This window comes from Protopterus annectens, chromosome 2.part1, assembly GCF_019279795.1.
Source record: "Protopterus annectens isolate FY-2018-M chromosome 2.part1, PAN1.0, whole genome shotgun sequence".
Lineage (NCBI taxonomy): Eukaryota > Metazoa > Chordata > Ceratodontiformes > Protopteridae > Protopterus > Protopterus annectens.
This window is the reverse complement of record NC_056729.1, coordinates 1,535,627,008-1,535,699,096: the sequence shown is the minus strand read 5'-3', so window position 1 is coordinate 1,535,699,096 and position 72,089 is coordinate 1,535,627,008.

Below are 72,089 nucleotides of genomic sequence, written 5' to 3'. Positions count from 1 at the left end.
GCTCTCAACTGATCCATTCATTTGCCCACCTTTTTCCCTAACCCACAAAACAAGGGGGAAAGGATTCTGCACTCTCTAGATGTGCACAGACAGCTCAGATTTTACCTAGACAGGACTAAATCATTTAGGAAGACTAATCAAGCAGGAGCAGAGGGCAAGGCCAAATCCAAATAAACCATTTCCAAATGGATAGCACACTGCATCCATTTCTGCTATAAGCAGCACGGGAAACCTCCCCCCAGGGGGTCAGGACACATTCTACCAGACCAACCTCCACCTCTGCAGCTTTGCTCAGAAGGGTCTCCACCAGGGGCATCTTGGAGGCTGCAACATGGACATCTGGTCATACCTTCACCAAGCATTACCACCTGCCTATCTTCTCCAAATCCAGGGAAGGCTTTGCCACAGCAGTCTTGCAGGGCATCCTAGCCAGCCCCTAGTCTTCTTCACTGCCTCCACCCTTTTCTTCAGCTTTGGCAATCAACCCACATGTGATGACTGCAACAATGAAACACAAAGAGCATAGTGCAGTTTTGTACACTCACCATAAATGTAGATGTTCGAGTGTATTCACTGTTGCAGTCCTGGTTTTCCTCCCTCCATCCCCCTTGTCTCTCAGTTTCTCTCTCTCTCTCTCTCTTTCTTCTCTCTATCATTACAAGGATGTTTTGGTATTTACTTTCTACTGGTGGTGTTCTTCCACCATAACCTAGCTCCCTCTTGGTGGATCCTGACAGGGCAAGAAAAACTGATGTCATGGCATCGGCTGCCTCAGATTATAACACTGATGACCTGACATCAGTCCTGGAGTGACGGCAACCGACACAGAAATACTAAGCCTCAGGTATTCGGGCTGACTGAGGGCTACCTTGGCAGGGATAACCCAAATGTGATGACTGCAACAGTGAATACACTCAAACATCACATTTATGGTAAATGTATACAACTGTACTTTTTCAACCTCTAAGAGCAAGAAATCTGGACAAAGCCACAAATAATGGGGGACAAAGGGCCAAAAATAGGGAAATTTTTTAAAATATTGGTATTAGAGACTTAGAAAGTTATAGAACGTCCACCAGCAGCCAAGAAAGTAGTCAAATAAGTCCAAATAGTCCAAACAAAGTTTTATTGTAGACAATAATCCAAGTAATACCAAGAAATACGGTCTGGGTAAGCGCTTTCGTCCAAAGCAACAGGACTTTATCAAACCATCATGGTCCATATTTCTTGGTATTACTTGGATTATTGTCCACAATAAAACTTTGTTTGGACTATTTGGACTTACTTGACTACTTTTTTTGCTGCTGGTGAAAGATCTGTTTCCTTTTGTGAAGTTTTGTGTGTTATTGGTTTTTGTTGCTTCACTATACACCCGTTGTTTGCTTTTTCTGACTTAGAAAGTTGATAGAATAACAGGTTTTGCCTTAGCATGCATTTTCTGAAGGATATTAATTCGGGAAATCAAATGTCTGCTATATTTTCTGACTTCAGTCCTCAGTGATTTGCCAAAAAACTACAATTTTTTTGAGAAACAGGCCAAACATATAAGTAAAAGATATGGACATTCTGTGAACATCTGGACAGTTGAGAGCTATGATGGAAACCACTCTGTCCTTCTTTCATTCTGATAAATAAGGTAGTTGTTGTTGCACAGCCAGTTATGGTATTAATAATTAAACCTGGAATGTTTGGAGTAAAAAATGTAATCCTCTGTAAGACTAGTTATACCTCTCTTTATGTATCTTGGTGGTGTCATACAAACAATAAATATTTGCAGGTTATGGTAAATGAGGCCTGCAGGTTTCTGATTACCTTTGGTAACTATATGATATTCTGAGGCTTGGCCATATGAACCACAGAACACTGAGACTGAATGAGCAAAGATGCAGACTTAGTTTTTGTTACCTATTTTTTGACCAGTTAAGACCACTGGACAAACTGTCCCTTTTCAGGGGTGACCCAGGAGCACTGTCTGATTAAGTAACGCACTCAGAATCACACAGTAGGCAAACAAAAGTAGGAGGAGTCAAACCATGTAGCCTGTGTACAGGAAGCAGCCCATTAACATCTGAGAACATTAGTACTCTGCGGTAACTGCCAGACTTACATATACCCAGTCCACGAGTGCCATTTCTTAGAATACTTGCACAGCTCATTAATACCTGAAAACTTTAGTACTCTGCGGTAACTGCCAGACTTACATATACCCAGTCCACGAGTGCCATTTCTTAGAATAGTGGCACGGCTCATTAATACCTGAGAACTTTAGTACTCTGCGGTAACTGCTAGACTTACATATACCCAGTCCACGAGTGCCATTTCTTAGAATACTGGCACAGCTCATTAATACCTGAGAACTTTAGTACTCTGCGGTAACTGCCAGACTTACATATACCCAGTCCACGAGTGCCATTTCTTAGAATACTGGCACAGCTCATTAATACCTGAGAACTTTAGTACTCTGTGGTAACTGACAGACTTACATATACCCAGTCCACTAGTGCCACTTCTTGGAATACTGGCACAGCTCATTAATACCTGAGAACTTTAGTACTCTGTGGTAACTGCCAGACTTACATATACCCAGTCCACGAGTGCCATTTCTTAGAATAGTGGCACGGCTCATTAATACCTGAGAACTTTTGTACTCTGCGGTAACTGCCAGACTTACATATACCCAGTCCACGAGTGCCATTTCTTAGAATAGTGGCACAGCTCATTAATACCTGTGAACTTTAGTACTCGGTGGTAACTGCCAGACTTATATATACCCAGTCCACGAGTGCCATTTCATAGAATACCGGCACAGCTCATTAATATCTGAGAACTTTAGTACGCTGCGGTAACTGCCAGACTTACATATACCCAGTCCATGCGTGCCATTTCTTAGAATACTGGCACAGCTCAATAATACCTGAGAACTTCAGTACTCTCCTGTAACTGCCAGACTTACATATACCCAGTCCACGAGTGCCATTTCTTAGAATAGTGGCACGGCTCATTAACATCTGAGAACTTTAGTACGCTGCGGTAACTGCCAGACTTACATATACCCAGTCCATGCGTGCCATTTCTTAGAATACTGGCACAGCTCATTAATACCTGTGAACTTTAGTACTCTGCGGTAACTGCCAGACTTACATGTACCCAGTCCTGGAGTGCCATTTCTTAGAATACTGGCACAGCTCATTAATACTTGAGAACTTTAGTACTCTGCGGTAACTGCCAGACTTACATATATCCAGTCCACGAGTGCCATTTCTTAGAATAGTGGCACAGCTCATTAATACCTGTGAACTTTAGTACTCTGTGGTAACTGCCAGACTTACATATACCCAGTCCACGAGTGCCATTTCTTAGAATACCGGCACAGCTCATTAATATCTGAGAACTTTAGTACGCTGCGGTAACTGCCAGACTTACATATACCCAGTCCACGAGTGCCATTTCTTAGAATACTGGCACAGCTCAATAATACCTGAGAACTTCAGTACTCTCCTGTAACTGCCAGACTTACATATACCCAGTCCACTAGTGCCATTTCTTAGAATACTGGCACAGCTCATTAATATCTGTGAACTTTAGTACTCTGCGGTAACTGCCAGACTTACATATACCCAGTCCACGAGTGCCATTTCTTAGAATACTAGCACAGCTCATTAATACCTGTGAATGTTAGTACTCTGCGGTAACTGCCAGACTTACATGTACCCAGTCTAGGAGTGCCATTTCTTAGAATACTGGCACAGCTCATTAATACCTGAGAACTTTAGTACTCTGCGGTAACTGCCAGACTTACATATACCCAGTCCACGAGTGCCATTTCTTAGAATAGTGGCACAGCTCATTAATACCTGTGAACTTTAGTACTCTGTGGTAACTGCCAGACTTACGTATTCCCAGTCCACGAGTGCCATTTCTTAGAATACCGGCACAGCTCATTAATATCTGAGAACTTTAGTATGCTGCGGTAACTGACAGACTTACATATACCCAGTCCACGAGTGCCATTTCTTAGAATACTGGCACAGCTCAATAATACCTGAGAACTTCAGTACTCTCCTGTAACTGCCAGACTTACATATACCCAGTCCACGAGTGCCATTTCTTAGAATAGTGGCACGGCTCATTAACATCTGAGAACTTTAGTACGCTGCGGTAACTGCCAGACTTACATATACCCAGTCCACGAGTGCCATTTCTTAGAATACTGGCACAGCTCATTAACATCTGAGAACTTTAGTACTCTGCGGTAACTGCCAGACTTACATATACCCAGTCCACGAGTGCCATTTCTTAGAATACTGGCACAGCTCATTAATACCTGTGAACGTTAGTACTCTGCAGTAACTGCCAGACTTACATGTACCCAGACCAGGAGTGCCATTTCTTAGAATACTGGCACAGCTCATTAATACCCGAGAACTTTAGTACTCTGCGGTAACTGCCAGACTTACATATACCCAGTCCATGAGTGCCATTTCTTAGAATAGTGGCAAGGCTCATTAATACCTGTGAACTTTAGTAATCTGCGGTAACTGCCAGACTTACATATACCCAGTCCACGAGTGCCATTTCTTAGAATACTGGCACAGCTCATTAACATCTGAGAACTTTAGTACTCTGTGGTAACTGCCAGACTTACATATACCCAGTCCACGAGTGCCATTTCTTAGAATACTGGCATAGCTCATTAATACCTGAGAACTTTAGTACTCTGCGGTAACTGCCAGACTTACATATACCCAGTCCACGAGTGCCATTTCTTAGAATACTGGCACAGCTCATTATTACCTGAGAACTTTAGTACTCTGTGGTAACTGCCAGACTTACATATACCCAGTCCACGAGTGCCGTTTCTTAGAATACTGCCTTTTTTTTTCTTGCCCCAATTCCATAATCAGTTGTGTGGTAAATACTGACATTTCCTTCCTGGTTAGCTCATGATTAGCTCTGTCTCTTACATCCTAGGATCAGACAAAATGGCACAATTACTCTAATAGATATCAAACCAGTAAGTAAGCTTTCTTCCAGCATGGGCCCGTGTTCTTCTTGCCATTAGGGATGCTAAAAGTAATGTTTCTTTAAAGAGTATTGATTGCAGTATTTGTTTTTGCCTGCTGAATATAAATACTTTCTGACTAATGGTGAGAAACATAAAATGTGATGGAATATATCAATCCTGTGTCATTAAGTTAATTATACCATGACAGTATATTGATTATTTTTGTCCTATTCTAAATATTATAAAATAATCTACACACTTTGCAAACATCTACAGTACTAAATATTAAATGTTACACACTGACACTTAACAAAAAATCTGTTGTGAGTTTAGTCTTCTCTGTGTTTCATATATAAAGGGGTTCTCATACCTTTCCTTCTATGCAGTTAACACATAAATAACTAATTCGTAAAATAGCACCCCATGTTCCTAAGCATGATTTGGAAATAATGTTGGCCAAGTGTTTCAGATACATATTTTAGAATGTTAGCTTGTAAAACAAAGCCCTCTGAAAAGAAAAATTCCAAACCATATTTTTACAGTGGGCTAAAAATGTAGCCTAAAGGCTACTTTTGTAACGTTTAGCCTCTAGGATACAATTAACCACCAGGGTAAAAATTGTTTTAGAAATATAGGTTTCAACAATCATGACTTATAACCCCGAAACACTTCTGTGTGATTCGTGCTGGTATGGAGTTCTGATAATATCTTGCTTACGTGAGTATAAATAACTAAAGATCCAGTTGAAACAGAATAAAAAGAATAATGTATACTTATTTCCTGTTATATTATGATACTTGTATTCATTATCCAAACTTTCAGCTAAAAGGGCTCACACAGAGGAGTAATCTATTGTATTCCACTATAACGGCAGCTACATCCCAGTACAGAAATATTTAGTCTCGTAATTAATTTACAGATAACCCGCTGTTCACAAGATGTGATGTCCAAAAGGTGAAAGGTAACCATGCAGTTAGTTTCATTTCAAGTTGGAAGTGAATTTGTTTGTTCTTTCAACATGCAGTGATGGTTTCTTACTCAGAAATCTGCAGGGATGCCTCTGCTCTGAGAGAGGAGTTTGAAGGTATGCAAGCTACGTCAGAGAAAACCTGAAGGACATCCTCAGTCCTACTGACAGACCACAAGGTCTGCCAGGATTGCCTTAGAGATTCCCTCAAAAACAGGCAGAGATAGAAACAGATGGCTTTTAACAGATGAGAGTGATGAAAGAGATGTGTTTCCCATTAGCCTTACTTTGCATTGATCCATGCGTTATTTTTGCACAGACTGGTACTTTTGTGCAGGAATCAGTGTTGGACAAAGAAATGTTGGGATTTTAGCAGTATGGAGACTCTCTGGATGGTAGTACAAAACCCCACGTGGTAAAGAAGTAACTTATTTTGAAGGACTCCATCCACATGGTAGTGGATTTAAAAGAGGGGTCATGGAGGTAAGGTGTCTAGTTGCAACCTTGTCTGATAGAGAAGGAAAGTAACATCCTCAGGATAGTAGAAGCTGTGACACTGCATAGCTAGCTGTGTTTCTTATGTCAAGATTCAGGGCATGGTTGCAAAAGAGAACACATCAATGCAAGAAGGGTCTGAGAAGATGGAGAGCTAACCTCAACAAGTATTATATGTGGTTACATTGTAACAGGTCAGACCTTGTTTGGGACATGAGTAAGAGGAAGATACGGCACACCATAATGTTACTAAAGGCCTGACTGGAGCAGATCTCACCGTGGCAGTTTCATTTTCAAATGGAAGCCATGATGATGTCAGACAGTGTAAGTATTACTGAGACACAGAAGACGCAAAATAGAGTCTGGGTGTTGGAGAAAGGTGGGAATGAACAGCCATCAACAGCTCACCAACTCGCCCATTACACAGGAAGGAGGGGGGGGCCTGGTTTTCTATATGAATGCCACCTTGTGGTAACAGGTGCTCTAACATGTGGCAGCAGGAGCCAGGACAGCAATTGCCTCGAAGCTGCAACTGCATCAACGTATGCCTGGAAGTGTGCACAAGTCATTGTGGAAGTATTGCGTCAGACTCTGGGGACTTGGATTAGGCTATCAAAAATACTTTACATACCACAGACAGTTGATGCTTCTCATGGATGGGGAGTTACCACTGTTCAGTTCTCTGCCTTGGGAGAAATTAGAATTTAAGGATGCAGGGATTTCCCATTGGTGGTGGGGTGGGGGTTGAGATTAATTCAGATACATGTGAGAAGAGAGAAAATTCCTGACTTCCCAAAAAATGGCCTGAGCCTTAGAAAAAAGTATGCAGAAATGAAATACAATGCATGGGACCAAAAAAATCTTCTTGACTGTCTAGGTGATGTCCCTCCTCAAGTCAGCTCTCGCCCTGGGTATGAGCCTTTAACAGGGGAATGAATAGGCTTATGGTCATTAGAAGGGAATGAAAGATTGCAGGCAGGAAGGAGAAAGTGCTTAAAGCAATAAATCTTGGTTTCTAATATCATTGAGAATTATACCAGAAAACACAGGTCAAACATTGGACCAGTGGATAAGTTATATAATAAACCATGTGCAATTCATCAAGCTCACTTCCTTCTTAGAAGTTCCTGGTTTATTCCTCAGAGAGTGAATGTCTTTCCTCATTGGGTTCACATACCTAGTAACTTGTTTTGTGATCACTGGAAAGAAAGTGACATCTACTCTTCTTCTTGGCATAAACAACTGTCGAATGGTACTTCTTCTTCATATGGAAGCTCAGAAAGTCTCCAGTCACACACTTCAGCTGTCCATTTGCATTCCTTCCTTTTTACAGTTTACTGTGACACCAGATTTTAGGGATGCTTCATAATTAAACTGTGATGCCTAGAATATTCAGGAGTATAGCCCTGTTTCCTAATTACCCCAAAGTACGTTTTGACTTGCACAAGGTCGCTCAGTAAGCAAATGAAGGGAATCAATCTGAGTACCACCAGAAGCAGGTTGTTAACAACTCATAGCCATACTGCTCTGTACACATTTCCAGACACAGTTTTATTTCAATTTGTTAACCAGTCTGAAGCACTAATCAGTATGGACATATCTGATGTGCTGCTTCCTTGGTGTATGAACACAAGCTACTAAGTGAATGCTAAGGCTATAGTACAAGTTCTACAAAGTTCAGTAAAAGATCTCATAGAGATGAAACAGTAGTGTCCTAACAGCCACAGAGATAAAAAATGGTATACAATTTAAATTACTGTACAAGGTTTCATAGGTTGCAATAAAAAGCACAAAGAACTGTGGACTCTATACAATGTAGTATGTAGATCAAAGTTTGTTCCACTGCTTTGCTGATATGACCTGCACATTTAAACATTTGTGCATTTGTATGCCATATGTCTATAGGTTCTGTATTCAACCTACTGAAGTTAGAGGTTAGGTAAATGCATTTATTTTTGGTCTGGTATAATCATTTCACTTCCCAGGTAAGCAAGCAAAATATGTAAATAAATACATAGACACAAACAGATACAGTCACAGACACACATACTTACATATATATGTATATGTACACACACATATATATATATATATATATATATATATATATATATACACATACAAAAAATATTCCAGCACTTGAAAATAAATCCCAAACAGCCAAAGTTGAAAGAAGTTTATTAGGCAACCCTGTTTGACGGTATATATATATATATATATATATCTATATATATATATATATATATATATATATATATAGATAGATAGATATAGGTTTACAGTCAAAAGGTCGATGTTGAAATGTATGACAGCCACCTCCTCGTCCATGGTAGGAACGACAGTTGGAATGTTGATGTTCATGTGTACGTCCATTTAGAAGGACGTTCACAGGGCAGGGATTCACAGCATTGATGTGAATGGGGGATTTACAAACTATGGTCGACAGAATTTGTCGACTTTGTTGCATCGACCATACAACCTACTAAATATGCATGAGTCGACGTTATTTGTCATGGAAATCACCATTCTCGTGATTTTCATGCTTCTGATAATAAACCATATATATATATATATATATATATATATATATATATATATGTATACATGGGCATACTTTACATCAAAAACACACAACAGTAAACATAAAACTATTGTAAACATACTTTGACCAAACATGTGGTCAGAAACAATATATATTTACAAACAAAAAGTTCATCATTCCCTGACAAAGTATAACTCCTTGGTTCAAAGTTATTGTTCTTTTCCGTAACACCAGTATTGGGCCATGTTTGTTAAAGTGATGGAGCCCCTTCTATTACACACTGAGATCATCTGCCCAAATAAGGTTTATGCTATAGTCTTCTGGGTAGTAGAACATGTTTGTGTTTCTGCTCATTAAGAGTGCACTCTGTCCTTTATAAACAGAATGTTCCATGTCCCTTTTCTTCACCTCAGTATATTGCTTTATGTGTATCTTTTTTATCTTCCTACATGAAATCTTGATATCTTCATCTACTGACCTTTGAATTCAGTCATGCAAGGAATTAATCCCAAGGGCGAGGTTAAATAGGTTCATAGGTTGGTAGTAGGCTATCGGCCCTAGGGCCTGTCCAAGCCTAGCCATAACAATTCCCTGGCTATTTCTTCTCACAATATTTACTTCCCTGGACCCCTGTCTAGCAGGGTGACTGACGTGATCCTCGGGGTGAATTTCCTATCTCCCATCCAATCATCAAAGTTCCTTTTGAAGAGGGCCAAAGAGGTGCTCTGCTTGACATGTATGGGAAGTCTTTTCCAGAGTCTGGGGAGTCTCTTGGTCAGGATCCTATCCCTTCAGCATGTTTTCTTCATTGTGATAACAAGGTTTAGATCCCTGGAGCATGCGTCTCTGAGGGATTGGGATTTCTTTAAGTGTAGCATGTCCAGCAGCTCTGGGTTTGACATGGCCTTGTATGTTAAGCAGAGATTGCCTCTGAGTAGACGATATGCGACAGAGTATAGGTGGAGTTTTTTTAGATGGTCACCATAGGGCATCTGCTTTAGGCCTGTAATTCTTTTAGAGAGGTATTTCTGTGACCTTTCCAGTTGTTGCAGATTTCTGGTTCGATTCTTGGCTGGGGTGCCTTCTTTGTGGAGTTTGCATGTTCTCCCTGTGTTCGCGTGGGTTTCCTCCAGATACTCCAGTTTCCTCCCACATTCCAAAGACATGCAGCTGGAGCATTTCTCCCCGGGCCTCCACTGAAAACAGGCTCTGTGGAACCTAGTCGGACTTTCCCGGTCAACAAATGTTAAATAAAAAAAATAAAAAAAATAAAAATGTCTTGAGAGGTACATACCAAACGGGGCGTTGTATTCTATAATGGGTCTAGTGAGGGATGAGTACAGTGGGACAATGACCTCCTTTTTTTGGGATGAAAAGCCCTTAGTGATGAGGGGTGCCACATAGAAGGATTTCCTGACTGTTGTGGCAATGTCGTTATCGAAGGTGAGACCACTGTCCACCTGTGTCCCTAAGTCTCTTATCATACTTTCGGTGTTTAGTGTTCTGCCACCTATGTGGTAATTCATGGGTACATGTTTTTTCCCAAAGGGGATAACTATACATTTCTTGGCATTGAGCTTGAGCCCATGGCTCTGGCACCAATCATCTGTTTCTGTAAGGTCCTTTTGTAGAATATCCACATCATTTGAGGATTCAATAATGGCTCCCAGTTTGCAGTCAGCTGCAAACTTTGTTAGCCAGAGTCCCTAAGTGTTGGCTTGTACTTCAGAGAAGTAGATACCAAACAAGTGCGGTCCCAGGACTGAACACTGAGGTACTCCACTTGTCACTTGTCTGGAGATGCATTTGGAGTTGGCTACATTTACAGTGTGGGTTCTGTCAGTAAGCCAGTTGGCAACCCATGCCCAGCTTAGTAAGTTTATCTATGACTCCAGAGTGGGAGATGGTGTCGAAGGCCTTGGTGAGGTCCATATAGGCTGTGTGGACCACCTTACCCTTGTCCACAGCTCTGGAGACTGATTCTAAGAAGTCAATCAGGTTCAGGAGACAAGATCGGCCCTTCACGAACCCAGACTGCATGGGGTCCAGTATTTGTAGGTTGCCAATGTCTTTGTTTATAAGTTCCATGATAGTACGTTCCATGGCCTTGCAGATCAGGCTCATCAGACTGATGGGGCGGTAGTTCCCGGGATCCAAGGTGGATCCCCTCTTGTGGAGTGGGATAACTGTAGTTGTGCGCCACTCAGTGGGCATGAAGCCTGCGGTGAGGCTATGATTAAACATGACACTTAGGTGAGGTGCCAGTTCATTTTGTAGTTCATGTAGTACACAGCCTGGGATGTAGTCTGGTCCCATGGATGCTGTATTCTTAGCTTTGGATAGTGCATTTTTTACCTGTGTGGCCATTATTACCAGAATTTGGAAATCTTTCTGTATTGAAATGGGCCTTTTAAGACGTGAGAGGGGGTGACGTTTGCACTGAATTGATCTGCCAGGATATTGGCAATATCCTTGGGATCAGTATATTTAATGCCATTCTGCTGTAGCTCAGAGCAGATCTGAGCATTGCCATTTAGATTCTTGACATAGCTATAGAATACCTTGTGGTTGTCTTTGGAATCTTTGGCAATTTTATTTTCGTAACTAGCTTTGGAGTATTTTATGAGAAATCTCAGCTTCTTACTGAGGCTGGTAAGAGAGTTTTTTGCATCCTGGGATTTTCCTCTTTTCTGCAAAAGTTTCTTCCTTTTGTTGTAAAGATTGTTTATGGCAGGGGACCACCAGATTGGCTTCCTTTTTTTGGAGGAGAGCATCTTGGTTCTTTTGGGGATGTCACGATTCATGCAAGAGTGGATGTGCTCGTACAGTGCCTTAGTGTAGGATTCAGCAGTCGAACTTAAAGTTCCCGTCTGCATGGGTGTCATGAAGTTTGTCACTTCTGACTTGAGTAGCATGAAGTTGGCTTTGGAGAAGTATTCTACAGAGGTTTCCTTACTGGGGGGTGGGGGTGGGATGTGGATGTGGATGTCAAGGGTGATTAGCTTATGGTCAGACCTGACCAATGAGGAGGTGACAGGTGTGGAGCATCGATTTCCCATGTTGGTAATGACCAGGTCTAGGGTATTGGAGCCCCTGGTGGGACTAACGATTAGCTGATCCAGGGTGTTGGAGTTTATGAATTCCAAGAACCGTTGGGCAAAGGTGTTGGTACACGAGTAGTTTTCTCAATTAATGGCACGGTAGTTAAAAATCACCCAGTGTTAGGGTGTTTGGTTGTATCTTAATATTTTCCAGTATGTTTAGAAAGGTGTAGTTAAAATCTTGGGGCATGGTGGGGATCTGTAGCAAGCTACAGTTTGGATTGCAGTCTTACCTAGTGTTAGTTGCACCTGCAGAATTTCAGATGCATTGTGTTGGGCAACTAGCCTGGTGTTGTGAATACCCTTGGTGAATATGGACACTCCTCCACCTTTAGTTTTCGGTCCTGGTTTGGTGGCCGAAAGTGTGGTAAGAGTTGTAGCCTGGTATTGCAGGGGTGCTCTCTGGATCCTTGAACCAGGTCTCAGTTACTGCACAGATATCGATGTTCTCCATTTTTAGGAGTGCCTCGACAGAGTGTATTTTGAGGTTTAGACTTCTAGCATTGAGTAGCATTACCTTCAGATTTTGCATGCTTGTACTTGTTACGGTGATGGTTTTGTCTTTTGAACTTTGCCTAAAAAAGGCACTATAGGGGTGGCAAGAGCCTTAGCCAGTAATCTGAATCCCAAGGGTGACAGGTGCAGACCATCTCTGGCAAAGCATCGTGGTCTGTCAATCCTGTTGTCCCAGGCAGACAGATACTGGATCCCATTTGAATGACACCAGAAGCTTAGCCAGTTGTTGAAGTCAGTCATTTTGTCCTTATACTGTTGTATCATTCATTAGGTGGTGGTGCTGCGGTAGCGTTGTTGTCTCACAGGTTCAATTCTCAGCTAGAGCATCTTCTGCATGGAGACATGCGTGAATGGGCATACCTTTGTTGAAGGTTGTACATCAGGGCTGGCAACTCGGCACGTAAAAATCAACTGCCAATCATTAGTGGACCGGAGTTCCGCTGTGGCGACCCCTAACCGGGTAAAGCTGAAAGACACTCTCTTACTGTTGTATCATTCTGTGCAAAGGCAGGATGCTGCTGAGGGCTAGGGTCATACCTGCCTGGGCCACATGATCCGAGAGCTCTTCCATGTCTCCTTTTATGTAGTCCAGGGAGGTACATCTCAAGTCATTCACTCCAACATGGACAATGACAGAGTCATATTTGTACTTGTTGTGGAGTGACTTGAGTGCAAGTGTTATGTGGTGGATCCTGGCACCCGATAGGCAGCTGACTGCAATTTTCTCCTTGTTCAGACTGATGAGTGGGACATCAGTGTGCCTGACTATAGAGTCACCTATGACTAAAGTGTTTGGTACGTTGTCTTGCCTTAGTGGCTGTTGTTGGGTGGCACACTGGTGTTGTGAACTATGTGACACTGGTTGTGATTGGTGTTTGTTTGCATTTCAGCTTCAGAGGGCCTTGTTGCTTGGGCAGGTTACTGTTAAGGGCCTCCACATATGTGGGTTTATTATTGCTATGTGTGGGTGTTGGTGGTGTGGGTTTAGAAGGGCTATGTGTTGCTTGAGGTGTAGTACGGGTGTTAACCTTCTCCTCTTGACTGTCTAGCACAATCTTGGGTGGAGAGAGCTTTGCTTCCAATTTGGCTATTTAAGTGCAACTCTTGCAGGTTGTAGTGTTGGGTGGTAGGAGGAGAGGGATGTCTGTGTACATGAGGCAATTGCTGCATTGCCCCAGTATGCCCAGATTCACCAAGTGGACAGGAGAAATCACCGGAAGCTGACCCTTGAACATGCCTGGTTTGGTGTTTTTTTTGTAAAGTACAAGAGCTGTTTTCCCTTACCTTAACAAGGTACTTTGCAATTATAGGCTGTTTATTGCCTATGATTAATTTCTCCTTATTAACAAGGAGAGTTGATCCCTTGTATCAATTTAAGACTTCCTAGTGCTTTCCAGCAGGTTTTAAAGCAAGTGCTATTTACAGGGATGCGTAAAGGTAAGATGAAAAAAATGGTTTATCCTAAACACTGCAGTGTGCACTAGAGGAGTTAGCTGTGAAAGTAGGTAACTTTAGTTTTACCTGTCTAAAAAGTTAAGTTTTAGTGGATAGACACTATTTTTAAAACAGCAAGATAGATTAAAAGGGGGTGGTCACTTTTGTATTCTGATACTATGGAATAGAGTAGAATGGCCAATAAATTTAAATAGTTGAAGGGGAGTGATTTCACAAAATGATAATTTTGTGCTTACTCACACAAGCCAGTAAAAACAGTGAGGAAATGAGATATGTGATCAAATTAACATAAGAAGCAGGCAACTAGAAAGACAGTGGTGTTTAAGAACACTACAGTAACCGAGTGGGAAAAAAAATTCTGCCTGACTCACAAGTGACAGAGCTGTGGTCTCTTTTCAAGTTTTAGTATGCAGTTAAAAGAAGAATACAAGTAAAACACAAGATAAATTAAACAAATCACAGTATTCAGAATAGAAAAAGGTAATAAAGTAATACAACAAATAAAAAGCAAACTAACCTTTCCCTCACAGCAAAGTGTAGCAGAGTCTGGGTGAGCCTTTGTAGTAAAGCCCAGTAACAGTGTTGTAGGAATAATAACAGTAATTAAATGTACTGAGCAGTGTAGCCCTTAGCATATAGTTCAGCTGGTAGTTTCAATGGATGCCTTATATTTTGGCAGCTCTTATTGTGTTGACAGTAGTCTGTAGTGATGTTTCACTAGTCCATCACCTTGTGGTCATAAAAAGCTCATTTTGTATGGGCAATTCCTTGACATTGACAACATTTCTTGAACTGGTGACTGTTGAAAGGAGGTCCATTGTCAAAAAGGTGCAATAATCTTGGCCTGTACCTATGTCAGTCAATGTGGATTACATTGGTTTTCTTCCAGGGAATCTTGAATAATCATATCTGATTATTACAGACATGCTCTGGATTGTGCACAGGTCATTAAAAGTCATAGATAAAGTAAATTCAATCATCTCTACGAGAATAGTTTTATTGTGATACATATCTGAGTCCTGTTTATTTTAGCTGGGACTGAAAATGATCTGTTGTGATCAGTGGACTGTCCTTGTGAACAAACTAATAAATAAATAAAGAAATAAAGAAGTATGCAATCTTTAAGCCCGTTTTATATGACTTCATCCATATCATGAATCTAGATTATCTTTCTAACCACTTATTTGGTCTTTATAACCCCTAAACAGCTTTCATGTGTTATTTCAATGTCTTTCTGGAGTTCTTTTGGTATAATTATTCTGACCCTTTTAACAAACACTTTCTACTTTCACTCGTTTGCACTTTTCATACCTATTAAGATTTCTAAACCTGAATCCTCACTGCTAACTTACACCAAGTGTCATTGCTTTTGGTATTCTTCCAACTGCAGTTTCTTTACACAGCATATGCCCTCCCTAAGATCTTTTACAAAATAATAAAGCAAAGCATACAAGCATATTAATGTAACAATAAATAAACAATAATACTTACAGCAAATAGGAAGTATATTTCAGATTACAGGTATTTGGAATTAACTTCCCTTAGTGATGTGGACATCCTCCAGGAGGGTTTCACCCAAACCAATGACTGGTGCCAGAAACAAGGCCTCAGACTGAATGCCAAAAAATGCCTCATCATCATCCCCTTTGGGGAGAGTTACATCCCCACAAAATATCACATTAATAATAAAGTCCTACGCATGCAATCAGTTGTAAGGGAATTGGGCACCCAGGTTGATAGCAAACTGACTTTTGACCACCATATTGCCTCCATTGTATGGAAAGCTTTCTATATGGCCCACCTCATTAGTAAGGTTATCTCATCCAGGGAGAAGGTGGTCATAACATCCCTGTATTTTTCCCGTATAAACCCATTATTGAGTACAATACCCCACAAAGCTCATGCCACAGCTGGAGAGACCAGAGAGATTCCTCACCAGGAGAATCCAGGGCCTCAAACATCTACCCAAAACAGATAGGCTAAAGGCCCTGTCCCTTTACTCAGTCTCCTACAGGCTTCTCAGAGGTGACCTCTGTCTGGCATACAAAGCAATCTCAGTCTCTGCCTTAATGGGACTGCTGCATATCCGCAAGTCAAGCTCCATTTGAGTAACTTGCACATGTGACCTCAACCTGGTCTGTGACATCAACAGGATTTGTGTCCCAAAGACTCCCCCTTTTGTGGAATAGACTCCCTCTCCACATCAAGCAGAGTACCTGATTAACCCTTGTTAAGTGCAACCTGGATAACTGTTTGGGGAACAGACAATACACCCCTGGGATTCCACCTGTGCCCCTGCTAGACAGGGGCATCAGGTGCTGACTTGTTGGAACATGGGCTAAATTATTGGCTACACTTGTAACGGTCTCAGGGCCAATAGCCTAGTATCTTCCTATGATCCTAAACATTGCTATTACCAAGGTAAACCAAAAGGAGCAAAACTAAGAAAATACAAAGTGAACTGGACAACCAGGAAAGTAAAAGTGCAATTTCACTTTTACTTACCTGGTCATCCAGTTCTCTTTGTATTGCTATTGCCAAAATAATGGGCAGAGACATAGTAAACAACAGTTAAAAATGTTGCATCTAAATTCCAAAGCCAAATGCCAGGAACACATGTGCATAATGCTTCCCAACATTGCTGTAATAAAATTCAGGCTCCCAAGACACTCCATTAAAAAGTCAGAGTAAACAATTATCAAAATTATAAATAGCCTGTGAAAGATGTAACAATAAAATAAATTTAAAACGTCATTTTGCTTCCTGCAGGTGGATCACACATAAACTAAAAAATGCATAGAAAAGGTTACAATAAGGTAACTGTGTAACAGCATAAATTCCTTGTAGACAAGGAAAGGTTGCATCACAACTTACTTAACTTGTAAAATAATTAAAGTCAGAAAATAAACTAAATGAAGCTAAATAGGGATATAATAGTTTAACTATGCAGCAGAAAATAGCCATTGCAACTAAAAGCTTTGCTCTACATAAAAAGAATGGCCCGATATTTGTGAACAGCTAATTTTCAAGAAGTTGCCTTAGGAAATACTGCATATCCAAAAGTACTCAAATGAAAGTACAAACCAGGCAACAAACTGTGGCAACATCAAACAGACCCTCCAACCAGTTAGTAAGGAGGTCCAAGCAACAACATGAAATTTAGCAGAGAAGGAGGAACAAAGAACGTCTCTCTGGAGTAAGATTCAGCAACTAGCATATTAAGTAACCCTCTAAAAACTTACAAGGACATTAGGCAAAGACATCTAGTGACAAGATTAAAGAAAAACAAACAGTAATGTTCTCCAGTTAAGATCAGTCACCTGACATTAAACAACAGTGGTTCACCCACAGAAACTTTCAGGAACACCAGGCAAAAAGAATACATACCCAAAGAACAAAAACTGAACAATATAAATTCATCTGAAAACTCAAAGTACAAACAGCAAAGTAGTCAAACCAGGGGCAGAGTAGCGCCATCTGCTACCATCTTTGAACATAGCAACATTTGATGCATCTGTGATGTTTTTTAATGTTAGGAGCATTACTAATAATTTTTTTATTGGAAAATTTGCTGCATTCCCCCAAGATTTATGTTGTTTTTGTTTGTGAAACCTAGTTAAAGAACAATGACTTGAAACCAGTTCTATCAGCGTATAAATGTTTTATGGTAATAGACATTCTAGCAAAAATCAGGTGGAGGTGTTATGGTAGAGATTAAAGATAATTATGAGACCTATGATTATTACATGTTCAATGATAGCACCAATACTATACATTTTGTAACTGTGACAATAAGAACAACTGTGGTACATTTAACAATTCTTGCAGTGTATAAATCACTAAAGTAAAGTGCTGATGACCTAGAGGAATTCATACATTTTTTCCATGAAATACAAGAGGAAAGACTAACAGTGGATGGGGACTTAAATTTTCCAGAAACAGACTGCAATAATATTGATTCAATAGCGTTAGTAATACAACTATTTATAACATATGCTCAGGAACAATTGCTTCAGATTGTAAAAAAGCCTACCAGAAAAGAAAACATACTAGACATCATTTGTGTTCCTAAAAAATTATTGTTACTTCAGCTCAAGTTTTACCACCATTGATGTGGAGTGATCATGGGGTTATAAAGTTTAACTTCTTGCTAGATAATTCAGCAAAACTGAAATCTAAACCAATGTACATAAGATTAATAACTGATTATATGGAAGCAAAACAGTCACTATGTAAAACTAATTGGAGTGATGCATTCAGTGAAAAACTGCAGAAGAAGAAATGTGGAAAGTTTTGAAAGACAAAATTGTTTGAATGCAAAAAGTAATAAAAAAAGTTTAACATCAAGATCTAGACACAACATCAGGAGGATATATTTCCATAGGAATAAGATACTTGATTAAGATGATAAACAAAAGAAAAAAATAAATAAAATAAATGGAAAATAGGTTGAACTAAGACTTTGAAAACTGAAAACAACAAGCTGGACAGATAAATTGAACTTAGTGTGAGACAAGATCAAGAAAAATGTGAAGAAATATATGTACAGATATTGAGCATAATAGGAAACCTTTTTATAGCTACAATGCCTTCCACATGTTCAGACCTCAAAATGAGTTTGAAAGAACCAAACGTGGAGGTGTATCCATCTTCATTAAAGCCAGTTACACCTCGAGACTGGTCAAACAGTGCAACTCTGTCAAACTACTCCATGTCCAATCAACTACAGGCAGAATACCCTACCATATCATTGCTAGCTATAGGTCCCCTACCATGAACCAAGAAAAGCACACCGCCTGCCTGGACTTATTGGAGTCACTCACCATACAGGTCAACACCTTAATCATGGCAGATTTCAACTATCTTTCCATCAAGTGGGTGATATACATGAGCACGAACAAGCTCACCCAGAGGTTCCTGGACTTTGTCAATACAGATGCTCTGGAACTGATAATCTACATCCCCACAAGGGGCTGAAATGTCCTAGACATGGTACTCACTAAAATGGGGGGGGTCACTGCAGTCCCCCCCTGTGTGACGCCCTCCTTGGTAAGGTTGGCCCACAAATCAGTCTTGTTCAAAGTAACTATTGAACCTGTCACCACTACAGGAGCAAAAAAATATATATCATACTTCCAAAGGAAACTACAGCCTGAAAAGCAACAGTAAAAAAAGTTTTATACCCCCCATAATCACAGACAATGATGACTCCTATGCAGAGATGTACAGAAGTGCCTCGTATAACCACTTAAGCAACTGCATAAACTCATATGTACCTAACTGGATAAAAACCAAGTCCTCCTGAAAAAAACAAACATCCCTGGTGGACCTGAAGTATAAACAGGTTATATAGCAAAAGGAAGAAACTGATGTATAAGAACAAGAGGGAACTGACTCAGCAGCGGAAGAATTCCCTCCACAGCTTGAACAAGCAAATTGGAAATCTTGTAAAGTCCTCTAAAGCTAATTATGAAGTTAAAATAGCATCCCTAGCTAAGGATAATCATAAGGTATTCTTTAACTACGTCTGAAATATAAAAGAGAAGATAGTACATCATGGTACCACTCATACTATACCAGATGAAATTTTCAACCTGCTAGCTGACAGATTTGGTGCAAACTTTACCCCCCTGTTCCCATCAGCTATACCCCAAATCATACCTGACACCAATCCTCTGCCTAGTATCTCTAGAGATCAGGTCATATCTGCACTCCCCAAGGCTAAAAACATGGCCCCAGTGGGACAAGATAACATCCCAGGTTGCTTATTAAGCAACCTAAAACAGGACCTAGCAGACCCACTTAGCATTCTCTTTAACCATAGGCTGAGAAATGGTTTTGTTCCAGCAGAGTGAAAAACAGCAACAGTAATCCCTTTGCACAAAAGGGGGCCATCAAATGACCTTGGGAACTATAGACCCATTAGTCTAAATAGCCTCATCTAGAAGGCCATGAAAAGAATCATCATGGATCTTATCCAATAGGACATAGTCAACCTTCAAACTCTAGATCCAACCCAGTTTGTCTTCATTAAGGGAAGATTGTGCTTATTAAACCCAGTAGTCTTCTTCAAGAAAGTCAACAAAACCCTGGATGAAGGTAAGACAGTACATACTGCCTATCTTGATCTAGTCAAGGGTTTTGACACAATCCCCCACTCAGGTATCATTGAAAAACTCTGTGGATTAATCCTTACATCGCTAGATGGGTAGCCAGTTTGCTCATCTGTGAACACATACAGTCAAAATTGGTGACTCCACCTCTACCAGTTGACCCGTCACCAGTGGCTTACCAAAAGGATCTGTGATGGGCCCTTTACTGTTTGGAATCTATTTTTTAAAAGTCCAGGCTAAAGTAGACAGCCTTTGGCTTACCAGGTTCACTGATGATTGCAAATTGTATGCAAACATTTAGTCCCCCAATAATGTTAACATATTACAGGAGGGGCTAACACAGACAAATGACTGGTGCCAAAGTCATGATCTAAAACTGAATACAAAAAAGTGCATTATTATCCCATTTGGCAAAGCAAAATTTGCTGCTAATTACAATATTGATATCACCCCTGTAAGTTCAAACCCAGTGGTACAAGATCTGGGAACAAAGGTAGATAGCAATCTGAACTTTACCCACCACATTTTCACAGTGGTAAGGAAAGCCTTCTGCATTGCGCATCTCATAAGTAAAGGCATCACATCCAGGTCTAAGGATGTTATAACTCCACTGTACCCTCATAAGACCATTAATAGAGTACAATGCTCCATTCTGCATGTTCCTCACCAGACACATGCAGCAGCTGGAGAGACCACAGAGGTTTCTCACCAAGAAAATACAGGGCTTCCAAAAAAATGACGTACATTTATAGACTGAAAGCCCTGTCACTGTACTCTGTATCATATAGGCTGCTGAAAAGAGACTTATGCATGGCCTACAGAGCAGTCTCTGACCCTGCCCTGATGGAAATGCTGCACATCCACAAGTCAAGTGGCACAAGAGTCACTCACTCCAGGGATCTTAACCTAGCCTGTGACATTAGCAGAACATGGTGGCGAGATGGATATATGGGTTCATATGTGTGTACTAGGCTAATGGCCCATGATCCTTTACAAGCCTAGCCCATAGGATTACCGTGGCAACGTGCCACCCGACCTTAGTTTCCAGTGCCTCAGTTGAGTAGAGCCACTGGAGTGATCCATGGGGTGAATTTTCTATTTCACATCCACTCATCAAGATTTCTCTTGAAAAGAGCCATTGAAGTGCACTGTTTGACATGTATGGGAAGTCTATTCCATAGCATGGGCAGTCTCTGGGTTATGAACCTGTCCCTCCAGCACGTTCTGTTGATTGTGGTAATGAGGTTGAGGTCTCTTGGGCATGTGGCGTGGAGGGATTGGGATTTCTTTAGACGTGGCTTTTATAAGTCAAGCACAGATCACTTCTAAGTAGGTGATATGAGACAGAGAATAGTTGGAGTTTTTTGAGTCTGCCCATATAGGACAAGTGTTTAAGGCCTAGGATCCTCTTTGTGAGGTACTTTTGCGGCCTCTCCAGTTGTTGCAGGTGTCTAGTGAGGTACATGCCAAATGGGGCATTGTACTCGATGATTGGCCTAATGAGGGAAGAGTAGAGGGAGACAATGACCTCTTTCTTCCTGGAAGCAAAACCCTTAGTAATGAGATGTGCCACATAGAAAGATTTTCTGACCACAGTGGCAGTGTGGTGGTCAAAAGAGAGGTTGATGTCAACCTGTGTTCCCAGATCTCTTATAATGCCTCCTGTGTTCAGTGGACTACAATTGATGTGGTAATTCATGGGAACTGGGTTTTTCCCAAAGGGGATGATGGCACATTGTTTGGCATTGAGCTTAAGGCCATGGTTCTGACACCAGTCGTTGGTCTCAGTGAGGCCTTTCTGTAGTATGTCAACATCACTTGGGAAGTTAATAATGGCACCCAACTTGCAATCTTCTGTGAACTTTGTCAGCCAGAGTCCCTTCGTGTTGGACTGGACATCTGAGAAGTAGATAAACAGTAGGGGACCCAGGACCAATCCCTGTGGGACTCCACTTGTGACAGGTCGGCAGTCTATCTTGGAGCTACTTTCACACTGTGGGTTCTATCTGAGAGCCAGTTTGCAACCCACCTAGTGATATAGGGGTTGATGCCTAGCTTAGTGAGTTTTTCTATGATTCCTGAGTGAGGAATGGTATCAAAGGCCTTGGCCAGATCAAGGTAGGCTGTATGAACCACCTTGCCTTCATCCACAGCTCTGGTGACCGACTCAGAGAAGTCGACCAAGTTGAGCAGGCATGATCTCCCCTTCACAAAACCAAACTGTGTGGGATCCAGAGTTTGGAGATTCCCTATATCCTTGTTTATTAGGTCTTTGATGATGCGTTCCATAGCTTTGCATGTCAGACTTGTCAGGGTAATGGGGCGATAGTTCCCAGGGTATGTAGTCGCTCCTCCTTTGTGGAGAGGGATGACTATAGCAGTGTGGTATTTGGTAGGAACAAAGCCTGAAGTGAGGCTGTGGCTGAACAGGGCACACAGGTGAGGTACCAATTCACTCTGTAGTTCATGCAGAACACAGCCAAGGATATTGTCAGGTCCCAGAAGCTGTATTCTTGGCCTTGGGAAGTGCTGTTTTAACCTTTGCAGTGGTAATACTGGGTGCCTGGCAATCTACTGGTACTGTGATTGGTCATTTGGTGGGGGGAGTTGGCACTGAATCTGTCGGCCAGTATATTGGCAATATCTGTTGGCTTGGTATACGAGGTACCATTGTGCAGTAGCTTAGAGCAAATCTGGGTATTGCTGTGGAGGTTTTTTACATAACTATAGAGGGCCTTGTGGTTGTCTTTACTATCTGCTGCAATTCTGTTTTCATAGCTAGCTTTAGAGGATTTGATGAGGGATCTCAACTTTTTGTTGAGGATGATGAGAGTTTTTCCAGTCTTGGGACTTCACCTTGTTTATGGCAGGGGGCCACCAGATTGGCTTCCTTTTTTTGGAGGAGAGCATCTTGGTTCTATTGGGCATGACGAGATCCATGCATTTGTGTACATGTTTGTACAGTGCATTGGTGTATGATTTGGCAGTCATGCAACTATTCTCCACTTGCATGGGTGCCGTGAAGTTAGCCACCTTTGTTCTTAGGACCCCAAAGTTAGCTTTGAAGAAGTTTTTCATGGTGGTTACCTTTGGGGGGGGGGGGTGGATTTCCAAGGTGATTAGTTTGTAGTCGGATCTAACCAGGGAGGAGTTGACTATTGGTGTAGAGCAGCAGTCACCCATGTTAGTAATGACCAGGTCAAGGATGTTGCTACCTCTAGTGGGGGTAAGAACGAGCTGGTCCAGACCATTGGAATTAATGAATTCCAGGAAACGTTGGGCAAGTGTATTGGTACATGAGTAGTTTTCCCAGTTTATGGAGGGGTAGTTGAAGTCACCCAGTATGAGTGTGTTAGGTTGGACCCTAATATTCTCCAGGGTTCTTAGGAACGTGGAGTGAGTGTCTTGGGACATGCTTGGGGATCTGTAACAGGCTACGACCTGAATCACAGTCTTAACCAATGTTAGCTGCACCTGGAGTATCTCTGATGAATTATGTTGGGCTACTCTTCTGGAGGTGTGCACATCCTTTATGAATATGGAAACACCACCACCTTTGGAGCTTCAGTCCAAGTTCTGGAGCCGAAAGGTGTGGAATGAGTTATAGCCTGGTAGTGCAGGGGTGCTTTCTGCTACCTTGAACCAGGTCTCTGTTACAGCACAAATGTCGATGTTGTCAATTTTAAGGAGTGCTTTGAGTGAGTCCATTTTGAGATTTAGACTTTTAGCATTGAGCAGCATGACTCTCAGACTGCCTTTGTTTGTAGTTGTTATTGTGGTAATTTGGTCTTTGGAACACCGCCTAAAAAAAGCACTATAGGGGTGGTAAGAGTCTTGGCCAGTATCTGGAAGCCCAGGGGTGACAGATGCAGGCCATCTCTGGCAAAGCATTGAGGTCTGTCAATCATGTCATCCCAGGCAGGCAGGTACTAGATTGCTGCTACTCTGGAATAAACTTTCAATTCACATGAAGCAGAGCCCCTCACTGACCCTATTTGAGCACAACCTGCACAAATGGATACGAGACCGCAAATTTACCCCAGGGGTGGTCTCATGGATAAGGGTAGTCAATCATAGGCTTGGTCTGTGAATTACATCCATGTAATAAAGGACAATTGAGGCAACTTTAGATTAACATGGCTAGGCTTTTAAGGGCTTTAGGGCAGCTAGCCTAGTTCATAGGTTCATAGGTTCATAGGTAGGTACTAGCCTATTGGCCCAAGGGCCTACGTAAGCCTAGCCAATGAGGTTCCCTGGCTTATGCCACCCAAGAAAGTTATTTTCCTGTGCCACTGTCAAGCAGAGACACAGAAGTGATCCCCGGGGTGAATTTCTTAGTTCCCATCCACTCGTCAAGATTTTTCTTGAAGAGTGCTAATGAAGAACTTTGCTTGACATAGATGGGTAGCCTGTTCCAGAGTATGGGAAGTCTCTGGGTCAGGAATCCATCCCTCCAGCATGTCCTGTTTATTGTGGTGACAAGGTTTAGGTCCCTAGAGCATGTAGCTCAGAGGAACTGGGATTTCTTTAGGTGTAGCATGTCCAACAGCTCTGGGTTTGACATAGCTTTATATGTTAGGCAGAGATCACCTCGGAGTAGGCGATATGCTATAGAGAAAAGCTGGAGTTTTTTGCGACGGTCAGTGTAGGGCATTTGTTTGAGGCCAGTAATCCTCTTTGTGAGGTACTTCTGTCACCTTTCCAGCTACTGTAGATGTCTTGTGAGTTACATTCCAAAAGGGGCGTTGTACTCTATAATGGGTCTAATGAGTGTCGAGCAGAGGGGAACAATGACCTCTTTTCTCCTGGATGAGAACCCTTTTATGATGAGGTGTGCCATGTAGAAGGACCTCCTGACTACTATGGCGATGTGACTATCAAAGGAGAGACTACTGTCCACTTGGGTCCCAAGGTATCTTATCACACATTTGGTGTTAAGTAGATTACTGCTTATGTGGTAGTTCATGGGTACAGAGTTTTTACCAAAGGGGATGACACTGCACTTTTTGGCATTGAGCTTAAGGCCCTTCTGTAGGATGTCCACATCATTTGGGAACTTGACTATGGCTCCTAGTTTGCAGTGATCTGCAGACTTCATTGGCCAGAGGCCTTCTGTGTTAGCCTGTACTTCAGAGAAGTAGATACCAAACAGGAGAGGTCCCAGAACTGAATCCTGTGGTACTCCACTTGTCACTGGTTTGAGGTCAGATTTGGAGTCTGCAACTTTTACAGTGTGGGTTCTGTCGGTGAGCCAGTTGGCAAACCATCTTGTGACGTAGGGATTTATACCTAGTTTAGTGAGTTTAGATATAATTCCAGAATGGGGGATGGTGTCGAAAGCCTTGGCGAGGTCAAGATAGGCTGTGTGAAACACCTTACCCTCATCTACGGCTTTGGTGACTGCCTCAAAGAAGTCAATCAGGTTCAGGAGGCATGACCTGCCTTTCACAAACCCGAACTGGGTGAGATCCAGAGTTTGGAGGTTACCAATGTCTTTGTTTATGAGTTCCATGATGATACATTCCATGGCCTTCCAGACCAGGCTCGTCAGGCTAATAGGCCGATAGTTCCCGGGATCAGTGGTGGCTCCCCCTTTGTGGAGTGGGATAACTGTTGCTGTGTGCTATTCAGTGGGCACAAAGCCTGATGTGGGGCTATTATTGAAGATGGTGGTTAAGTGGGGAGCCAGTTCGTTCTGAAGTTCGTGTAAAATGCAGCCTGGGATGTTGTCCAGTCTCATGGATGCTGTGTTTTTGGCTTTAGAGAGTGCAGCTTTTACCTGCATAGTTGTGATTACAGGGCCTCTGCATTCTTCCTGTATAGATATGGGCCCTTTAGTGGGTGAGGGGGTAAAGTTAGCACTGAACCTATCTGCCAGGATGTTGGTAATATCAGTTGGTTCTGTAATTTTCGAGCCGTTATGCTGTAACTCAGAGCAGATCTGGGTGTTGCCATCAAGATTCTTGACATAACTATAGAATGCTTTGTGGTTGTCCTTAGAATTAGTGGTGATTTTGTTTTCATAGCTAACTTTGGAGGATCTTATAAGGGATCTCAGCTTACTTACTGAGGCCGACCAGGGAGCTCCTCCACTCATGGGATTTTACTCTTTTTTGCAACAGTTTCTTTCTTCTGTTGTACAGTTTGTTTATGGCAAGGGACCACCAGATTGTCTTCCTTTTTTGGAGGATAGCGTCTTGCTTCTGTTTGAGATAGCATGATCCATGCACTCATGTAAGTGCTTATAGAGTGCATTTGTGCAGGATTCAGCAGTTGTAACTGTATTGTCCATCTGCATGGGTGTCATGAAGTTCACCACTTCTGTCTTAAGAACCATGAAGTTGGCTTTGGAGAAATATTTTACCGTGGTTTCCTTAATGGGGGGTGGGGGCGGGATGTGGATATCAAGGGTGATTAGCTTATGGTCGGATCGGACCAATAAGGAGTTGACTTCAGGTGTGGAACACCGGTCACTCATGTTGGCAATGACTAGGTCTAGGATATTGTTGCCCCTGGTAGGGGTGTGGATAAGTTGATCCAGGGCAATGGAGTTTATGAATTCCAGAAAGCGTTGAGCTAAGGAGCTGGTACACGAGTAGTTTTCCCAGTTAATGGTGGGGTAGTTGAAGTCGCCCATTTTCGGGTGTTTGGTGGAACCCTAATATTTTCCAGTACATCAAGAAAAGAGGAGTGGGAATCCTGGGGCATGGTGGGGGATCTGTAGCAAGATGCAATTTGGATTGCAGTTTTGCCGAGAGTTAGTTGCACTTGGATAACCTTGGATGCATTATGCTGAGCCACTAGCCTGGAGGTGTGGCTATCCTTAATGAATATAGACACACCTCCGCCTTTGGTGTTTCGGTCCAGGTACATGGCCGAAAAGTGTGGTATGAGTTATAGCCTGGTAGTGCAGGGGTGCTCTCTGGACTCTTGAACCAGGTCTCAGTCACTGCACTGATATCGATATTCTCCATTTTAAGGAGTGCCTCGAGTGAGTGCATTTTGAGATTTAGACTTCTAGCATTGAGTAGCTTTACCCTCAGTTTTTGCTTGCCTGTTCCTGTTACAGTGGTGAATTTGTCATTTGAATCTTGCCTAAAAAGGCATATAGGGTCTGCAAGAGCCTTAGCCAGTATCCGGAATCCCAGGGGCAACAGGTGCAGGCCATCTGTGGCAAAGCATCGTGGTCTGTCGACCATGTCATCCCAAGCAGACATATACTGGATCCCCTTAGAATGACACCAGAAGCTTATTTAGCCAATTGTTGAAGTCAGTCATTTTGTTCTTGTACTGTGGTATTATTCTGGGCATTGGCAGAATGCTACTCAGGGCTAGGGTCATACCTGCCTGGGCTACAAGATCTGTGAGCTCTTCCATGTCTCTTTTCATGTAATCCAGGGTGGTACATCTCAGGTCATTCACACCAACATGGACAATGATAGAGTCATATTTGTACTTGCTGTGGAGTGACCTGAGTGCGTGGGTTATGTGGCGGATCCTGGCACCCGACAGGCAGCTGACAGTAACCTTCTCCTTGTTTAGCCTGGTGAGTGGGACATCAGTGTGCCTGACTATAGAGTCACCTATGACTAGTGTGTTGGGTACATTGTTTTGCCTTATCAGCTGTGGTTGAGTGGCACACTGAGTCTGTGGGCTATGTGTTATTTGGGTTGTGTTGGGGGATGGAGATTGCTTGCGTTTCTGCTTTGGAGGTCTCTGTTGCTTAGACAGATTATTATTGAGAGCCTTCGCGAGTGTTTTTGTGTACTATGTGTGGATTTTGGTGGTGTAGATTTAGTGAGACTATGTGATGAGTATGGTGTGGTGCAATTTGGTTGTTGGTTTGTTCTTTTTCATGGTTGAATAAATATTCGATTTGGGTCAGATATATTTTATTATTTGGATTCATAACTGATGATTGGAGAACATTATTCATTCAACTGTTGACAAAATTGTTTTGTTATCATGGACTTCACTAAGCTATTACAAGGTTTATCAGCTGATAGAGATAATTTAGAGATTTTTGGTTTTAAACCATCCAATGTTACTAATACTGTTGCAGATAAGGATAACCCACAATATCTTTGTGGCCAATTATTTCAAAAGTTGATTAAAAATATGAGAACACTTAGGGCCAATATTTGGCACCTAAAATTATTTAAAGCTTACAAGCTTAAAGACATCACACCACGAGGTTTACGAGTCAGGATTCAACCCCTGGTGGGACAAATAGATGACCAATTATCTCAGGATTGGGCCTTAGCACAACACAAAGCATCCATGTTTTTTGTAGACATCCTAATTGCATATTATGAAGGGATGATTGATAAATGCATAGGGTAGGTTACCATTAGTTGTGACCAGGCCAAAATTTATGAGACAGAAACCTTCTTTAGTGGCTATTTAAGTAACTTGGCCAAATATGTATCTATATTGGAGGAACAGCTAGTTAAGAAGAAAACCCAAAAATTCCAAAGGGACATTACAGAATATGAAAAGGGGAAACCCTTTCTTACTAAAAAAAGTGTGTGATTTTCAGATTCTGGTTTTAAACCAACTAATCGTAAGAAAAGATCTAAATCAATACTTAGAAAATCAGCACAGGTTTACAGTGGCACTTTTAAGGAGGATTCATCCTCTGCCACTGATTTAGATTCCCTTTCTACCCAAGAATCTCCGGTGGCTAAAAGGAATCCTCATGTAGACCCTTTAGGCACAAAAAACGTAGGGGGGTTGGAAACATAGAAAAAACACACAGTATTCAACAACTGTTGGAGAAGATTGTATCTCAGTGAATAATGTACACAATATTTCATCATACCAGTTGTCTGATGTACAGATTAAATTACTGAATAAGAGTCTCAATTTTGTGCCGACTTTTGTGGTACCTGAACACACTTTGGTCAACAAACTCAATGATTTTTGTAAACTACTTAATCTGAAAATATTTTTTTCAGATACACAAAATATTCAAGGATCTACTGGTTTCCATTTTGGAAAATCCAATTTTGAGCCCCCCATGGACAAGCATGTTGCAGTTTTTAGGGAGTGTGTATTAAAAGAACTTCACTTTTCTCATGAACATCAGCCGGTTAGATACAACTTGTCTAAAGCAGAACAAAAAGCATTACAGGACCTTAGTAATAATCATGATCTAGTTATTTTGACAGCAGGTAAGGGAGGTGGCATTGTGGTCATGGATTGGAATATGTATCAGGCGGAGGCTGAAAATCAATTGTCTGATCCCCGATTCAATATACATATGGTAGATGATCCATCTCCGAATTTTAAAAAATAAATTGATTCATTCCTAGACCTAGCAACTGAGGAAGGCATAATTAGTCAGAAAATCTGTAGACAACTGAAGGTTTTGGATCCCGTGCCCCATTATTTATATCTACTACCTAAAATACATAAACATTCTACTAAGCCTCCAGGATGGCCTATTGTATCTGGCAGGGGATCATTAACTGAACCTTTATCTGCCTTCCTTACACGACATTTGCAACCTTTGGTATCTATGGTTAGGTGTAGGTTGAAGGACACCACACAATTTCTTAATATTATTCAGGACACACAATTGGAATCAACTTGGTATCTATGTACACTAGATGTAACCTCCCTATATACTAGTATACCACACTGGGCAGGTCTACAGTCTATTCAGTTCTGGCTTGACAAGTCACAACTATATTCTCCTGGGTTTAATACACTTCTTGTAAGCTTAACTGAACATGTGTTGTCAAAAAATGTTTTTTACTTTCATGGAGAATCATACTGGCAGGTTTGTGGTATGGCGATGAACCTGTTTATGGGTTTTTTGGAGGAACAGTTAATATATGATGATAATCACAATATATTTTTGGACCAGCTTGATATCTGGAGACGATATTTGGACAAATGTTGGATGGTGTGGCGGGGGGACCAGCAATATGTGCATGAATTCATACAATACCTTAATGATAACAAGTGGGGTATTCGATTTACGTTGCACATTGAATATCAACAAATAACATTTTTGGATGTTATTATAACTAGACAGGAGGATCATACACTGAAATCAGAAGTATACAGAAAATTTCCAGAATATAACACCTTGTTACATGCCTCAAGCTGTCATCCTCGCCACATCATCAACAATATTTCTAAGTCTCAATATCTACATATTAAACGTATTTGTTCCTCTGAACAAACTCTGAAAGCCTGCCAGGAAGATTTAACCCATAGGTTACGCTCTAGGTGATATCATCAGGATCCTATTATTCAAACCTTAGATGAGGTTGATCAAATAGACAGGTGCCAGTTGTTACAATATAAGGATAGAACTATTTGGACTGATAATCATTCTTCACAGCCAGTTAGGCTAGTCACTACTTTTGGGACCAATACTAATAGATTTAAAAGTATCATAAATAATCATTGGGACATTTTGTTAGCCCAAGATAAATTGAGTGAATTGTTGAACCCCAGATGTATATTTTCATACCGTAGGGGCAGAACTATAAATTCCTATTTGACCCATTATAAACATTACTGTCCACCTATTAGCCAACAAAGAACCCTATTTGATGACATACTGTCTGGGTGTGTTTCTTTTGGTCACTGTAGTGCTTGCACACATGTATTTCATACCAAGGAATTTACTAGCTGTAATACATCCAAAATTTATGAGATAAGATGTTTTGGAAATTGCAGCAGTGATTGTATAGTTTATTTGGCCACTTGTTTTTGTTCTTCATTTTATGTTGGACAAACATCCAGACCTTTCAGACACAGAATTAGTGAACACTTAAGTGAAATCAGAAACAAAAGGGTTTCCAATGCCCTTTATAAACATACTTTAACACATAAAACTGCCAAATTCACCTTTACTATAATATATAAAATTTATATGAATAAGTCATGTAAAGCTTCATGGCACAATTTATTAAATCAAAGAGAATCTGCTTGGATTATTAGGCTAGGTGCTCTATTCAAACCAGGTTTGAATGAGTTAAACTAGTCCTGGTTTAGATTAATTGATGGATCACTTTAACTCGGTGAGATATATAAGCAGCAGCAAGGGTTTGTCCCATTGAATACATTTTTGTTGCACTGAAGAAGCCTATAATCTTTCAGCCCAAACCGGTTTGCTTTATTGTATTTATGTGTTTTGATACATTAAATTACTAAATATTTGTACCTTTCCCATGTGCTGGATATTTTTTTGAATTTAATACTGTAATGGTTTGATCCGTGCATTTTGTCTTCCCTGCGTATCTTTGGTTTGGTGGTGCAAATGTTTACCTTCTCCTCTTAACTGTCAAGTTCAGTCTTGGTTGAAGAGAGCTTTACCTCCAGTTTGGCTAGATAAGTGCATCTTTTACAGGTTGTACTGTTGAGTGGTAGGAGGAGAGGGTTGTCTGTGTACATGAGGCAATTTCTACATTGCCTCATGATGCCCAGATTCATCAGATAGACAGGAGATAACACTGGGAGCTGACCCTTGGACATGCCTGAATAAAAAACTATTTTCCTCTAGATAAGTGAGGAAAGTGAGTACAAGAACTGTTTTTCTCTAAGCAAGTGAGAAAGGTAAGTACAAATAACTTCCTATGTGCTTATGAACCTATAAGATGTGGTAGGAGTAAAGATATACAAGTTGATAAACTGTGTTTAGTTTTGAAATTTATTCTCAGACACAACAGATTATAGATATATTTAAAAAAAAGCTTATACAAAGCGCTTTGGCTTGATAAGGGGTGATAAATTAAATTATATTGAAAATTAACTAAGCAAACTGGATCCAAACAAAGCACAGGGAAGAGATGGAATTAGTAATAATGACATCATAACACTTCAGCATTAACTACAGTACCAAATGTTATTTACTCGGTCATATAAATATGTGAAGATATACCTTTCAACTTCTTAGAGCAAGAAATCTGGACCAAGTCATAAATTATGGGGAGACAAAGGCCCAAAAATAGGGACAAGTTTTGAATATTGCACCTACTAGCTTGGAAAGTTGATAGCATAGCAGGTTTTGTGTTAGTATGAATTTTTTTGAAAAGTATGAATTCTGAAACTCAAATTTTATTTTCTGACTTTAATTTTCAATGAATTGCCAATACCCTGCCCGAACCCCACAAGTTTATAAAAAAATGGACCAAAAATATGAGACAAAAATCTGGACATTCTGTGAAAATCTGTACAGTTCAGAGGTATGTGTGGAGATTCCTCATGACTGGAGACATGCACTTGCTAAATGCACTTGTTAAATAATAATATATTAATATTATTATATAATTAGATAATATTAGTATAAATAGTGCTTCAAAAATTTGAGCAGGTAAATTGTAAAATGTTGACTTTTTTTATACTTATCAATATTACTCATCAAAAAAATTTAATGATTATGTCTTTTGGGAACACCTGTCTTGACAACGGCGTTAGTTAACTTATACCAGTGTGTGTGTGTGTGTGTGTGTGTGTGTGTGTGTTTGTGTGTGAGTGTGTGTGTGTGTGTGTGTGTGTGTGTGTGTGTGTGTGTGTGTGTGTGTGTGTGTGTATGTATGTGTCTGTGTCTGTGTGTGTGTGTGTGTGTGTGTGTGTGTGTGTGTGTGTGTGTGTGTGTGTGTGTGTGTGTGTGTGTGTGTGTGTGTTTGTGTGTGAGTGTGTGTGTGTGTGTGTGTGTGTGTGTGTGTGTGTGTGTGTGTGTGTGTGTGTGTGTGTGTGTGTGTGTGTGTGTGTGTGTGTGTGTGTGTGTGTGTGTGTGTGTGTGTGTGTGTGTGTATGTGTCTGTGTCTGTGTGTGTGTGTGTGTGTGTGTGTGTGTGTGTCTGTGTGTCTGTGTGTGTGTGTGTGTGTGTGTGTGTGTGTGTGTGTGTGTGTGTGTGTGTGTGTGTCTTTGTGTAGAATGTTGTGTGCATTTCTAAGATCTCATTATTTTAATACCACAGATCAGTTAGCGACAGTTCATAAGAAGGAAATGAAGATGGACACGGTGTAAATGAGAAGCTGTATAGATAAACCCTACATGAGCATGTTGTTTATAGTTTTGGAGGAAGAATGCATCGAGGGTACTCGAGTGAAAGTGTTAAATACACCAACCGTGTGATCAGTGCACAACAGGCTTGAATATTTCAAATAAAGTGGTGTGTAAAAACATGAGGACACAAAGGGAAGAATGACGGTGGGTGACTTTGAGGAGATACGATGAAGCATCACATTGCAGGTAGTATGGTGGATGCTCAAACACATGGCTGCATGGTGTAAATATAGTACAGTTCTTATGAAGGGTAGAATGGTAAAAAGTAATAAGATGTTGGTTATAAGGGTGATTTAGAAGTTGGGGAAATCAGTAGACATCTTTTCTGCCATCAGAAACATATGGAACAGTTCTTACAATTACATATTTCTGTATTTATATTATCATGTAAAGACAACAATGTATCAAGTTATAAAATGTAGAAAGCATTGTTTTTTATACAACCATACTTCTTAAATAATTGGAATATGCTAGCAAATGTTTTGGCCTCATCTTGCCTCCTGTAAACAGCAGGACACTGTCATCTGTAATCAGTTTCAGTCAAATAACTTTTCACAGAATTTCCAGGGAAATAACACAGTCTAACAATTATTCATTAATTTTAGGCAAACTGACAGGTAACCACTCAGCCCATCTTTGCTAGCTTTAAGGACCAATTCACACCTCCACTCCTTTATCCAGGTGCACTGCATATCAGCGGATACAGTAATTGCATTTGGTTATTGCAGAGGGCAACTTTTTCTCTAGTACACTGCCTATTTTTATCACCTTGTGGACTGAAGAATGTATCATATAAAAATTCCTGTTAATATATGCAAGATCTTATTAATTTCAGGAGATACGTTAAATAGCTTTGACTATTATGCTGCGGTAAATTGGTATTGTAAAAATAAAACTCAGAAGGTATGTTCATTATCATAGTGATGTGGTCCTTGCATATATAGTCCGAATATGTAACATGCAACAAAATGAAACTGTACACAGAACATCTGCAACTGTGGTTCATGAATTATTTTTTTCTGAATAGCTACTTCATGTAGGAAAAGGAGTAATTTGTGCAATAGTGAGAATAGCTACAATTACAAACCATAATTTTATGGCTGCTTATATTTTCCTGCTAGCAGGTCACTTTATTTTTGATTATTGCTCATATACAGAAAACTTGCAGTCATTGCTTTATTGTGAGTCTCACCTGCCTGACTGAGCTCAGATAACAGCCTTACAATAGGGTAACCTCTCACTTTGTAAACTGCACATATCCTAGTGCACAATAATAACCTGTCAAAAAGACTGACAATTTGTACTAGTCAGCATTGTCATAAACGTCAGCACTTCCGTACTTTACATTACTGGGAAAGTGGTGGTTATGGAGAGAAAATTCAACTCTGTCTGAGACATGAGACTGTCTGGGAAACAGGGGAGCAGTATATCAATAATACTAAGTACAGTAACGCCTTACTTCCCAGCACTCAATAACATTTCTGGATGGTGTTTGGATTAGTCACTTTTTCCCTGACCTCACTGATGAGATCTGTTTATGTAATATTCCTACTGATATATGAGGAAATGATACATTAAAAACTGACACAAAATACACTGATCTGCATCAAGCACCCACAGCTAAAGTGAATAAATTCAACAACAAATGAATTTAAATTAATAGGATTTTTGCATTAGTATTTCATGATGCTTTGCTGATATTCATCCATAAAAAGGATAAGGCCTGGAAAATTTGGCAGTAAAACTGAATTCTTGAGTCATTATTATCAACTCCCCCGCTCTTCTCATTTTCTACACGGGTTAGGGAGTCGTGCTAACTGTCGCTGTCTCACTTGATTCACTGCAACACTCCTGGCTCTTAATTCACTTCTTTGCTGAATGTCCTCATTTCCTCTTCCCTTCTTCCTCTCTGTCCCAAATCTTCCTCAGCAGGTTGTCTTCTGCTTTTCTGCACATGTGCCAGAACCAACATAATCTGTTTTATTTTGTATTTTCTGCAATTGGAGCTACTTTGGCTTCTGCTCTTATGTACTCATTGCTTCGACTGTGCCACAGTGTGTATCCTACCACACATTTCAGGCACTTCATATCCATCACCTCGAGTTTCCTCATCTGCTCTGCCTTTACTGCCCAGGTTTCTGTACCATACAGTAGTACTGGTTGCACTACTGTTATGTACACCTTACAAAAACAAAAACTGAACTCCTGAAGACTATCAAACATTTCTATACCTCTAAAATATTACCAAGAAAGACAAAATAGATAAAGTCCTCTACTACTTCAGCTCACAAACTATTTACCATATTAACCCAAAAGGGTTCTGGGACTCCACAAAAACTCTTAACCCCTGGTAGATGTCAATAGCCCAACCGAAGGCCTTTGTATAGAATCATCCTGAATCCAAGGAAGTAAAATGACTCCTTTTGACCTCTAAATCCAATAATGAATGCAAAACAAATTCAAAATCATCTTCTTCAACAATGCAATAATTAAAGTAGTTTACTACTAGGTGTTACTATTGATGATAACTTGAAATTTGACTTACCTATTCAACAAGCTATGAAAAAAACAAAAAATCTGGTGATCTTGTACAGAGATAAACACTCTCAGTAAAAGCAGGGCACCTTTTTGGCACCTCTACCATCGTCCCACTCTCTGATATTCCTCACCAATTTTCTCCAGACTCAAGACCTCACAGAATAGCAAATGTGAGTAATGCAACAATAAAATAACCAAAATAGCATTCAATAAAGCTTACTTTTCTCATCAATGCAGTGTCCTTAGGTATCACAACTTGAAGAGCTACCACTCTACCACACTACCTCACTACCACACTACCACACTACCACACTACCACACTACCACACTCTCATTCAACTACAAGTAGCACACAGGGTTGAGCCTTAAAGCTGCCCTACCCTAAGCTCTTTACTACAAAGGTGTACCGACTGGCATCTCCACTATAGTGATGGACCTGTCCTCATGGTTTAAAAGTCCAGTAACATAATTATAGATTCCCTGTATTCCAGCCACATATATTCAAAGCCTGGATCTCCATCCCACTCCCTTCTAGACTGAAAACCCACACATATTCAAAACTAAACTAAAACAACTCCACTTTAACTGATGGCACTATTGTGTTTACACTACAGGATAATATGCCACCAGGTACTTTCACCATAACAAGTGCAGCACTTAAAATTGTGTTGAACCACCTCAGTACTGAAACTATAGCTTTGTTAAAACACTCCTACAATGTACTATTCCTAATGTGTATTAAGTATATTCAAGAACATTTTTGTTTTACTGTATCTTACCATCGTGTACAAAAGTAAGTTTTACAAATTACCATCATGTACATATACTCTCTTAGTATTTGCATATATTGTAAAAATGGAATAGTAGAATATATTATTCTTTAACTGTGTGTATGGGGCTTTTCACCCTAGAGGTCCACTGAAAAGGGGCCTTGTGCTCAGCTGGACTTTTCTGGTAAACAAAACAAATACATAAATAATAATAAAATAATAAAAAAAATAAATAATAATAAAAAGTAATGTATCTTTATTAAGAATCAAAACTTGGATCTTCTGCATTTTTGCACCACAGTTTGGTGATTTATTGCACCTGAACTGCCCAATATCAGTTCTAAAGTAATCCAGAAAGAGATATTAAACTACCTTAAAAATTAATTTTGTACACCCAGTGCTGGATCTTGAATTTCTAGCTAGGAGGTGGTGATGGTAGTCTTTGTTGAAATGTAGTGTTTCAGTGTCTTTTGTCTAAAGTTAATTAATGGCAGATGCTGCTACAACACTTGGGAGAGTTTGCTAGAAAATCTTGGAATTGGTCAGCATGAAATATTTCTTCACGAGAACTCTTGCTTCAAACGGTCTGTAACTGGAAATATTAGTGTGTCTGTAGCTGAGCAATCAGGTCACCTTTTAATATATTTCTTTTTTAAGAAATAATGGAACTTACTATCACCAAGACTACACGAGGGAATGCCTATTTATGAACATTCAAAAAATATAACAAGGCAACACTGGGAGACTTTTGTCTCACTTTAATCGCTGCATTAAGGATGTAAAAAGAAATGAAAAAAACAGGTATGAAGCAAATAACTTGTGAGTTCATGAAATATGTGGTAGAATCATACCTCTCAGCCTCTTAGCACAAGAAATCTGGAAAAAAAGCATACATAATCAGGGACAAAGGGACAAAAAATAGGACAGATTTCACAGAACATTGCTAGAATAACAGGTTCTGCATTAGCATGTATTTTATGAAGGATATGAAATCTGAAACTCAAATGTCTGCCATTATTTGATGACTTCCAGCTTTAGTGATTTGTCAGAGAACCACAAATTTTATGAGGAACAGACTAAAAATATGACATAAAATCTGGACATTCTCTGAAAATCTGGGCAGTTGAGAGGTATGGCTAGAATGCTAAACTAGTTCTTTGAAGCTGCTTATTTGTAGCAGGAAGCTGCAATCAAAATATCTCTGTCAATCCCACAGTCCTTCACATCCAGTTAAACTGGGTCGTCTTTGTCTCGTTGATGGAACTGTATTGCAGCCTCCTCTGAGGAAGACAGATCAGCTTATCTGGCACCATTAAAGACAATCTTTAGCTCAATTTAAATTTCCTTCATTTGCCTAATCATTTTGAATATGATACTCATGTCTTGTTATCGGATATGAACTTGGATCACAGGTAGTGCAAAAGAACAACCTGCCTGTGAGCCACTGATCTGCTAATGTTTTTTTTGTGAAATTTCTATTTCAGTAGTAATAAATTTGGTTAATTCTGAATTGTTATTTTCTTGAACTATTTCCACAGCAGATTTAAGCCATCTTTTGTACTAGTTTGTAAATGTGTTATCAGCTACTGAAAGGAGAATCTCAGGAGAGACAGGAGAATGAGGTTATTTTCTGAGAGGGTACAGGTGACCCATCAGGACATTAAAAGAGCTGGTTCAGGATGGAGCCACACATTTTCTTATGAAGATTAAACTGTTATGTAATTCAGTGGTACTGATGCACAGTTTTTAAAAGATCTTTACAAAACCACTGCAAAGACTTTTGTAAAAACAATACTTTCCAGATGATGCAGTGGCAGTGTGTGTGGTTTACTGAATCAAAAGCCCATTTTAGATCTACAAATACAGTTCCAGTGTAGAGGCAAGGGTGTATTTTGTTAAACAAGGTTTTGACCTTGAGTAGAGTAGCTCTGATGTGTTCTAGATGAGATTGAATTGCCATTTAAAGAAGTCCAAATATGCTGAAATAGCACAAATATGTTTGCATACAGATTCTCTGTGCAAGTAGGATTTGTGATGTTAGGTATTGAAATGATAACAGCTTCATTATCTGCAAGGCACTCTTTCAAGTGAGTACATTTTGTTTCCTGTTTGTTACTTATTTACTGTCTTAAGGATAGCTAAGAAAGGGGAAATGCATTACTGAATTTGTCACCCCCTAGTAGTACAATTCAGGTTTACAAGTAACACTTTATTTCATGAAGCCATCTGTCTTTCAAGTAAGAATATCTCATTCATTTAGTCTGTGTTTTGTTTTTCTTTTTAGAGAGATGATAATTCATATTTTCTCCACTTCATTTGTCTCAAGCCTAAATCTTACCTAACAGTACATCCTTTTCAGATTTCTGATACCAGATATCACATAATTCTATTTAACTCAAATTAATTCACAAGAGCTATCTAACCACTCAGCCTTCAAATTTCCTCAAAGCCCTTTGAAGATTACCTCCTTTCATCTGTTACTGCTTTCCTAGTTTTCACTTAATCAAAAAAAAAATCTGCTGGCTTTGACATATCATCTAAAAGAAATGACATAGGCTGTGTAATTAACCCAAGCAGACCCTATCCTTAGCAAAGTTAGAAGCATTTCAAATACTCTGTCTACCCTTCCACACAAGCAGTTATCAATGCATGTCACCAACTTACAATCAGTCCTACCAACACTAACTTACACAGAAATGCTCTGTGTTTTACTAAGTTAACATTTTTACTGAAATCAAAGAACAATACTTCTAAATGCCTTTCTTATCCTAGTACAACTCTCATTCTATCATAAAAACTAACAAGATCAGTAAAATTGAATGATGTTCTTGAAATGAATACTTAAGCTTTTTACATTAATTTTGAGGTACAAATGGAATAAAACAACCTAAAATTAGAATTACACCATACATGGTTGTTTCAAATCAACTTTATTGTTGTTATTATTGTATGTGCAAATTCATCTTTTCTTTTTCTGTTTATGCCTTCTATGTTGCACATCTCATTACTAAAAGTTTTGCATCCAGGAAGAAAGAGGTCATTGTCTCCCTCTACTCTTCCCTCATTAGGCCAGTCATGGAATACAATGCCCCATCTGGCATGTACCTCACTAGACACCTGCAACAACTGGTGAGGCCGCAAAAGTACCTCACTAAGAGGATCCTAGGCCTTAAACACTTGTCATATATGGACAGACTAAAAAAACTCCAACTATTCTCTGTCTCATATCGCCTACTTAGAGGCGATCTCTGCTTGACTTACAAATCCATGTCTGACCCAGCTTTGTTAGAAATGCTACATCTAAAGAAATCACAATCCATCTGCACCACACACTCCAGATACTTCAACCTCATTACCTCAATCAACAGAACAAGCTTTAGGGAAAGGTTCAGAACCCAGAGACTGCCCATGCTATGGAATAGACTTCCCATACATGTCAAACAGAGCACCTCACTGGCCCTCTTCAAGAGAAATATTGATGATTGGATGGGAAATATAAAATTCATCCCAGGGATCACTCCGGTGACTCTACTCGACAGAGGCACTGGGAACTAAGGTCGGGTGGCACAATGCCAGGATAATCCTATGGGCTAGGCTTGTAAAGTCTCCAGGGCCATTAGCCTAGTACATACCTATGAACCTATGACAGCTGCTACAGTTTTCTTAATCAAAAATTAACCTTAGTCAACCCATTTGCCATTAATACTTGTACGTATCCAAGCTGCTTTGCTTCTTATAAAAAACACTGACAATTTTATTTAAAAACTAGCCTGACTTCTGCCTGTTTATATTTTAATTAGAGATGCCTTCAGAACAGACCTATTATATATAATATTATTACCAACTGTTCTGGAATGATTATTTTTACTGCATGTTTACTTTAGCGCTGGAACAGAATTAATGAACAGTGCTGACTTTATTGTTTAGGTTAGGCTCACTTTGTGAACCTTATCCTTTCTCCTTTCTCTTTTGTGGGGAATGAGGTAGGAATTTTTGTGTCAGGTCTACGATCAAGGTGAGACTCTTGATGACAGATTCACACTAAAGTGAATGACCAGGTGTTAGCTGTTGTCAACATATTTTAATCTCAGGAATGCTGTCTGAATCCTGAACTTTATTCTACCATCAGAACTTGAGAAGGTTTCTCACTTACTGATATCTTCTGACCTAAAATATTGTAATAACCTGTCCTTCAGCCTATCTGATGGTGGACTATTGAGAATGCAAAGGTGCAAAATTCTACAGCAAGTTCTTAGGCCTCCTGTCACACCATGTAACACTCTACTTTTGCAGGGCAACTTTCATGTGTGTCCATTTACTGCCAGCTCTGTTTTTAAGATTCTCCCTCTCACCTTGCAAGCCTTACCTAGCTAAGGTCCTACTCCTCTGAAACAGCCACTAGTTCCCTATGTTCTGGCTATGCCCCTTATATGATCGATATATGCTAGGTATTCCAAAAGCCTATCCAGTACTTCAGGCAGATTGCCTTTTATCTGCCTCGTGCTGGTACTTTGGAGTCAGCTACATTTCCTGGTTTACTTGGATAACTCTACACCCTCATTAAAAGGACTCCAATGTATCTGCACCTTTAGAGAGCCTATTTTTAGCTTATTTGAATGCTTACATGCACACCTACGGACAATTTGGAGAACAAAATTTCGCCTACTGTTTGTTTTTTTGTGGTGGGAGCAAATTGGTGTGCCCAGAAAAAAACAAAACAAAAAAAAAACAAAAAAATATGAAGGCAGGGAAGATATACTGATGATATGTAGAAGCAGGCTTAACTGAGAATTAAAGCATAGCTCTAACAAAACTAATTTATCACACAATAATTGATTTTCTTTTCATCTGCTCAAATAATCAATTTAGAAATACCTGATTTTACATTAATCTACTCAAATAATTGTTTTTTACTGGCATATTCTCTGCTCTGCTCTCTTGATCGACTTTATCTCGTATCCATTTCCACTAGGGACTCTGCACTTCTAAGTATTTTGCACTCCAGAAAATTAATACTTACTAATGACTATAACTAAACTAATAACTGACTTACTGCACACATACACCACCTGCTAGGCCACTTCAGTCTGAAAACCAAAAGCTCCTCAAAACCTAGAACGAAAGCTGTCAGCTGGAACCTCACTCTAATCCAGCTACGTGGCCCACTCCTGAACTCTTACTCTTTATCCATTAAAAATACCACCAGCTTTTCCAATTTCAAGACCACACTAAAAAAAATATCTGTCTGGCACTTGGAGCTGTACATGCACAACCATCAAAACAGATGCATGACCACTGACTCACTATAACTATGCCTTTCTTACTCTAAATTGACTAACATTTCCATATCTTAGCAGGATCGTAATGGGCTAATATCAAAATAAGCTCTACTTTAATGATAGCAGATTACTAATGTATGCTCTTTTACCTCTTCAGCCAACCCTTAGTTTTATGTATTTTCCTCTCTTGTGTCCTTCCATAGCATTCTTACTTTTCTAATAATAATAAATACTCTCTCTCCATGTCCTTAATGTTGTCGCCTGCTTGTTCATTACTCCTATTCATCTCATTTTGTTCGTCTGTCTGTGTTGGCAGCAGAATATGCTATTATTTTCACCTCCATAAATTGTTAGAAATATAGTCAAGATTTTGAATAAAACCAATATGCCAACCAAGTAAAACACTGCCAGTCAGGTCATAAAATAAAATGCGGATGTTTTAATAGATAGGTAAGCGCTTTCACAACTGCTTCATCAGACCATTAAAATCCAACCATTCCGGCTTCAAATATATAGAAGCATCAGTGGTAAGCATCAATCAATCCCTTAAAGGAATAAGATATATACAAGAAATATAAAAAAATATATATCTACATTAACAAGAATCTATTCAAACTCAGTCATAAAACACATGTAAACTATACTAAGCACATGCACATTATATATCATAACTAACTTTTCTATAACTAAATAATAATAAAAACAATTCCTAGACTTATGTACTCTCCATCGATACCCAAGCCCTCATCCTTTGTGGATCGGTCTAAGTGGTACCTTTTCATTGAGCCCACTTCCATGGTCAGCTCTTAACCTGATTATTCACTTGACCTCCCTAGTTTCAGCTATATTTCTTATGTCACCACCTTTAACACTTGGAGTAATTCTATCAATGACCATAAAAAGAAAAGTATGCTGTGCATTTGGTGCTTGTAACATGTTTCAAAAGGGCATTATTGGCAGAATTACAATGCATACTGTACAAGTGCTCCCTAACTCTATCCTTAAGAGCTCTGTCTATCTTGCCAACGTAAAACGCATGGTAGAACAGACGGTGAGCAAGGTAAACAACATGAGTGGTGGAACATGTGGCTCCAATTTTAAAATAAAATTTCCATCCTATATCTGGGTGGTCAAAACTTACACTGCTATCTAAAAAAACAGCAGTAGCTAAAATTGCCACTAGGAATTGTTATAGTTCTTCCTTCAGGTAGGTTAAACTCACACTTATCAGGATAACATAACGATCTCCTCAAATTCTTCTTGCTCTTATATATCAAATGTGGAGTATATAAATATATTTATTTTATTTAACATTTGTTTACTGGGAAAGTCCAACTTGGAACAAAGCCAATTTTCAGTGGAGGCCCGGGGAGAAACACTCCAGATATATATCGTAATAATGTGGGAGGAAACTGCAGCACCCGGAGGAAACCCACACGAACGCAGGGAGGACATGCAGACTCCACACAGAAGGCACCCCAGCCGAGAAATGGAGCAGAGCACCTCTTCCTGTGAGGCGACAATGCTACTGGTACACCACTGCACCACCCAAATATAAAACATAATTTAAAGTTTGGATAAATCAGTGTTTTTGAAATATAGATTGTACATGGCATTCTGAAAGCATGAAAATTATTAAACTAGTATCAAAAGGTAGTAGTGACTCTCATACCCCACATAAGTTGCTTTGAAAAAAACTTAAAAAGTACATAAAACCAAACTGTGCAACCCTTTTAGCAAAACAGAAATACAAATAAAGTGATTCACAAATGGTTAGTGACCTATTTCTGAGCTACACGCACACTTGTACGTTTTTGAGTGCAGCCTATATGAATTAGGCCTCTATGTATTACAGACTACTTCACAAGTATGGAAGTTGCATTATACAGAAAAGTTATAGGTTTTCTGTGAAGGGTGTGCATGGATAGTAGCTGCATTGCAGCCATTGACTTCAATAGGGACCACTGGATCACTAATTCAGCAGATTGCGCCTGCCCACCTAAGTACTATGTAGCTACAGTTTATCGAATGAGGTGAGTACCTATGTTGCTTAGACTACATGGAAGACAATGCACTGAGAGTCGCAGGAGAGTTATAATGGAATACACATGGATGCTAGTTATGCATGTTTCTGAACTGCATTATATCTGCCGTGCTGAGCAGAGCATATTGCTCAGAACCATCAGTCAAAATGCAAACAACTTATCAAATAAAAATTAATTAGATTCGTCTTCAAGAAGTAGTATTTTTTGATCCATGTGACCACTTTCTAGTCATTCATTTATTTTAATAAACAATGACATATTGAGGGTCTACATGAAGTGTATTGCCATTTAAATGAAATATAAAAATAGCACACATCTGTGATGAACCTCCAGGTGTCTTCAGAGTATTACTGACAACATGTTGAGCAGTCTAGTAATTTATCAGAAAGTTTTAAAGCTATAAGCTGCTAGGGAGTTTGAACTTATCATCCTGGATTTGATTCCCTCAGTTATCAATTTGCACAAACTGTATAACACCTTTTCCATAACCTGAGTGTACTTTTTAGTCATGTTAGAAAAACATCACGTTAGTAATAAATAAAGAATAGAAGTAAAATATTTGCTAGGGGATATGTATATGCATGCATATATATATATATATATATATATATATATATATATATATATATATATATATATATATCTCCATTGCATCAGATGATTTGTTATTAAAAAGGCACTGACACCTAGATGAGAGGACATATCTGTAACTGAAAACATTGCAAAGTAAAGTGGTCTAGTACATTGCATGACAAAAGAGCCCTGCTGACTATTGTGTGGTGATACTACTTGGCAGATTTACCTGAAAGGCTGAGGAAAGCTAAGCTACACAATGCAGAACATCTCTTGCCAGTATACAACAATAATAACAGGAGCTATCTGGGTCACCACAGGACAGGCTGGAAACACAGCACCACTTCAAGCTACTATCTGACATAAAATTTGCATGCTTAACCCCTGAAACAGCTGACACTAAGTCAACCAGAGACATGAAAGTGATGAAGGGAAAATATATGTAACCCTTATTGCATTACTGTGTCACAAAAGGTAACAGCTTCAGCATCTTTATACCACCTTGGAACGTAAGAACAGTGCTCAATGTCATTGACATTTTACACTGTTTATAATTCATGCTTCTTTATGATTTTTTTAATAATCACTACTGTTTGGTGTAGTAAGTGCTCAGTTGATTTGGTGCATGCTTCATTGAAATACACCCCTCAGATCCTGGTCTTGTTTTAGAGACAATAATTAGGACTGAGATGACCTCTTATTTCCCTGCCACTTTCTTGCCTAATGCTATTTAGCCCCCTGGCTGCTCTTCCAAGTGCCATGATTGCTGACACTGCGCTGCACTACAGCATAAAGGGGAGAATGTGACACCCTTTTGATGAGACATTAATCCAATGCCCTATCTGTTTGAGTTGGTGGGAGCACAGGTAGATGTAAAAGATCCCTCAACACCTATTGGAAGGAGTAGGGAAGTTCCCTGATGCCCTGGCCAAAATGTCATATAGTAGTATAAATACCACCTTGGGTCTTCCCTGAAAAGAGGCTACTAGCCTAGTCGGACTAACCCAGTCAACAAAAGAATAAACAAATAAATTAAGTAAATAAATAAAAATAAAATAATTAGAAACATCTGTCTGTTTACTCAGCCATTTTAATGGCTATACCTAACATGTTACTATCTCTATCTACACATAGATAGATGTACAGCTAGCAATACACACAGATGTGTGTACATATATATATATATATATATATATATATATATATATATATATATATATATATATATATATATATATATATATACACATACATATAGAGCTATTCAGAGAGATACAGTTACATATATATAGATAAACATCTTAAGCACACGGTTGCATATTATTATGTTACAAGCTGAGGTATCACTATGCCAAAAATTACCTTTTTAAAATTGCCATTTTTTTCCTTCCCCAAATTGGAGCGACCAATAAGTTGATTATATGTAGTAAATCTGGTGTCGAGGGCATTGCCTTCACAGCAGCAGTAGTGAAACTGTGAATAATGGGGTGAAAAAAAGCACTTTTAATGGAAAGATTATTAATTAAAGATACATCAACATTTAGAAGTTAACAAACCTAACAATACACTCATTACAGCTGCACATGCAGTCATATGTATATGTGTACATATATTTACAGTTATACACAAACACACACACATATTCATATATGAATGAGTGTGTGCATATATGTGTGTGTGTGTATGTAATCTAACATATTATACAATGACCCCCCCATTAATATTCCAAAACATACACGCTGATTGGTCAGTATGCCCGTTGTAAATCCCACAATATACGGTCCGGTTGCCCAAACTTTTTTCCATTGGTATAAAGTGTCCAAAACGGAGCAACGGAGACTTTCTTTTCTTTTCTCCATTGGTTCCGTTTCAAAGCATCGATGTACTGCATATGCGTAGGAATGCAAGTCCCATACGCATGCGCAGTAGACCAACACAAGGAAGCAGTATACCACCACCGGCGGAAGAACAGTAATGTACCATTATATAAAGACATATTTTAAGAAAAGTAAGTATTTTTTTCCTTAAATAATGTCATTGTATAATAGCAATAACCGACTCTGAGGTTCTAGTATATTGAAATTTACCAACGGTTGGCTTTATTTAATCACTTGGGCTTCACCCTCGTGATTAAACCACGCCAACTGTGGGTAAATCTTCAATATACCACACCACGTCGTCGGTTATTGCTTAATTATTTTTTACATTTTATATATATATATATATATATATATATATATATATATATATATATATATTTATATATATATATATATATATATATATATATATATATTCATATGTGTATGAGTGTGTGTATGTGTGTGCATGTAATATAATAGATAATGTTATATATTACATTTTATGCTGTACACACACACACACACACACACACACACACACACACACACACACACACACACACACACACATACTTTATTTATTTATTTATTGACATTTATTTTCCTGGAAACTCTGACCGGACACAATTGCCCTTTTTCAGCCGAGGCCTGAGCAGAAAATCTCCAAAGGTATCATATTTAATGCAATCAATATTCACAACAACACATTTTACAGTGCAGTTTCTTTGAATACATATCATAGTAGTCAGTATAATAAAATTTGTATGATATGCATAAACATTACATTACAAGCTTTGTACTGAGACTTTACAAATAGAAGAGTGGCATATAAGACAGGTTAATTATGCAATTAAAATATTAAAACAGAAGAGGGACTGGGTGCATAGGGGTACAGAATGCAACTGTTCATTGGGGGTTGATGAAAAACTTTGCAGTAAACTCCATTATTTACTTGATTTACCTTGCTGACAAAGCTTGGGACATCAGGAATGTGCTGCTAAGGGAGGATTTTAGTCTAAATATAAACAGCAACATGACACACTGGTACTTTTTCAAGGAAAGAAGCAACTATTTATGCATACTGTCAACCAAGAAAAATGCCATTTTGCAACTGATTTTAACAAGTATGAATAGGGTAAGAAAAGTGCAAACAGCAGCCTTTTTGAGTGGTTATTTGTTTATAAATAATAATCTGTTTGACAGTCTCAAGTTAAAATCCTAGATTTGAAAGAACTGTCTTCTAACAACATGCTGAAGCTATTTGTCATGAAGGCAGACATGATACTGGAGTGGATAAACAAATTTCTATGGAATACTTTGACAGGTCCTTCTGAGATATACATTTAAGTACTGTTGTACAATAATAAGCAAACACAAATGAGAAGGAAGGTTGTATGCCACCTGAGTACACGTGGACGGTAGCAGGAAAATCACATGTTTATAGTTTGGGGATAGTCAGTGTGCTTTGTTGCTGGGAATGAGGTAGTATAACAGGGAGCAAACTGCTCAAGGACGAAACAGAGGCCATTTGTAGGATGAAAAAGAATGAGCTAAGGAAATAAAATTGGCGTAATGGCTAAGGTGCTTACCTTAGAAACACAAGGTGCAGGGTTTGATGGTAATTGGCTAGGCTTAAAATGGACCATACGGGCAATTAGTCTAGTACTAACCTATGAACCTATTTAGTAGGGATTTAAAGTTATCATACATGAAGGCAGCGGCAGCATTAACAATTGATATGAACAGTTTGCATAGTTCCTTCCTAAGTAAATCAGAAGGTTTTACAGAACCTCTTTGAGGCCTTCAGAAAGGCATGGTCTACAAGACTCTTCACATTAGTGACTGATACAGCTGCTCTTTTCCAGGCCTGTCAGTTCCAGCTCATCCTGTACTGGCATCCTCCTGCTAACACTGCATGGAAGGCATATTTCTTCAACTTGACAGCTGGCATTCAAAAGAGAGGGTCATGGAGTTAACATCACAAAAAGCACCAACTAGCTTTTGTCTACAGCTCCAGGCTGCAGCTTTATGTACTGAAATGTTTAAAGGGGTATTTCTAGGCTATGCAACCCCAGTCTTCCCTACAATGTAGGGCAAACTCCTCTGAAGATGGCATTTGAAAATACTCTTCATAAAATTATCTGCTAGGCATTCCCAAGATATTATAAATACAAGTTTGGGCCTTTGCCCTAACCTTCTGAATCAAGCTTCCACGAAGTGCTATTCAGCTGATAGCCCAGCATATCCATTTATCCATGTGTTCAGCCTTCAGACTAATTGTCTTAAGATCCGATGTCATAGCTCCAAAGTCATTTACTAAACTTTGTCTGTATGTTCTGTAGTAGTAGGTACAGTTAAATGCTGACATGTCAGAATATGGTGTTCTTCTCATATCTTCAATTGTTCCCCACATGAATGCTGAAATATACAGATTCATTAGGTGGTACCCTATCAATTGCATGTTTCACATTTCAAAGAAAGGCAGCTCTGCAGATGGCTATTAGATATACATGTGCACAATCAGCAGATACAGCCTCTCTTTCTGCATTTCTCAGTCTCCTCTACTGGCACGAACTCCAACTGTATGGCACAAAACAAAAGTATTAGTATCCCTGCTAAACCCATCAAGGACTGTCCTCCAATATGGCTCTCTGCATCTTTTCTGTTGTCTCATACTTCATACCTGTTTAGGAAATCTTGTACAAAATACTTTTCCCAAAACAATAGTAATACTTTTTTATTTTCAGTATTTTGTTATGCTGATTTAGTTGCTGTAGATAGTTGAACAGAATGAAGTTAATATTATTTATTTCCCCTATAATGTTTCAGAACAATGTCAGTTAATTTCTTTTAGGAATCAAACTGCTTATTTTTAAAAAATGAAGTAAACCCTTAATGTAGCAAACTGGCTTTGATTCTTCACTTCTCATATTATGCAGCATCTTCTCACTTCTTTTGTGTCTCCCTAACTTAAAGAGATCATTTTCCAAAATACAGACTTAATACCTACTCAGTCTATTCCATTCAGGACAGAATGCATTCTTATTGTCCTTATGCCCTATGCTTTACCTATAATATGATCCTGCTCCTTTACTATCACCATCATATCCATTCATGACTTGTCCATATTTGATTCTCCCTTATTCTGTTGATTTTCTTTCTTATTTTGTGGTACATGCTAGGCGGACACTGTAGCCCCATCAGTGTTTATTCATTTTTTCCCTTCCTTCATCATCTCTTTAAGGATTTCTTTAAGGTTTTATCTGTAGATGTATAGCTACCAATTACACCAACTCCAATGTCTGTGCAGTCTTTTCCTCAAGAGTTTTCTCTTCACCATTATGTTTCTTGTTTTTTCATTCATTATATATATAAATATATTTTAACAAAACAATAATAATACATTTTTATTTTCAATATTTTTGGTAAGCTGATTTAGTTGCTGTAGATAGTTGAACAGAATGAAGTTAATATTATTTATTTCCCCATATAAAGTAGTTAGGAAATCCTTCTATGTGGCCCATCTAATTACTAAAGGGTTCGCATCTAGAAATAAAGAGGTTATAGTGCCCCTCTACTCGTCACTCATCAGACCCATCATAGAGTACAATGCCCCATTTGGGATGTATCTCACAAGACACTTCCAAAAGCTGGAGAGACCACAAAAGTACCTCACCAAGAGGATTACTGGCCTCAAACCCATGTCCTATGCAGCCCGACTGAAAAAACTCCGGCTGTACTCATTGGCACATCGCTTACTCAGAGGTGATCTCCGCCTGACTTACAAAGCCATGCCCAACTCGGAATTGATGGACATGCTCCACCTAAAGAAATCCAAGTCACTGTGAGCCACGCACTCTAGTGAGCTAAACCTCACCACAACAATAAATAGAACATGCTGGAGGGATAGATTCCTGTCACAGAGACTCCCCATGCTTTGGAACAAAATTCCAAACTACATTAGGCAGAGCCCCTCACTAACACTCTTCAAGAGAAACCTTGACAAGTGGATGGGTAACACAAAATACACCCCTGGGATCACTTCATTGGCTCTGCTTGACAGAGGATCAGTTAATTAATCAATGGGGTGGTGATAGCTGACACTCTGGCTAGGCTTATAAATGCCTTCGGGCAGATAGCCTAGTACCTACCTATGAACAGTATCCACATTTAATTTAAAGTCAGTACGGTACAATACTAAATTGCCCTTATATATATTACTATCTGACATAACCAATAAATCATGCAACAACTTAATTTGTGCTTTCCTGTGCATTCCATACAACCAAATGAGTTTTGCTGCACTAATCCAAAACAACATTTTCTGTATCTAAATCAGTGAATAAAGAAGAGTCATAGAAACGTCCATAAGTTATTAAAAGATGCTGTGTTTCGATCTGATGCAGTTTGATCACCATAGATGTCCATAACCTATTTTCTGTCATTCCCCATGACACTGGCCTCAGACAGTTTGAACAAAAACTTTTCAAACACACAGAGTTTGATACTGACTGTATTAATGCAGTGGTCACCCTTATGGAGCTAGTATTAAAGAACAACTTTTTATTTTTTGAGGGACAGTATTTTGGACAAACTATCAGGATGGCCATGGGTGCGGCTTGTGCCTCAGTGTTTACAAATTATGTCATGGCAGAATGGGAGAAATGTTTCATATTCAACAGTGTCTATGTTAACAGCTAAGGCCTATATACCAGATTTCTCAATGATATTTTCCCTTTGTTGGATTACTCTTTAGAGAAGCTCCAAGAGTTTTTTTATTTATATTAACAATACAGTCAATTTTTTTGTCTTTCTCCTACTCCTTTGATTACAATAGAATAGCATTTTTGGATATGCTTATTCTCAAGGATTTGGCCAAAAACATCTTTTGTTTCTAATGTATATCATAGGCCAACCTTTTCCAACTCCTACCGTCATTTTCTTGAGTTGACATAACTAACACCAAAAGAAATCGGTTGTCAAGAGCCAACTGGTTCATCTTGCCAGGATGGTATCCGAAAATGGCACATTTATTTTAGAATGTGATAAGCTAATAAAAATATTTTTAACTAGGGGCTACCCTGAAGAATTTTTAAAGGATATTAGAATGGAAGTGACTACGAAAAGGAAACAAGGAGTGTTTACCCCCATTTTAAATACCCGTCATGGGTTTCGTGAGATTCCTAAAGTTATAATAGAGCTGAAACGGACTTCTTTTATTTCTGCATATGCCTTGGATAGTTTAGCTATCTCCAAGGTTATTAATAGGAATTGGAATTTATTTTTAGTGGATCCCAATCTTTTGGATGAGTTGGGTACAAAACCATTCTTCATTTGCAAAAACGACAAGACTTTTAAACATTTCTTGGAAAATGGGAAGGCCACCAGAGGGGTTGTAGGGAGAACAAGCACATATAAATGTGAGGCTTGTCCGCAATGTACTCACATCTTAGGGGTGATACTTTCTTTATCTGAGGTATCAAATATGGGGTCTGTGGTAATTTTAATTGCTCTACAAAGAACGTGGTATATTTAGCCCAGTATTTAAATTGCCCTGCTTATTATATAGGAAAAACTTCCAGAAGGCCGAGGGACCATATTTACCAGCACCTTTTAGACATCAGAAAAAACACCCTACCAGTGCTTTGTTCAAGGACATTTCTGCATGTGCATCAGACAAATTTGGTTTCTTAGTCATTAGAAAATAGCAGCTCCTGCAAGTACGGCAACTGCACGGCTACGAAAGAACAATAAGCACTACAAATATGCATCCTTGGCCCTCCTCAAAAGGAACCTTGATGACTGGATGGAAGATAGGAAATTTACCCCGGGGATCACGTCAGGGCTAGACAGGGGTCCAGGGAAGTAAATATGTGGGAAGAAATAGCCAGGGAATTGCTATGGCTAGGCTTGTACAGGCCCTAGGGCCGATAGTCTAGTACCAACCTATGAAACTACGAACTTATAAAAAACAGGGGATCCAGCAGACTGTAGCATCCAATATTTATTAAATTAAATAGCTGAATAGCATAATAAAAATAAAAGGAAACAAAAACAGACTGGTTTCGGCTATAGGAAGTACATAGTCGTCATCAGTGCAATAAAAAACAGTAGTACCATTGCCTCCTTTTATAATAAAACCTGTAAATGAGGCTTCGGCTGATTGGTCCATCATAGATACTCATTAAGCCCTGTTGGGAATAAGCCTCCCAACTTAATAATCCATTTCTTTTCTTTGTTGTTCAGGATTTGATGCCATCCCACTTTGTTCATCCTGTTACCAATAATTCTATCAATCACAGTGAAACTGAAAAATGCATTCCTGTGTACCAGAGAGTGTTTATATAGTGCACTAGTGATTCTCTTAATTCTCATATCACTATAATGTTCCAATATTCTCAATTTGAGTGGTCTGGAAGTTTGTCCCACATAAAATGCAGAACAGGTACATGTGGCCAGGTAGATCACCCAATCTGTACTGCAGTTAGCAAAAAATGAGATGTTAAAAACTTGGCCTGTGTTTTTGCTAGTAAACCATTTTGACTTCATAACTTTTCCACAATGGGTACGGTGGCCAAAAGGGAAACACCCCATGAGTAAATCACCCATCAGAGTGGTTTATGTGGGATCCTCCTTGGTTCTAAACCCATGTTTATAGTGACTTAAGTGTGATCCTCGATTCTTGCCTCTTCTGAACGAGAAATAACATCTCTGCTGAAGGAAATTTGAAAGTTTGGTATCCGTTAGGAGGATATTCCAATGCCTTCAGACACTGTTTAGTAACACGTCATAACGGTGATAACTAAACGAATGATAGATTCATTATCCGGTTCCTTCTCCCTGTATCTCAAAAGATTTTTCCTGTCAAGTGTAGGTACCCAATTCTTAGCGTGGTAGATGTTCCCCATTTTATAACCCCTGTTCTTAAATCTGGTAGTTAAATCCTCCTTGTATTTTTCATAAGTAGCATCGTGTGAACAGGGTCTATATTATATTCTCGAAAGCCGATAATATCGAAGCTGATATTGTTGGCACGAGAATAGCGAAAGTTCACAACATCGAACGTGTAAATGGAAATCTCCGTAAGGGGAGATTTCCATTTACTGGAATGTAGTGCAGTCTCGGCATTGGTATATTTAACTAGCGGGGGGGGGGGTTGCAAGAGGGCTTGCCTCCCTTCTTAAACCTGTTAGGGTACTTTTTTCTTTCTTTTTTTTTTTTTATTGTTTTTATAAGTTTGATGTTTGAAGACATTGACCATATGGTGTAGACCATATGGTGTTTGATGTTTTTAACCGTCGATCTTATAATATAGACCCGTGTGAACATATACGCTTCATCTGCAGAAACTGTGATTTGGGAATGTTCCTGCATATGTGTGGTAGATGAAAGCTGGAAGCATGAAGAAGGGAGTTGTATTGAGGATATTTGCGGTAAATGTCAGATGCCAGGGTGTGGTCCCCATTCCTAGTGATTAGGACATCCAAAAAGGTAATGCTATTGGGGTTGTAATTAGCTGTAAATTGTATACCCCATTTGTTTTTGTTGAGGTATCCCAAAAACTCCATAAGGTATTCCGAATCGGATCTCCATACTAGCCAGCAATCGCCTAGACATCTTCTCCAGATGTCAATCTCATCTAGGTATATGTTATGTGTATTATCATAGATGAGTTGTAAAGAGATCAGCATATATAGGGGCAAAAGATGCCCCCATAGCCGTACCCTGAACTTGCAAATAGCATTTATTTTGATAACATAATACGTTCTTGGTTAGAACGTGTTCCACAAGGCAAATCAAAAAGGTGTTGAACCCTGGTTGGTACATTTCAGACTTGTAAAGCCAATATTCCATGCTTCCAAGCCCGCCCAATGAGGAATGTTAGTATATAGTGCAGAGACATAGTACAGATAACACATCCTGGCTAAAATCAGGTTCTGTTCTTGCTCAAAACCGGGATAAACTATTTCCATAAATGTGAACAACTACTGTTTCATTCCTTATACCTCCTTACACTCCCTTCTTCACTTACTTCCTTACTATTATTTATTTTATTTATTTCACATTTGTTAACCGGGTTAGTCCAACTGAGTTTGCAAACAAACCCATTTTCAGTAGAGACCCGAGGGGAGAAGTCCCAGCAAACATAAGCAAAGATTTTGTATCTAATTCTCTTCCCTGACTTTCTCTCTAAATATACCATAACCTTGGCTTTCCCTCACTTCATATTGCAGTTCATATTTGTATTAGACTAACTTACCTTTAATTTCTTTACAAACTGTCTAAAATTTTTCTAAATATTAAATAACTGTCATTTACCTTGTATGCATCCTTAACCAATGTCTTTATCTTATGCTTAATTAGTTATAATTATTTAAACTGCAGATGTTTTTGTTTTATTTTTGAAGATTTATAAAGCTATTGTTCTAAAAATGTTTTGCAATAATTTGAAACTTTTTCTCTTGGTTCTCTGCTGAAAATGAATTTCTAACCAGTCTGAGTTGGTCTCATTTAATTTATTTTATTTTATTTGTCTTTTGATAACTTGGAAAGTCTGACTGAGCAAGTGGCCCATTTTCAGGAAATGCCTGAGGTGAAAAGCTCGACAATGCATTCAAAAACCTTTAAACAGTAGTCAATTAGAAATTCTATATGAGGGAAGAATATTCATGCAACAGATTAAATATTTTACTAAAAGATAGGGAGAAAGGTTCTACAAAATCATTACATAAAAAACAATTTACAGTAGCTGATAAGTAATTATATACAACTGAGAAACTCCCCACAAAAGATAAAAACACAGACTGAAATACATTTGCTGGACTATTACTAGGCTAAATTGTAGTCAAGAATAAAGTATATACTGCAAGTAGCAAGACACACTGTAGAAGTGGATAACCTATGACAAGTAAACTAATATATTGTTATTCAAAATATTCCGTTAGACAAACACAAGAAAATAAATTAAAAATTTTAAATAAATATATTTCTGAGAGTTCTGTGCCTCCTCTTACTTATACTTACATAGCAGACAGAACAAAAGCATGCTGGCCCAAAGCTTAGCACATTCTTGTAATATATTCCCAGGATCTGTGGGAATGCTGGAGATGGTGTAATGCTAGAGCAGTCATTCTATTTTCCAGAAAATTGTCGAGGCTGACAAGGAATTTTTACAGCATTCGGTAAGTCTGAAATAACATCCTTCTTCTAACTCATTACTGCTGACTACTGGCACATTAGTATACTACATCACAGTCAGTCATCACTGGGTAACACTGACCAATATAGAACCTTGAAAATGTGATTTGCAGGGACATCCTGATTTTGGCCCTCTATAGTAGTTGTAGTTGGAGAAAATATGAGATCACTTCTTGGGAGAGAAGAATTGTGACCTTCAAAAGAAAACACAATTCTTCTGTATAATCATGCTGCCACCACCCTCTATTAGCTTTTCATGGGCCAATCTTGCTCACTTCTGGAGCACAAGGGGTGTCATCTCATGCCAAAAGCTGACAGATTGCACATTTTTGTAATTATTTAGTTTTAGAAGAAACCTGGCAACCTCTCTGTCAGTATCAGTAAATAAGAAAACATAACTCATCCTTTTTAGGTTTCCTACTAAAAAAAGAAAAACCCGCAGAAGACAGAAATGGTCCTGGCAAAATATCTAAGCACTGCATTTAGGTTGCTAGAGTCTCTTGATTGTGAGTGTATATAAGTAGTGTTAATACTATATTGTTTTCTTAATTTTAAAGTACAAACTGAGATATTGTACTTGAACAACGACAAAGAATGTCGTCAAGTCTGTGTGCTTATTTTCAGTGTATTTTCACATACTTTCCAGTGCAGAATTGGCAGCTGCAATTCTCCCGAATGGTTGCATGTAGTAATACCTTGCTTCTTTTTCTGACTAAAATTCTTCTTATGTGCATTATTGCACATACTTTAATATAGAACCTAAATCTGTAAATCTGAATAAAGTAGTCAGGCAGTAGGGGGAAGGAGACAGCAGTGGCCTGGATCTGGACCTCCATTCAATCTCTACTACTATATTGTTTTCTTAATTTTAAAGTACAAACTGAGATATTGTACTTGAACAACGACAAAGAATGTCGTCAAGTCTGTGTGCTTATTTTCAGTGTATTTTCACATACTTTCCAGTGCAGAATTGGCAGCTGCAATTCTCCCGAATGGTTGCATGTAGTAATACCTTGCTTCTTTTTCTGACTAAAATTCTTCTTATGTGCATTATTGCACATATTTTAATATAGAACCTAAATCTGTAAATCTGAATAAAGTAGTCAGGCAGTAGGGGGAAGGAGACAGCAGTGGCCTGGATCTGGACCTCCATTCAATCTCCCACAGCCTCCCTAAACCTTAACCTATATAACTTCTCACAACTAATCAACTCCATTACTAGACCCTCCAAGGGCTACTCCTCTGGTAGTATCCTTGACTGGGTTCTAGTCTCTCACCCTCATATCTGATACGGGTACCCTACCCGACTCCCTTAGTGATCATCTTCCCTCTTTCACTCGTTGCCTCCCCTCCTGCCTACAATTATCCCATACTTACATCACTAAACGCCCCCTAAAGAACTTCTGCCCTGAAACATTCTCCAACTCTCTAATACAAATAAACTGGTACACACTAAAAAGCTTCTCCTGGACAATGCTGTTACCTATTTTAATACAAGATTCCTAAACCTATTAAATACCTTTGCACCCACTAAAACCAAAAGAATTAAAAGCAACACTGCCCCATGGTTAACCAAAGAAACCATAACCTTCATGCACCAATGAGTCAAAGCAGGTAAACACTACCAGAAATATAAAACTCCCTCCTCCCTGAATGATTTTAAACTACTTCGTAACAAAGTTAAAAAACTTATCATGTCCAACCGCAAATCCTGTTTCTCTATACTTCAAAACAGCCACAAGACAAACCCTAAAAAATTCTGGCATGGTATCCACTCTCCTCAATCCTGGCAAAAAAGACAATCCTTGCCCTGATCCAAATGCCTCTGACCTGGCTTTAGCCACCCAATGTAATTCCTTCTTCGTTGACAGCATAGCCAACCTAACAACATCCTTCACCAACAATACTCCTACTCCACCCTCTCTTACCCCTTCCTCCACAAACACTACCAGCTCTCACCTCCCTCCCTTCTTCATCAAACTATCCCCACATCTATCATAAAAAAAACTCCTTTTAAACTTGAAACCTTGCTCTAACACCCCTGACAACTGTCCTTCCCACTTTCTAAATATAGCTGCTGAAGCCATTGTTTTCCCTATCTCCATTTTAATAAACTGCTCACTCCAAGAAAGCTATGTACCTCAACTCTGGAAAAAGGCCTTTGTCATTCCCATTCATAAAAGGGACAGCAACAGCAATATTCCCAATTTAATTCCTATCGCCATCTTATCCCCTATCTCCAAAGTACTAGAAAAATGCATTTACCTACAACTTTTACCTTACCTCACAGATAACCATCTGCTTATCCCCACACAACATTGGTTCAGACCTGGCCACAGTACTACCACTGCTCTACTATCCTTCCTTGAAACCGTCAACAAAGCTTGTGACTCCGGTTATCTAGTATCTACCCTCCTTCTGGACTTATCCAAGGCCTTCGTTACTATCTCCCATAACATACTCCTATCCAAACTATCTAATCTTTACCTATCTGTCTTCTCTATCAACTGGTTCACTAGCTATCTCTCCAACAGACAACAAGCTGTCAAATGGAAAAAAAAACACCCCCTCCTTCCTTAAACACTCCTACAGGTGTACTCTGGGGTTCCATATTAGGTCCCTTACTCTTCAACATCTTTATCAATGACTTCCATCACTCCACCCCCAATGCTAAACTAATCCAATACGCAAATGACTATACAATCATCTGTTCAGCCACGTCCATCGCTCTTAAAAATTAACCCAAGAGGCCTCTCTTCCACTGAACACTGGATGCTAGCTAACCATCTAGCACTCAATGCATCAAAAACTAAACTCATGCTATTTGCTCCCTGTAGAAACATTACTATAGACAAGAACTTTTTCTCTAACTCCAGCCAAAACAATACCTCTCTCGCAATAGTACCTCATGCCAAACTTCTAGGCATCCTCATTGACGAACAGTTTAAGTTTGATACTGTTTCTTAAACCTCTTTGTAATTAATACAAAATCACTCCTATGAGAACAATGACTGCACTGATCATGCTCAACTGTTGCCATTCAAGCAAAATTTCTACAACTTGGATCCCCTGCCCTGGCTTGCCCACTTTCTAGTCAGTTTAATTATTTATACATGTGAAATCCATGCAGTCAAAAATCCATAAACAATCTATTAGCATCCCACTCCATAAAGCAGACTCAAGTAAGTCTCTTTCAAAAGTTACACTGCCCCAAACATGTAAAGATGGCCAAGTCACAGTTTGTTTGAATATTCATGATGTCTTTTTTGTTTCCTTTATACATTAAGATGGAAGATACTTGTCCTTCATTAAGTAGTATAATACTTTTTTATATTATTTTTGCTTTGTTTACTGAGAAAGTCCTGCTGAGCCATATATTCCATTTTCAATGGTGATCTTGTGAGAAAAAAATATGAATACAAGTTAAAATTCCAGCTAAAACTTAAACATACATAAAAATAAGGAATCCCATGTACTTTCACAACTGTACATTCAATTTCATCTGAAAAAAAAAACCATTTTGAGAATTCCAAAATAATTGGCAAAATGGTAAAAGACTATAAACAGATTTCCATTCTTATAAAGTTATGTACTCTGCATATTACTGTTTTGTGGTTAGAAAAGGCACCAGATATACCAATAGGTGGGAGTAGGTCCTTCTGATGCCATGGGCCATGGTTCCCCCTCACCATCAGGAGCTGATGGCTGATCTACCTCTGTAACTGTACTCTGAGTTTCCACCAAACCGGCTTCCACCATGGTTCCCAGTTCTAGCTGTGAAACCGATATCCAATGGGACTCTGGGCTAACATCTGCCTCGAGAGTCTCACCAGACACCTGAGGTGGAGTATGGGCAGAAGGCCTAACTTTTTTGGCTTTCTTCCGAGGCGGCTCCTCAGAGGTACCTATCCCACCCTCCATGGCTAACGCCAAACACCGGAGTCTCTGATTTTCTACATAAAGTTTTAAGACAGCCAGGTGTCTGCGTAGCATTTTGGTCATGAAAGACTTGCAGATGTCACAAGACGTATAGTCGTGACCTTCACCTAAACAAAACAAGCACTGATCATGCACGTCCTTATGTGGAATTTGTCTTCCACAAGCACACATCCCCTTCCTAGCTGACATGTACATATGAAAAGCTAGAAAAAAGGTAAACAAAAAACCCAAAAGGGTACTTATCTGTATTGGACAGATGAAACAAATGATCAAACTGATTCCCATAGCTAGAGATCAGAGGTCCATAGATCACTGTGGCAGAAAAGTTCTGAAGTAGGTACGTGCAGACGTCACTTTTATAGCCAACGTTGGTTTACAGCTCTGACAGGCAACATCGCATGTACCCCTGCACCTAAGACTTTGGTGTACTGGCTGGATGTCTGGTGCTGCAGACAGCAACCTCCGCAACCCCTACAGCTATGAATACTGCAACATGGAAGAAAAGGACATCTAAGGTTAGGGTAAGTTCTTACACAACTAATCTTTTTAGGTGTGTTAATCACTTGTCAATAATGTCTCTTTGACACATAAAACATGTTGTCACATCAAATCCAAATAATTTTCCTATCTCAAGAATATATGGTTATGAAAAAAAATGTAGCTAATTTCAGCATTTTACTTCTAACCAGAGTCATATCATGGTCAATGTATGTAGGTTAATGGACTGGGGCTCCCTCGAGCAACAAGCCCTCCCAAGGCAACAACTTACCTGAGAACAGCCCCCTCAGCCATTCCCGAATCCCATTACTTGGCTATTTCTCCCCGTTACCATAAGCACTCTTCAGACATTTCAGTCTGCACACTATTTTCTTCTGTATTCGCAAAATGGTTACAGATATTTGGATTTAATTTAAAACTTTTATTTCAGATTTTACAACCCCAACACCGATAGCCATTTTGTAAGCAAAACAATACAGTGTCACAATGAAAACAGACTTAGCATGAACATTAAACTTCCCTGCCTTTGAAACTCACATTCACTGAAACTGCTTTAAAACCTACATTCAAAGAAAATGCATCTGGCCAGTGGTGGATTAAATTTACCTTTGAGCTGTTTTCAAACCATAGGCCCCTTCCAACATTTTTAGGACCATGCATGCATGCATGTTTTCTTTTTTTTCACCTTCCCAATTGTATTAAATTATATTCCTTGTATAATACAGCAATATTTGTTATAGTATCTTTTAAAATTTAATTTTTAGTTTTGACCATTTTTCCAGTAAGCAATGAAACAAAACATTTCAACCATAAAAGGACACTTAACTTCTGTCATTCCTGTCCAGCAATATCAGTCAATATGCACAATCTCTGCAGAAGTAAAAGTCATCTGAATAATCCACATTAACAATATCTGTAACTAATGAAGAGATTGTTGCTAGTGAACAATTTTACATTCCAGTGTTTCATCTACAAATTCAGTGTCTGCTGACCATGAAGTATAAATTACTGATGTTACACTAAAAAAAAGGTAAGCTGGTAATATTGCAATAGGGCATGTCTGGCAAACCAGCAATATGTTCATAGTTACTAGATATCTCATTCATAGGGTGGTGCAGTGGTGCAGCGGTTAACATAGTCACCTCACAGCAAGAGGTTCTCCAGTTTGATCCTCGGCTGGGTTGCCTTCTGTGCGGAGTCTGCATGTCCTCCCTACATTCGTGTGGGTTTCCTTTCCTCCCACATTCCAAAGACAAGTGCCTGGAGCATTTCTCCCTGGGCCTCTGCTGAAAATTGGCTCGTTCCAAGTCAGACTTTCCCGGTCAATAAATAATAAGTAAATAAATAAATACAGGAGAACACACTCCGGACTGCAGCACCCCCATCCCCCTTAAAGTACAACACACCATCAGCAATCAATCTACATGCTGTGGGAGGAGAACCCACAGCCTTTTGCACCAAAGGCAAATATACTACCTGTTGTATTACTAACCCTGCCTTTAAATTCCATAGTACAAACAATGATGGGCATTTGCTAAAGAAAACAGTTGCACTTTAAAAACAGACTTAGCATGAGTAATAGCAAACTTCTCTTCTCTTGAAACTCACAATTCCTTGAAAATGCACTGAAACTCCCAACTTCTTGAAATTGCACCACTGATGAGCAGTCTAGAAGAGGATTCAGGCTCTTGTCACCTCTATTCAAGGTATGGAGTTTGAGCTTGAGCAAGTTAATTAACTAACCTGCCATCCCTAACTAGGGAGTTACACATGCACATGCTGTAAGTTACTCATGGAGACATTGGCTCACTCATCTGTTTCGCATGGCAGTAAGCAAGTTTTTGAATTCCACACAAAAAGTGGCAGCAGGAAACTACCAGTGTTTACATCTTACCACACATACAGAGTTCTTCCTTAAGCAAGAAATGTAATTTTTTAAATTGTTTAATGTTGTGGTAGTCACCTGACCAGTGCCTCCTCCCAGCATGCCCTAGGCAACCATCTAGATCACCTAGTGCTGGGTCCAGCTCTGCTTCTGACTACATTATAGCTCACATTTTTTTTTATTTGTTTATTTATTTTGTAGCTCACATAGATATCCTGGCAAAATATATGAGGTGCCTGTTTTCATTTGGATGTTTTACAAGGAATTCATGAAATTTTACTTGGGAGATGAAGACATTAGCTGCAGAGAGCTCACACATTCCACTAAGTGATTAAGGTTTAGCTACAAATGACAGAGCTATAAGGAGATCAAATATTGTTTAATTCCAGTTGTCATTTTGTGTGAGATCCAATGAGAGAAAGTTGTTGTCGTAATCCTGCTAGTAATCAGCACAGAACTTCTGAAGACTGCCTTACAAAATATTCTATGGGATTTGTACTTACAGCAGTTAATACATATGTCCATCCTTCTTTTCAAAAATAAGATGCAGAACCTAGAAAGTATATATAAAGGAAGTATTATGCACCAAACCACCTTGTGAATGGATACCTAAAGCAGTGCTCAGGTGATCAAATTATTTAATTAGAATTAAATGATGAAATTTATGTGATTTAACTGCAGGTGTTAGAGACATCAGGATGTACAACATTTAAAAGTCAGGCCAGAGAATTTTGGCCTATCTATCAAAAGGATCCCAAAGGGAACCCCAACTTACAAAACACAAAGCGAGCAAAAGACTGAATGCAAATGCCAAAAATATTGTAAGGGTCAGCATTTTTGCAGGAGGTAAGCCATGTTGATGGGGGGGGGACATCAACACCCCTGAAGCTAGCTATATATATATATATATATATATATATATATATATATATATATCAAACCTATAGTTACACAGACATGAATAGTTGGCAGATCTCTCAAAAGAAAGGAATTTCTGCCACTGTGATTTCAGAGTATGCATAGGCTGTGCTTTCCTATGGAAAACAACTATTTACATTCTGTTCATCAGCATTTTATTACATAGGCACTTAAAATTCAAAGGATGTGATCTCAGAAACGTGTATTTTAGATTCAGTGGATTAAAAATATTAATGCTGGCTTGGGGGGCAGTTCCTGTGAATTCTTGCATCATAGATAAAGTATATATGTTCTTGGTAGCTTTCAGTAGCTTTGAGAATTGAGCTCCTATTGAGTAAACCATGGGCAGATGAAGACTGGACTCTCAAGCATCATTTACAAGGAGTTTAACGTGAGAGCTGTGCCAGCAGTAATACACTTTTCAGGGGTAACTTCCCCCTTTTTTGAGTTAGCATGACCATGGAGTAGGGATTTTTAAGTCTGGGGGTGCTGAGGGCTTAGCCCCATATTGGGGATACAGGGAAGCTTCAGGTTATTTAGCTGATTTTTTTTTTGGGGGGGGGATGCAGCTCAGGGATTCTAATCCTTGGCACTCATTGTGGAAGCAATCCTGTCTTCCCTAGCATTACCTATGAAGAAAGGTGTTGACATAAATACACAAAATGAATAGCAAAACAACACTGATGAAATGCATTCTATGAGTGAGCACTTTAACATTATCCTCAGTAAATATACTTGGCTGAATTACACAGAAAATGAAAAAGTCAGATAAGATATAGGGCATTTGGAAAAGGCATACATCTAGTTTATGAAAATAATGACTTCCCTACACGTGCTTGTGGTTAAGTTGTTTGAGCTTCAGTAGACAGCAGAAAAAAAGTGACAATGGATGTAGTGCTCAAGCCTTTGTCCCACAGGAATGTTGAAAAAAGAACTGCTAGCTTAGTAAGATGATTTATTACATTTTTCATGCAATGCAACAAGAAATCTCAAATATTTTAAGAAAATACATTTTAGCAAAAGGCTTTCTAAAGTGACATGTAACAACAGACCTAACAAAATGAGCATTTGTAGAAGTTTAAGGCAGTGATTACAAAGTGTTAGATATAACAAATGTAAATGTGCTCTATTTGGAGCGGTAATGTTAAACCATTCTTTACAGTGAATTAACCTTGAAGAATAAAAATGTAGTGCATGGAGTATGGTGATTATGCAGTGATATTCAGAAAAAGACAAACCAGTTAAAGTCGTGTGAGACCTAACCTTAATAAATGTTAACCACCCCCTACTAAAGTTGTTAAGGTCAGTCTACCACTTGGCAGTAAAATCTGCCTGTACTGACCAGCAAATGACAGTGGCACAGCAAAAGATTTGTTTCTACTGTTGTTCACAGGAATAGGTTGTCCGTTCCTCCAGTAAACTTAGAAATTAGCTGGAATAACAAGGTGTGTGTTCGCCTGCATTTTCTGAAAGATACCACATCTGAAACTCAAATGTATGTCATTATTTAGTAACTTTAACCCTCAGTAGTTTATTCAGAAAACACAGATTGTATGATGAACAGATGAAAAATATGAAGCAATAACCTGGACATTCTGTTTTTTTTTTCTATTTTACTGTAACTTGTAGTACAGTGAGCAGATAATGCTTCATGCACTACAAAGAATTATGATCATGGCACTGATAATAACCTGCTTATTAAGTGTTCTTGGCACAGATGCCAAAATTCTCAAGGGGTGAACTTCTTGGCATCTATGTCTCAAACACATAATCAGGTTATGATCGGAGCCCAAATATAATTCTCTGTATTTATTCCACTAAGTACAATTAACAATAAAAATAGCTTGTAGTAAACAAAAATGAAGATTTGTTATTGTGATAAAAGAGCACAGTTACCTTTATCTCAAAGTTAGGGAAATTGTTTATTGAAGATTTAAACTTTGTTGAATATTTCCATGCTTTCAGTGTACCCACGGTGGTGGTGCTGCGATAGCATTGTCACCTCACAGTAAGACGCTGTCCGGTTTGATTCTCAGCTAGAGCGTCTTCTGCGTGGAGACATGCGTGAATGGGCGTACCTTCGTTGAAGGTTGTGCGTCAGGCCTGGCAAGCCGGTACGTAAAAATCAACTGCCAATCATTAGCGGACCGGAGTTCCGTTGTGGCGATCCCTAACCGGGAAAAGCCGAAAGACACAAATTTCCATGCTTTCAGTGTCTGTAGTAGAAAAATTCAGGCCCCTGCAATCTGATGAAATATGTTGCATTTGGCAGAGTACTTTGCTACCTACTAATGTACATAACACAAAAATAAAATACTTTCCCTGACAAACTGCAAATATTACTTATGTGATGGTAGTTACACATTTCCGAGCTGTGAAGGCACTTAAGAGAGGGTTATGCAAGAGCAGTGTGATATTGCTTATGCAGTCCATCTCTGTTCAATCCCATTGCTAAAACTGTTGTTTATGCCTCTGTCTTCTCACTTAAATAGTTGTATGTATAAGGCTGTTCCTGTCTCCACCAAATTTAAGTAGAAATTTTAAAAGAAACCCCCTGTGGTGGAATATCAATATAATCATGTGATATAACATAATAAATTATTTAATCCTTATAAGAAGTCTCATTTTAGCTAACTTAAGTGCACACTTAAGAAAACTAATAAAGGAATTAAGCAAACCATTAGGAGACACAAAGCTGAATATGAACTTAAAATAGTCACCTAAATAACTATAAATCCTTATTTAACTATGTCTGTAAGTTATGAACTGACAAACAGCATTTTTCTGAGCTAGTCCACAGTAGTACAACACACAGTGGCCAAATTCTAACTGATAAATTTAGTGCAAATTTAACTCTATTCGCAGTTGTAGCTGTACCACAGATTTCATAATCCTAGCTACCCATTAATTACTGTGGAACAAGTCCTCTCAGCCCTCTGAAAAGCTAAGAACATCTCATCCATTGGACCAAATAACGTACCAGGTTCCCTGATTATTAGTACCAAATATGGACTATGTGAACCCTTACTTAACCGCTTTAGACTAAACCTCTCCACTGTCTACATTCCTGAAACCTGGGAAACAGCCACTTTAATGCCATTACTCAAGGCTGGCCCAACTACAAGTCCCAGTAAATAGAGACCCATTAGTCTTACCAGCCTCATATGCAAATTTGTGGAACATATTATCTCAGACTTCATTAATCTCTTAACCCTGGACCCACATCAATTCAACTTTGTTAAATGAATGTCTCTTTAATCTTATAAATTTCTTTTAAAAAGTCACCAAAGCTTTGTAGGAGTTATGCAATACATAGCGCATAACTAGACCTGGAGTACTCATTTGTCAGTGTAGTCACGTAGGCATTATTGTCAGACCTGTAAATCTGAACATAAATTCATATGCTGTATCATTGACAATTAATTGGTTGTCTTGCAGAATCCATGGGGTTATAGGTTTATATGTGAATATTAGACTAACTGCCCTGAGGGGCCATTTTAGGCCTAACCAGTTACCCAAGGTTAGAATCAGACTCTATACTTTGTGTTTATGGGATAAAAATTTTAACCATTGTGCCAAACCCATTCCCCACAAAAAATCCATTTGAATTCCCTCAGACCATGGAGGTGAGAGTGCCAAATCCTAACCAGTAAACCACCAAGGAGTTGCAATTTCTGAAAGAAGAAAGGTTACCACTGGTATACCACATGGCTCAGGTTTGGGCCCTTTCCTATATGGCATCTGTTTCTCAGACCTTCAGGCCAACAGTCCTAGCCTATGGTTAGCTAAGTTTGCAGTAAACTGGGTGCTGTTATTTGATCTTCCAGTGACTGACAATTGTTCCAACATGGGATAGACCATGTTAACAATTAGTACAAAGAATATGGACTCAAATTAAATATGCAAAAATGCTGTATAGATTAATTTTGATAAATAAAACATTTCCCATGCCATATAGGTGACATACCTCCAGTCTCCAATCAGACACTGTCATAAAGGTCAAGGCACTCTTGTTGATAATTCCTTATCTTTCGACCATTGTGTCTCCACATTCATTCAGGAATCTTTCCATCTGGCTCATATCATTTTCAAAGACAACTTATGTAGATCCAAAGAAGTTTTAATTCCCTTTTACCCATAGATCTTCAGACACATTATTGCATATAATGACCATTTGGCATGCATTTGTCTAAAGATATCACACAACTTGAGAGACCTCAGAGATTATTAACTAAAAAGATCAGTGGCCTCCAGAAATCTTGGTTATCAGGGCAGACTGACAAACTCTTGTGAACTTAGTTGCTTTTAGATGCCTTCATAGGGATATAAGATCTGAGTTTAGACTTTTTGACCTCCTTTTCCTTTGCAACATAAACGGTTCCTCAAATGCCAGGTTATAGGAATGAATCTCATCAACAGATAAAGAATACATGTTCGTACGATAGAATCATATTCCAACATATCCCCTCACTTCTGGAACAAACTTCTCTACATCATGTCCAGCAGAGTAAAACCCTTATTACTTTCAGAGTACACCTGGATAATTGACTGGGGCAGTCCTAAATTCTCTGCTAGTCTATCTCATGTTTTCTGCCTTGATCATGATGTGAACTTTTGAATTTGGGTTATTGTCTAGGTTTATAATGGTCTGCAGACTGATTGCCTAGTTCTTAGCTATGAGCGTATGATGTACATTCCATTCATTTGTAGCTGCTGGAATTTGAACTTTCCTTTCCAGCTTTTGCTCCCATGTATACAAATGACTCAAGGCTTATGCAGCTCATGTTATACTGCTATGGTGTTTCCAGTTTAATTCTGTATAAGATCATGTTGGTTATCACCTGACTGTAATTGAAATTGCTTTTACTGCTATCAAATTCCTGACTGTGAGACACAGGTGTGGTGAGAATTTCCTTGGTTGGGTTTGAAATGTGGCAGTTTGTTTGGATCAACGTGGGTACTTTATTTAGTTTATTTTCCGTCTTGGAGTTCAAGGTTGAAAGGAGTATACTAGGCTAACAAACACTAGGGAAGGCCCTTATAAGCGTAGCCATGCAACTCAAATGTGACCAACAAATTTGATTTATATAGGTGGTGATTTACTGACCGCCTCTTCCTCTGTCCATCACAAATATAGGAACCAGACCTGGGTGAATTTCCAATTATCCCTCCGTTGGTCCAAGTTGTACTTAGAAAGGGATAGGGAGGAACTCAGCTTCACATGGATGGTGATCCTGTTCCAGAGAATGGAAATTCTCTGAGACACATATCTGTCTCTCCAACATGTCCTATTTATGTCACAAGCAACATTTAAGTCTATTAACTTAGTATTTTAATGTTGTTTCTTTTATGGATGTGCAAACAGTTCATCAGAACAGAGTCCAGAGATTCCCTGTATGCCAGTCAAAGTTAACCTCTCAGAAGTCTGTATAATACCAAGTAAAAGACACAGGACATTGAGTCGATCAGCACAGGACATTCTGTGTACTACCTGTATTCTTTTTGTAAGGAACCTTTGTGAATGTTCCAGTTGCTGCATATGTCTGTTCAGGCACATACCAAAGTGGGATTTATACCCTATGATGGGTCTCATGGGGGCTGAGAACAGTGATATGATGCCCTCTCTGGGCCTAGATACCATGCCTTTGCCTATAAGTTGAACAACATAGAAGGGTTTTATTACTACTTTGGACACATGCTGGTTTATGGTTGAGTTACTGTCTACATGAGTTCCCAGATCCCTGACTAGAGACTCAACTTTTAATGGTATTTTATTGATGACATAGTTACCTGGAGTGGTAGACTTCCCAAAAGGTACTATAATGCCTTTCTTGGTATTGAGGTTTAAGACACGGCTTTGGCACTAAGCATTTGTCTGTATTAGACCTTTGTGGAGGGTGTTCTCATCTTGGGGAGGGGATGCAATGACTGCTTCCAGTTTACAAACATTTGCGAACTTGGTCAGCTGAAGGCCTTTGACATTAGTTTTGACATCTGAGAAGTAGATGCCAAAGGAGAGTGGGCCCAGCACAGAGCCCTGGTGTCCACTGGTGACTGACCTCTTTGTGGAGGTGGTCTCATTGATTCTAACTTCCTGTTTCCAATCAGTGAGCCATCTAGCTATACAGTGTGTTTTAAATGAGTTTATACCTAGTTTCATAAGTTTGTTGACAATGCCCATGTGGGGTATTGTATCAAATGCTTTAGATATGTCTAGGTAAGCAATATGCACTGTTTTCCCCTCATCCATTACCTTAGTGACCTTTGAAAAGAAGTCCACCACATTCAGTAAGCCAAACTGGAATGGACCCAGTGTCTGGAGATCTTCAATGTCCTTGCTGATAATTTCCATGATAAGTCTTTCCATAGCTCTGCAAATAAGACTAGTTAGACTAATGAGTCTGTAGTTTCCAGGATCTATTAAAGATCCCCATTATGAAAAGGGATGACTACTGTAGTTCTCCATTCATGTGACACAAAGCTTGTTTTAAGATTATTGTTAATGACTCCAGGGATCCTGATCACATTTAAGACTATTCAGAAGGCATCCTGGGATGTTATTGGGGCCCACTGAAGCCATGTTCTTGGCTTAGTGAGTGCAGCCCGTACATGCACCATAGTTATAGTGGAAGGGTTTATGTTTGAGGGTATTTTTGATAGATAATTAGGGGTGAGAGGGGCGTAAAGTTGGAAATTAATTTGTTCCCTTACAGGTTTGCTATATTGCCAGGCTCAGAGAATGTGGCACCATTAATCACCAGTTCAGTGCTTCCCTTGCAGTTTCTAACATAAGAAGCCCTTATGGTTATCTTTCACCTGGGAGGAACTATTTCAATTACAGTGTTATCAGTAGAACAGATCTTAAAATGATGAATGTCAAGAGAGTGATTTTTTTATCATAAAGAGAAGGAGTTTGTTTTCTTAGGATTAAGAAAGAGTTGAGAGTTAGTGAGACAGATTTCAATGCAGGTAAAATTTGTTGAGTAATGGAGTGCAGACAAGGAAGTGTGGTAGAGGAGCAGATGATAGTAGAGTCATCTGCATATTTTATGAGTGTTCCTAGGGATGAGGTAGTGTACAGGTTATTAGTAAACATATTAAAGAGTAATGCGACAAGGATGGATTCTTATGGGACTACTGTAGGGGTGTGAAGAAAGGGAGAGATGACGTTTAACCACTTTAAAGCTCATTTTCTATTGGTTAGGTAACTGTGAAACCATTGTCCTAGGTTGGAGATCCTAGAAGAGAGTATGGAGTGTGAGACCATGTTGAAGGCTTTCGATAGGTTAAGAAGTAATGCTGATACTAAGCTACCAATGTGTCTAGCCCTATTTATAGTGTCAGTGAAGGATAGGAGGGCAGAAGAAATGATGTGGCCTGGACAGAAACCATTTTGGGTATGGATAAGTAGGTTGTTATGCATAAAAATCGTGCAAGTTGCTGGTGAATGTGCTTTTCATATATTTTGGAGACGGGAGATAGGATAGCTATTGGTTGAAGATTAATTAACTCAGTAGAGTTTCCCCCTTTGTGGACAGCAATAATATGTGACATTTTCCAGATGCTGAGAACTTTAGATTCAGAGATAGATCTGTTGATAAGAATACTGATGGGGTAAGCAATGGAGTCAGCAGTTAATTTAAGGTACTGTGGTGGGAAGTTATGTGCTGATGGAGAGCAAGGTTTAGGTTTACCTAGTAATTTTTTTGAGACCTGTAGGGACAGGTTGAAAAGAGAATTTGGATGAATTAATGGGAGGAAGAATTTGGGGGTTATGGAGGTGTTGGTCAGGGAATGAAGAGGAGGAAGGATTGACAGTAGCTGTGGAAGAAGACGAGCTAGTGTCGGGGGATTTGAGATTAGTGAAGCTATAGATTGTATAAAATGCGTGATGAAGTCATTAGCTATTTGTAGAGGTGGGGCATCAGGCCATGGGCACTGTTCTTTTTTGGTCCCAGAGTTAAGTAGTGATGAAATGCTAGACCAGAATTTTCTGGGGCTAGATCTATGCTCATGTTGGATGTGGGTATAGTATAATTGTTTCTCTTTGTTAACTTGATTCTTTACTTGGTTGTGGAGTTGCCCGAATACTTGTAGATTCACATCATTTTTATTTTGTTTCCATTGACTTCAGGCTATGTCTCTTTTTTCATGAGATTTTTACATGCTTTGGTTAACCAAGAACCAGGACTGTTTGTGATTCTTTCAGTGTGCATTGAAACAAGGGCATTAAGTATACTTAGAAAAGAAGTGTTAAAATATTATTTAAATATTTATTGTCGCCTCACAGTAAGACGTTGTCCTGTTCGATTCTCAGCTAAAGCGTTTTCTGTGTGGAGACATGCGTGAATGGGTATACCTTTGTTGAAGGTTGTACGTTAGGGCTGGCAACTCAGTATGTAAAAGTCTACTGCCAATCATTAGCGGACCGGAGTTCCGCTGTGGCGACCCCTAACCGGGAAAAGCCGAAAGATACAACAACAACAACATTAAAGTATAATATTAAAATATTAAAAACTGGACTTCTGCATCTAGAGGGAGATGTTTCAGAATTGACCAATTTGTATTCATCAGTAGTTTATTAAACTTATCTTGAGAAAAGTTAGTTAAGTTGTGGATGGTTGTGGTGGTTCTGAGGGCATAGGTCGGTATATGACCACTTAGGGTATTGGGGAGTGTGTCTGTAGTAGTAAAATTAGCAGGATGAGAGAACAAAAATCCAGTCTAGTGTCGATTGTTGACTATAGTTTTTAGTGTATCGAGTGTTTAAGTCTGTTCCCTTTTAATCATTACATGTGGAATTCTGTACATGTTAAGCATTGTATTATTCAAAAATTAGTAAATATCTTCGATATGTAAATGTTATAATTATTGCCTTTGAAGGTTCATATATGCCACTATCCAATAATTGCAGAGTACCATCTTTAAGATCAGCTTTTCTGTGCCCCAGGAAGCATTTGTTTCAGTTTACCAAATGATACTCACCTGGCGCCTGTCTTATTAATCACACAGTCGCACCACTTCACTAGATACTGCAAACAGAAACACAAAGTCTAAGGTCGGTCTCATGTGAAAAAAGGGTCCAGTTCCTGGCTACTTTTACCCATTATGCACATGGAAATATTTATACATTTTAAGTGATTTATGTGATACTGTGATCATCCTTCAGCTTTTGCAATTAACTTCCAGATTAGCTGATTTTTTCAATTATAGCATTATCCAGTCATTTATGTTACTGTACATTCTCAGTGCTCTTTGGTGTGGAGTTCTGCCTCCTCTGTAAATGGTCTCCGCCTTTAGGGCTGACTTAGTTAACAAATTATAACTAACTAAATAAATTAAATATAACTAAAAATAATTT